At 35.2% G+C, this 69,077-nt stretch overlaps 1 protein-coding gene across 1 annotated transcript; it reads left to right on the top strand.

Annotated features, from left to right (window-relative positions):
• The first annotated feature begins 11,311 nt into the window (after positions 1 to 11,311).
• LOC137404126 (single-minded homolog 1-like) lies at positions 11,312 to 50,298 on the top strand. Its single transcript, XM_068090279.1, has 11 exons — positions 11,312 to 11,441; positions 24,912 to 25,089; positions 29,463 to 29,548; positions 35,128 to 35,217; positions 40,056 to 40,176; positions 42,600 to 42,685; positions 43,840 to 43,926; positions 44,477 to 44,589; positions 46,250 to 46,356; positions 48,400 to 48,547; positions 49,414 to 50,298. Exons 1-11 carry the CDS (start codon positions 11,388 to 11,390, stop codon positions 50,033 to 50,035), a joined length of 1,692 nt encoding a protein of 563 aa, XP_067946380.1. The 5' UTR covers positions 11,312 to 11,387; the 3' UTR covers positions 50,036 to 50,298.
• Positions 50,299 to 69,077: the final 18,779 nt, after the last annotated feature.

The following is a 69,077-nucleotide window of genomic DNA, read 5'->3' as shown; positions in this document are numbered from 1 at the left end:
CTTAGCAGAGAAAGGTATTTTAAACGCTATATGTCAACCGATTTATTTATTATGTCAACCGATGCCAAACCATTTATCTGATATTATTGGCTGACTGTTGCTCTTTTTTCTTTTTTATTGTTCTTGTATGGCATTATTTGGAAGAAATCTTTATTTAAAATAAAATTATTGCCAATAAAGCAATGTATAATATATCTGGCAGACCCAGATAAATTTATAGTGTTTGATGTTTCTGAACTACAAGGATATTTTTACAATAAACCTTTGACAAGCTGCTTGGTCAGTTTTGAAAGTTATTAGGGATTTCTAGGAACAATCTTGTTCTGTCTATCATTAGCATTAGATTAACGCAAGGAAACCTTAAAAGTCGTTGTAATCCGTAAGTAAATCCAGACTCCATCTTGTTAAGATGGCTATTTAAGACATCCTCTGTCTTGAGGAAGCCGTGCATTAACCATGAAAAACATGGAATCTCACACCAATACATTGCTGTAAGTCAATTGTATGCTCAGGTTATACTAACTGACCGTATAGCTGTTACATTTTCACTGATCTTTCCAACAGTTTCAATAACTGGCAGATGAGCTATAAGGAGAGAGCATGATGGGAGCTGATCCTTTGTGACAAGAACTGAATGGATTGAAGACAGACTTGTTTGAGGGTAAATAGCCCTCCAAAGCCTCCTATCTTTTTTCATCTGTTGATTCAGCTTTGCGGTTTAGACAATTGCTCAATTTTATATTCAAATCGTCATGCACGACGTTGCGTCTCGTCAAATTAGGCCTCTGAATTAACACTTTCCATAATAGATGGCAAATCAAAAATTCTATCGATCTGCCGATCTGAATATGCTTAAGGCCATTACCGTCTCTGCAAGCAAATACGTTTGTTTTTGCAGGCTCGTCGAGAAACCAACATAAAGACTTGTGGTAAGGCATGACCAGCAACAATCGACCACATTGTGTAATGGATATGAGCAGCGTTAACAGTTATCTGAAAAAACAGCATCGCTTCCATTTCCCTTGAAAATATTCTGGTATCTTTTCATAAAATCATAAATCATAGTTTGTAAGCATATTTAGCCGCTGTTATGCAAAGATATACTTTCATGAGAACTAAATTTGCTATCGGCAGAGCTTTTTGATTTTACATTTGACATTTACGTGCATACTTTTATAGATATACATTTATGCGTACACTTATTAATAGACGTACTCATTATTTGACGTACATACTCATACACTTTTACACATACAGTTATACACTTACACACATACGCTAGGAGACATACATTTATATACATATACTTATACAGATAATCTTTGGCACATACACATATACTCAAATGAATAGAATATTTTCAAATATAACTAGAATAATGACCCTTTCAATTTTAAAACAATCCTTAGGAACGTTTTTCAAACTGTACATGGAATTTTTTTAAATAGTGAAGTTTGCCTGCCCTATCAGATAGTCTGGAGACCACACTCTGCTTATAAATACATGTTGTTCATTCTATGGCCCCTTATACGCTCTCCCTGTAGATAACCAACTATAATAAACTTATGGTTAGAATAACCAATGCCTTGATATTATAATATTTATAATGAAATATGGTAGTAATATTAACAGCCAATTTATTATTTCATCGGCAAGATAGATAAGGTAGAGGACAGATTTGTTAGACAGATCATGTTAGCTTTAGCTTAATAATATGTGCACACTTACTTTGAGAAGGAATGTCTAACATTATATGGTCTTGTAATATTTTGGACAAATTCATAGACCAAACACAAATTAATAGAGAAAACAGCAATTCGCAGACCAAACAGAAATTCCTTGAGAAAACAGCAATTCATAGAGCAAACAGCAACTCATAGAGCAAACTGCAATTCATAGAGAAAACAGCAACTCATAGAGCAAACTGCAATTCATAGAGAAAACAGCAACTCATAGAGCAAACTGCAATTCATAGAGAAAACAGCGATTCATAAAGCAAACAAAATTCATAAAGCAAACAGCAATTCATAGAGAAAACAGCAATCTTGCTTTAAAACTCTTTTGCGTTTCTTTGTTGAGTAGAAACCATTTTACTTATAGAGGAGATTGTTGGCTTGATGAGACAGCAATGACTTGAAAAATTTTCATGTTTTCCATCAGCTTTGGAAAATGTGCTTCACTCTCCTTCATACCAACCTGCCCTGTTTCGCGCGAGCTCACACTAAATCTAGCTGTCATGTGGCCCTCACAGGGCATAGCCCCTTCATTCATGATAGTTGCTACTGTTACTTTCTGCATAGCTTTCAATGTTCTTACTGCAGTGGTTACTTAGCTGAAAGACTTTTTTTTTCTAAACAGCAAAAAAATGTTACAAGTTTTTGTTTGTATTTTGAGTGCTTAGAAGTAGTTATATATTGCATTTAGTGTGAAAAACTTTCCTTTGCTTCCTTGGTAAGTACTTTCAGACTTTCAACACCAAAAATGCCTAAAGTGCCATGATGCGGACATTATCAGACACAGCAGGGCAGGCGAGGGCAGGTGAGTGCAGGTGACTCTGATACAGGGCCAACTATTCTTTTTTAACACTTTATATATCTGGCTCTACTCTCAATAATGATTCCGAATTTTGCTCTTCAGTAATAACAGTATTATTCGAAGTTGAAGAAGCTCTGAAATATAATTATACTAGGAATTATGGACTCTCTCGTCTCCACCACACTTCATGAATCACAGTCTGCATATGAGGAAACACAAGCAACTCCAGCTCTCTTTTACAAGCTGTTAAATATGTTTTTACTAATTTTTACTAAAAAGTTTAAACTACCCGAAGACAGTTTTTACTACGCTACATCACTAGGCAAAAAGAAAAGTCCGCGAACAGCATCATATGAAGCATGTTTGTTACTGTGAGCATATATTTAAGCTTTGACACATTTGAAGGTTGACACAAAGGAATAGCCTTATAACAAGTAGGATGACAGGTAATAACAGGTAGGATGACAGGTTATAACAGGTAAGATGACAGGTAATGTCCGTAATCGAATAGGAGATACGAAAAGCAATAAAGGATGAAAGTAAACAAAATTTTTTATCATATAACTGAACTCAGCCGAGGCTTAGATTAAATTCCGAGCACCTGTTTAACTCATCAACTTTTCACTAGATAAAAGACTTTAATCTGTGGACACAAACATAGTTGAAACAATTATCTTTGAGCACTCAAACAAACACAGATAGTCAACACACATGCGGAGATGTTAATTTACAAAGATGAGCCCGCAGCTGGTTAGATGAATAGTCATATTATAAAATAGTTCACCCAAATGTTACAAGTACTTTTTTGTTCCTTATTTGCATTCGGACTTATTTAAACAGCAATAATTTAATTTGCATGAGTTCTTTTGAAACTCTTGTCAGGATGGTTCAAAACTGTCGGAACTTTGCTACATGCAGACCTTTAAAAACATTTGTTCATGTATTTTTATTTTATGCATCTTTGGTTATTCACATTTTAGCAAATATTACTTTTTGCAATCAATCAATCAATCATGTATGAGTTGTAAAAGACACAGAATAGGCATAGGGGTAACTTGTGTTATTCTAACATACTCTGCCAATATTTCTAAATCCTCAAATTAGCTAAAGGATTTTTATCATTATGTAAAAATTTTGATGTCAGTTATTAACAATTTCTGTATGGGTGTAAATTAGAGTTTCTTCACTTCGCATCTACTCATATGAGCAGTTAGTAATGGTGAGTGTATAAACTATTATCTGTTAAAAATATGATTGTGTACAATTTCGCTACGATGGAGAATAACTATGCAATATATCTGTGGCAGGCACTGAGTAGATCTATGGGGACCATTATGCATATTTATGATGATTACATATTAAAAGTGACAGATCTCTTCTACATATTTACCCTAGTTTTACTACTGGTACAATTACTCGATACATTAGCCTGTGAAAAAAACTTAGCTTTCAGAGTGTGTGTGAGTGCTTCGAAGACATTTGAGATGTAAATATAGTATAATACGATATGATATAGTATAATAAAATTGCAATTATAATACATTATATTTAATAATATTATTCTATATTTCACAACTTTATATATTATATTAGTTGATGTTATACGCTTACTATATTGTATTACAATTAATAATAAAATATTTCAATATAATATAATTAAATATAATATATTATAATAAATATATTATATAGTAGTATATTGTATTATAATACAATATAATACAATATTGTATTATATTGATTAATATATAATATATTAATCAATTATATAGATTATAATATAGTATAGATCTATATTTTAATCATAATATATCATATAGACTATAATCATAATAATTATATCTATAATCTATATTATATAACATAGATTATATAGATTACTATATCAGCTACTATAATATATAATTACGGGCAAATAATTTTTGATAGGTAATCTATTTTATTTATTATACCGCGTCATACTAGCTCAGACTCCTTCAATTCAGAAGTTTTAAACTAAGTTTTTCTTCATATTATTAACTCGCAGTTCCCAAGTACTGGTCATGGCCACCTCACTTAAGTTTCTGCAGCACTCAAGCTATTGACTGCGGGCAAGTTCTCGACAGAATTTATGTTCTTGACAGCGCTCATGCTACAATGTCATGAGACAAATGTTTTGTCTCACAATATCAGCCTTCCTTCATATTAGTCTTCATAACTATACAGAGATTTCTCAATAAATAATATCCTATTGATCACTTGTCATTCATAAACATAGAAGTTGAGAAGTGAAGTTGTAGAAGGTATCTCTATGGAAGATTTAGAATAGGTGCTAACACAGCACGAGGATGCGCAGCACTCCATTCTGCTCCGATTGTTACGTAAGTTGCTCTTGAGCAGACAGCAGCTGAAGACAGTCAATCAAGATTAAGTTAGCAGTACAGGTGTCGCTCGCTATTCCCAGCAAACAGCTCGCTTCCCGTTGGGTCCCCGTCGGCAACATCAAATGCCTCTTCTAATCTTCAAGCGCTTAATACTGCCCGAGTCAAGCGTGTCCATGTTTAGCGCTTAGTGGAATTACTAAAGAATGCCATTTTGTGGAAAATATTCCGATGATGTTTTTGTTCAACTGTAATCCATAATTAGTAATGATATTTTTCCGTTATTTGTAAACAAGAAAAATGGTTAATGTTCCATCAGAATTAAAGTTTTATTTATACTGTTCAATTGTCAGATGGGTCGCAGCCATGGCCTAGTGGTCTAGAACACCTGACCTGTAAACAACAGGGTTAAGGTTCACTTCCCAAGAGAGGTCACTGGTGATGCCAAAAATTACAGACACACAACCTTAAAGGTTGACTTGCAACAGCATTCAAATTACAGTTATTTGATATCAAAAGGTTCACCATGTCTTACTCTGCTGCGTTGCAGGTGCAAAATATGTGGAAATGTAATTACAAGCTCTTAAAAGCTCAAAAACGAACAGTTAATCGCAGTTTCGCGAAACCACCGTAGATTGAAATCAGTTTATTTCTCTGATGTAGTCATTACATTTGGTCAGTGTTTTATCAAGTGATGTTCTCACGTAAGTTGAAAGGCCAATAAAAGGCTCAATATAAAACTTCTCGCAGCACTAGTTTATGACCAACACTTCGAGTTTTACCGAAGAGCCCGTATCAAATATAGATGCTCGCTACTTTACAGTGACATTTCAGCCTGGTCTAATCATCTAGTCGTAATTTGATCATGTGACCAATACTTCCTGTCAAATGGTACGAACAATTTCTGCAGCACTTTTCGACTACCACAGGTGACCAACAGGCTCGCCATGTTTATCAGAGAATGATATGCACTCTTTCGAGTTAAGGTTTAAAAATTAAAAGAGTTTTTACGGTAGGTTTTGAGATATCCGTGTTCAAAGAACAATAGGCATGGTTTTATTGAATGCGTGAAGTGTATTTGTGAAAATATTTCGACAGACAAGGTTGCATGGAAGTGTAAACAGTTTGAGCCATTTTGGAAAGGGATTCCAATCTACGGCGTTTTCGTGATGGCTGCGATTAACTGTTCGTTTTTGAGCTTTTAAGAGCTTGTAGTCACATTTCTACATATTTTGCACCTACAACACAACCGAGTAAGACATAGTGAACCTTTTGATACCAAATAACTGTAATGGGAATTGTGTTGCAAGTCAACCTTAAAATTGTTCTCTGCAACTGGGCATGTCTCCAGTCATCGAAATTCCCTTTCCACTGGGCTCAGACATGTCCAGCCCAGATCCATTGTTTGGGCAGCAATGCTCTTGAAAATATGCAAAGCATCTGATTTTAGTAAGCTAAGGAGACATACTCCATCATTGCTCTCACTATTGCCGGGTTAATAGAAAGACAAACAACCAGCATATAAATTATGTTGGTCTGTGTTGTGGAACAACAGTACAGCCTATACTAAAAAGATAAAATATTAACTCGTCATTTTAAAGACTAATTATTTAGACTGGTAAACAATCAGCAGAAAAACTAGACTATGTAAAATAAAAAATTAACGGAGATACATGCCTTTTTGTTTTTGTTTTACTTAAAATCCAGTGAGGCGATTGCCTGTCGGAGTTTAGATTAGTCCTAATTGTTATCAGGAGAGAAGAAGAAAGAAAAGAGAGAGAAGAGAGAGAAGAAAGATGAGAAAAGAGAAAGAGAGAGAAGAGAGAGAAGAGAGAGGGAGAGATAGAGAGAGAGACAGGGAGAGACAGGCAGGGAGAGACAGGCAGGGAGAGACAGGGAGAGACAGGGAGAAACAGGGAGAGACAGGGAGAGACAGGGAGAGACAGGGAGAGACAGGGAGAGACAGGGAGAGACAGGGAAAGACAAGGAAAGACAGGGAGAGAGAGAGAGAGAGAGAGAGAGAGAGAGAAAAGAAAAGAGAGAAAGACAAACACTATTTTTGTCATCAGTCTATCACATGTAAGTGAAGAGATCATGTCAACAAGTCTATCATATGTAAGTGAAGAGGTCAACAAGTCTATCATTTCTCATATAGAAATAGCCAAAAGCTAATGTATGATAATATATGCAAATAGCATTGAAATCATGCAAAGAACACACACATTACTGGCTGAGGCAACTGATATTGGAGATGAATTATGTTCCAATAAAAATAGAGACACGATTAACTTATATTCATTGCAGCTCAATCCCGGGCAATGCTGTTAGATGTAGATGTCTTCTGTCTGTTGACCACTATAATTGCTGTTAGATGTAGATGTCTTCTGTCTGTTAACCACTATAATTGCTGTTAGATGTAGATGTCTTCTGTCTGATACAGCGCAATTGAAGCCTGTACATGATACAGCCCAATTGAAGCCTGTACATGATACAGTGCAATTGAAGCCTGTACGTGATACAGCGCAATTGAAGCCAAATTATAAGACCAGAATGTCACCCTTAGTCAAAAAGAGTGACACTGTTAAGCTGATTCGTAGGAGACAATAATTAGCATATGGCATTTGTAACCAGGTTCAAACCTTGTATCATCTGCATGCAACAAATAGTAACACTCGCAGTCTATTCCTTCAGGAACAACATTACTGTTTAACTTTTATTTATTGCAGTGACTTTATATATACATGTACACATTGTTTCCTAGATAACGTAAAACTAGATATTTGTAGGTCTGCTCAATGATGAATTTTTTTAATTTTAGATGTTTAATTCAGAATTAATGTTCTGGAATGATAACAGGCTTGTAACAATAATAATAATAATAATACACATAAAAGAAGGTATATATGAACAATGTTTTAAATTAAAACTAATGGTAAATTTCATTGTTATACAAAAAAGTTACCAAGTGTGCTCTCTTCTAAATAGTTGTCAGGTATTTTAAAATACAATATTTAGTGATGTGTGTTAGGAAGTGACACGCAAAGAGACCAGAATGTTTGACAAATCTTTTATCTGGATGATGTCTACAGGTTCGTCTTTTTGAATCTGATTGGATAAAACTGCTGTTGCATTGAACGCGAGTAACAAAAAAGCTCTCTCCAGTCTTTGGTAATATTTTTACGCATCGTATCACTTTGTCAAATCATCAAGAGCGGTTTGTCGCCAAATGCGACATATTTTTCAACCTACGAAGGTCTCAGTTCATAGAAGGCCTGCGGAAAGTGAAGTCATAGCCAAGGTTTCTCTAATCCAATTGTCTAATTATACAATAGACCTTTTTCGGACAGCAACAGCATACGGCTGCTCCTATGCAAGTATATAGAGTAATACAAGTTCAGAAGCACCTCTTTGAAGCAAACGATGGCCACTTAAAACACTTGTATTATAAATTGTAAACATACTTGGTGAAGAGATTTACGAAGACTCGAGTGAAATACAAAGCAGGCGTCTATAATAGGTTTAAAAGATTGCACTGATAGACGACTGCCAGCAAATAGTTGAGCACTCGACAGGTAAGTCCGCATCAAAGGGTGGTAACACGGGGCTAAGTCTCCTTATTAAAGAATAATATATATTTACCTAAGTCTTAGTATGTCTCATGATCACAAGTCGCCGCTCGTTTGCCCCCCTCTCCGAGTGTTGACATTCTTTTCTAATATTTACGCTAAACAAACAGTTTTGTGTTGCTTTGGCTCGAAGATGCGAATAGGCTATACCTCTCCAGGTGCCGATACTCTCCTTTAACCATTCATACTTGTTCATTAAACATAATCTCTTGTATGTTTCCAATGTTTGTAATTTTATATTATTTCACAAGTAATATGAAATACCGTAAGAGGCCAATGAAAATTTGTTCAAGGTGATGAAATTCTAAAGGGAATGTGCAAAGAAAGCTGTTTATTTGTAAAAGATCAAGGCTTGCGAGAGCGAGGTTACTCATATCAAGTACGAGCATGATGCCTTCAGGAGCTAGTCGACACGCTGCTCTCTAGAAATCACACAGCTGGTAGGTGAACGGTAAATCAAAGATACTTTATTATTAGGGGTCTGTAGTAATCATATATACTTTATTATTTGGGGTCTATAGTAAACATAGATACTTTATTATTAGGGATCTGTAGTAATCATATATACTTTATTATTTGGGGTCTATAGTAAACATAGATACTTTATTATTAGGGATCTATAGTAATCATAGATACTTTATTATTTGGGATTTATAGAAATCATAGATACTTTATTATTAGGGATCTGTAGTAATCATATATACTTTATTATTTGGGGTCTGTAGTAATCATATATACTTTATTATTTGGGGTCTATAGTAAACATAGATACTTTATTATTAGGGATCTGTAGTAATCATATATACTTTATTATTTGGGGTCTATAGTAAACATAGATACTTTATTATTAGGGATCTGTAGTAATCATATATACTTTATTATTTGGGGTCTATAGTAAACATAGATACTTTATTATTTGGGATCTATAGAAATCATAGATACTTTATTATTACGAGTCTATAGAAATCATATATACTTTATTATTAGGGGTCTATAGAAATCATAGATACTTTATTATTAGGGATCTATATTCATCATCAATACTTTATTATTAGGGGTCTAGTCTATAGAAATCATAGATACTTTATTATTAGGGGTCTATAGAAATCATAGATACTTTATTATTAAAAGTCTAGAGTAATAATTAGTGGAATCAAAGAAATACTGAACAGTTAACTGCAGCCTCTCAAATAAACTTCCTCAGACTCAATACAATGGACCTAAGGCTACAATCAACTTTTAATCATTAATCAATAATTACAAGATGATAGCCCAAAGTTTTGACTAAGGCTGACTGATGCCGAACAGCTTCTATGATGCAGAATTGAGGCATCAAATTTATAGAAAAAACCTTTTGTTTGTCACAAAATATATTATTGCTGAATATAAGATACACTAGCTGGCTGAACAGCAATATTTGAACTGGCTTACGGCTTTGACAGCTCTTACGATTGTGTAAATATTCTAGTTCAATTACTTTTACTTTTTCTCTTATAAATACTAAAAAATTTATTACTATTATAAATATTATGTTACATTTTAAGCCTTGTATTATTTATTTTGTAGTTAAAATTTTAGCGGCCTAAAGAAATTCAGTGAAATATTGTTTCTAGTGGCTTTGCTTTTTCCAACTTCACCAATCAACTCAGTGTTAGACTCCTTATCAGGGAAATGACAACCGTTTTACCTACAAGTGACAGAGCCCGCCCAATGCTTATATCCCCATCAACTGGTATAGTTAATATAGGACATTCTAGTATCTTTTCCCCATTTAGGTGATGCGCCTCAGCTATGTAACACATGGATTAGTGTAAGCCGAGGAGATTATCCAGGTCTGTTCATTCGAGATTTGACAAGGTAACACTATATTCTGAGCTTATACCAAATGCAATTGATCTGTCATGAAATGGGACGTCATTGCTGCAAATATTTCCGAGTTTAGTTTTAAAGTGGTAGCTACTGTCAGTGTGTTTATTTGAAAAATTCTGGTTGATTTGTGATAAACTCAGATAGTTCATTGTAATAGCTTACGATTGTGAACAGTGTGATGTTTGCCTGACTACTGTATAACTGGATAGGGCTTAATTATTGGCGATGGAATTACTGATACCCATTTTTACTCTCCTTCCAATCCAGCGATATGCCTCCATATGCGATAGTCACTCTACATGGGGACCTCCGCGAATAGGAAAATGGATATGAAATAAACAGTATTGTTATATCACAGATTGTTAGTCTCACAGATATAAACCATCTATTTAAAAGAAATTTTCCTTTAATGAAAATCACACTTGAAGCTAAAATGGTTTGGGAATTGAAGAATTATGTGAAACAAGCCCACTGCCGTGTCCAGGAAACAATAGTTAACATAAAGAGGCAAGTTGTAGACCATTTTCTTTATGCTCATTGGCTATTTAAAAAGAATAAAAACTCCCCAGTATCTGTTTGATGGTAGGTTTTTCTTTATTTCTATTGGTCTAATTACTTTCTCTACTCCTATTGGCCTAATTGCATTTACAAGTCACACGCAAAAAGACCAGAATCTTAGACAAATCTTTTATCCGGGTGACGTCAGCAGGTTTCTCTTATTGACTCTGATTGGATAAAACCGTCGTTGCATTGAACGCGAGTAACAAAAAAGCTCTTTCCAGTCTTTGGTAATATTTTTACGCATTGTATCGCTTTGTCAAATCATCAATGACGGCTTGTTGTCGACTGCGACATATTTTTTAACCTACGAACGTCTCAATTCGTCGAAGGCCTGCGGAGTGTAGAGTCATAGCTAAGGTTTCTCTAGCGAGTAATCACATTGGGAGCAGCAACTACGTAGAATGAAACTAGACAGCGACTAGGAATATATGAGAGTATGCTGACAGTCGAATCTCATCAACCGTATAAGCTGCCACATCAGCATGAGGAGGTGAGTGTTTGGTAAGAAATGCTCTGACCTGTTGCGAATGACTAGCTATATTTAAAACTGTTTAAATTGAAAACTACGGTCAAAACAATGCACATCTCAAGCACCAACTTACAAGTAGAAATATTGAAACACAACTAGTTCTTTTTAAAGAAAATAGCAATATTATATCATTTTTGGTGTTTTACTCAGATGAGACGTATTATATAACTTAAATGGCGGTACTTATTTAGATAACAAATTATCAACTTACAAATAGAAATATTGAAACACAACTAGTTCCTTTTCAAGAAAAATAGCAATATCGTATATCAATTTTGCATTTAGCTTAGACGAGGCAGTCTATATAAATTAAATGGGGGTGTTATGTTTAGATAACAGGTCGAGCAATGAGTGATTAACAAGATGGATTTCCTGCCCATATCCCTGTTATGCGTGATTACTGAAGCTCAACACAACTCTGTCTCTATTCACTAGGTTTATAAGCCAACTTGCTCTCTTTCAACAATACCGATCTGTTTACTTGCTGAAATTTGTTTATAATATTTCAGTCAAGCATAGTGTTATTACATATGCATTATTTATATCAATATATTATACAATATACTTGCACTGTATATCTTATACTTGTTCATTAACAATAGTACAACTAGTTGCAAAGAAGAGAAAGACAAATATTCTTTAAAACTATTATTTATCATACTCTTTATTATTTTTATGTTTTTTTTATTTATAATATTCTTTATGATTTATAATGTTCTTTATCTATCATGTAAAGTATGACAAAGATGAAGGATATATTAAGCTATTTCGCATGTTCCATTTACACGGTTCTATTCATGTTTATAGCCATATTACATTACCAAACACTTGAGCCTAAATTCTAACTCATGATTTCTACCTTAGTGTACAGATCTGTGAAACCATTTGCTGCTTGATAACACTCAGTCAATACAGGTCAGAGTTACTGACTAGCATCGTATTTACTTGTCAGAGTAGAAGAGAAGAATTTCCCAAAAACAACAACTTTATTGCCATTGTGTAAAACTCAAGTCAGTTGTTACACTTCGCAGCTCTGCCGTGTCTTTTTATTTTTCTTTCCTTTTGACGTTTTGAATTGTTTTTAAATAAAGTTTTCTAAAATTAATTTAATGTTTAACAATATTATTATAGTTATCTTTTATAGTGACCATATATACAGGATATTTGGTATATATCTTGTATATATGGTCCTCCAGATATATATATATATATATATAATATATATCTTATATATATAAGATTTATATAATATATAATATTATAATATATATATAATATATATGTATATATCATATATTAATATATGTATAATAATATATAATATATATAGCAATATATATAATAATATATAGACCATATATAATATCTGGAGGATTTAAAATAACACAAATGGATATAAGCTACTTTTTGCTATATTCTATATTAAAAGGGCAAAGTTGAAGATTGTAAAGGGCAAGTTATTTAAATTTAGGCTGAGGTCACATTTATGCTTCACACTTAAAAACTAATATTATAAAACTGGGAAAGTTTTTGATATAATTGCATGTGTTATGTAATATTTTACATGTTGTGTACAATGCGCTATTGCGGCAAGGCTTCAAACTTGCTACCAAATGAGAGTTGCACTTCTTTACTAGTCAATATTTTGTGTATAAATGATACAAAAATTTTACATTATTACAGCCAACAATTTATGCCCAACGGGTTACTAGTGTGATTATTATGGTATTTAGAATGCAACCTGAATGTACTGCATAGCTGAGAGAGAGAGATAAATATTAAACATTTCTTAAAACTGTTGAAATCTATTGCTACCCAGGCCTAATAGATAGATATAGATATTATAGATATAGTTATAGATATATATATATATATATATATATATATATATATATATATATATATATATATATATATATATATATATATATATATATATATATATATATATATATATAGATGTAGATATACATATAAGGTATTGCTATGTGGTATCATAAACAATAAAACAGAAACTTATACAAGGAATATTTGAATCTACTAAATTTATGCACACATGTTATCTTTTTTGACTAAAGATTAAAACAGCCGGTCACCTGCTACTTTCACTGATCAATGCTGTTCAAACTAAATTAGACCAAAAAATAAAAAAAGGTCTTTTTGTATTGGCAAGATGTTTGTGTCTGTTATAAGGTGCAGTGGTTTTTCTGGAGAAGTTGGAATGTAATGGATGGTCAGACAGATTAGAGATGTGATCTGAGTAACTTAGACAGAAAATATAAAATAACACAGTTAGCTCCTCAGTATTAAGGGCATTTAGACGCTGTTCATATCTTCTCTGCATTGTTTTAGAGAGCAGCCATGACTTAGTGGTCTAGATTGTCGAACCTGCATACATAGTATATTATCAGTATATTATATACCATGAGTATATTATCAACCATGATACAATACATTAGAGTCGAAAGGTTAATCTCATATTATTTAAAGATAAGTGTTCTAAATATAGAAGTGTAAATAGAAGATGCAACATAATTTCAGGAATTTTATCTTTCTTTTCTTTCTCAGCTGTTTAGGGTTTTACATGTATTCCTAGCTAATGATTATAAGTTTATGCAGAGTTAAGAGGAAAGAAGATTTTTGAAATAGCTTTCAAATCAGTTTGCGTAAAGATATACATTATTAGCTAATATTAAGTAATAGATGAACATACGCAGAGCAGCCGTGGTCTAGTGGTCTAGGATGCCTGACTACAAACAACAGGTTGGGGATCAATTCCCAAGAAGGTCTCTGATGGTGACAAGAATAACATCCAACCTAAAATTGCTCTCAACAACTGGGCATGTCTTCAGTTGTTCAGGTTCCCTTACCACTTGACTCAGACATATCCAGCCAAGATCACAGAGACAATATTTGTACAATAATGCTCTTAGAAACACACACAGACTCTGCTTGCAGTATGATAAGCCTCTGCTAAGCAGACATCCTACTCAATCTCTGAAAGATTGCTCTATAGTCATGCATTGTTGTATCGGTCAGCTAAAGTTTGGTGATTTATAACTAACAGGAAGTGAATGGTCAGTGAGGTGTGAATTAGTTGCCAAAATGAATTTGCACCCAAGAAGGGTCCTATAGAAGCCAAATAATTTGACATAAGAGATAGGTTGGAGTCTATGAATTTCTGATACGGATGGTGATTTTGTCTCATGGCAAACAGCTTCGTATCCCTTACATGATTGCTGCACATTGTATAAGCTAATTATAGCGGCAGTTGTTCGTAGCATGATAGGAATTCTGTTCTGTCTCCAGGAAAGACTTGGTTTTCAACATATTTATATCAGAATATATAAATATATTTAACAGAATAAATATATTTATGATAATCTGTTTATTCTGATGGGGCTACTAGCGTCTTCACTAGTTTTTTCGTACTTCACCACAAAGTTTTTTTGGTATGTGTTAGTTGACCAATAAGGAGACAGTTGTTAATGCAACGAATAGAAGGAGCTCTTATAATTTAGTGGTTGGCTTTTTAGTAGAAAATAATAATAAACAGAAAAATTGTCTTTGATGTTTTAGCTTTACCAATCGCCATTATGTATCTGCACACGCTGCAAGTTTGAGAGATATAAAAAGAGTCTCCTTATACAATGCCGTCTGTTTGGTTTGCTCTGGGAGCTTTTTACCTGCCTTTTTACCTGCCTTTCTCTAGATTACTATTGGCTAAAACTTTTATATAAGTGTTTTGCTTAGCAACTATTCAGCTCTGGGACAACTTTTAATCAATCCCAAAATATTTCAATAAAGCTGTAGCAAGGATACCCTAAACCTCTTGCTAGCTCTGACTCACCTAGTTGGACTAACTAGATTATAACATGACATGACTGTGTATAGAATAACTACTAGGTCTTTTGCCTTTTTCACGCATCAAGTCATGAAACAAAAGCAAGTATTTATTTTCAATCTAGTAGACACAAATGGAACAATGTCAGGAGGGCTTGTATTTAATCAATTCCATCTGATTCCAGAGATGCCTCGGTTAAATCCCTTGTATGATGTAGCCAATCTCGTATGATTAACGATGGAGAGAACTTGGCTATAATCAACAACAGTTCATCATTTGACATCAACATAGTTGAAGATGAGTTTGATAAGAAACGAATTTAAAACTGGTTGCAGCGAAATAGACGAGGTCCATTTACGATTAAAAAAAGAATTAGTGATAAACATTTAAAAATATGGACAACGATGGACAATAGGAAACATTTGGTTGTGTTTTGTGACTCCAGTGATACAGCAGCAAATGACTTAGTCAAAATGGGCTCCTGATTACTGCGTTGAGGCCGGCAGTGAGACTGAAAAAGGTTTTATTATTGTTATGGGGTGCTGAAAGTGATAGTGGAATAAAAGAAATGTCCATATAATAGTGTAAGCTCCAATGTAAGTTTTATAATAATGGAAGGGTTGGTATGACGCACTTACCCCCATTTCATCGCAAAAATGCTTTTTTGTAATGTAAGTGCAAGACAAAAACGTGTACAAGTTAGTGAATGTGCAAGTGTCCGAGTTTTCGAGTGTATATATGTACGTACATGCCTATGACAAGAGCTACTGTAATTACCCAATAAATCCCCTGGCATGAGTCACAATGCAATTACAAGACAATTCCTTTAACAGCACCCATGAAGTTGATGAAAGAATGTTTGTAATTCTCGTCACATCACATTTGGACAGTCCTATCATATTTCAAGAGACTCGAGGCCTCACTAATGCCTGTCCCTTCCAGCTCCTGTTCCGATCAAGCTGCTGGCTTCTCATCAAAGCCCATCGCTCAAACGATCCACTTGACATAATCACGTCTTCGTTTTAAAATATTGTTGAGAATTCACAGCGCACTTGAATAAATCTTTAAAATAACAAAGAATAATGCGGGGCGAACTCGGGTATTTGCATTAGATCAAATTAGTACAGGCCTTTCAAGGGCTTTCCTATATCGCCTCGGGCTAATTGTTTGTTTCTTTAATATGATATCATTGTAAGGGAGGTAGAGCATAGCTTTCTATTCAAAGTTTTTATCACATAAACAGATGCTCAATAGCTCAACTTGGGTGGCATCGCAGATTACGAGTCAAGCCCACACCGAGCTATAATGTCCGCGACGCTTCAACCCGCCGACTTCTAGAGAAATGGCTGGTTGGTAGCGAGCAGCTGTTTCCAAACCGCTACGGAAAGGAGTGTTGGCGCTGGCATGATTATGTAAGTTTGTTTTTTCTTCACAGCTGGTTGTTTGCACAGTTGTCGATTCACTGGTTCTTTGATAAAAAGGCAATAGGATACTTTTTAACTATTGTTACAGAATTCACTGCGAGTTTTATTTGAACAGTACTTGACGAGGTTTGACTAACAACATCTTCTCTAAAATGCAAACACTCTACAGTCTTGCAGTCAGGTGTTTGTGGTTTTGAGCCAAAATAGAAAATAAATTTAATGTTTATTTATAAAATAAGAATGATCCGTAACGTTGATGACAGCTGCTCTATTGTCTCCCTTTTTTTAAATAACTCAATGCTCATTTTGCGCTGACCATCATGGAGAGATTTATTGATAATGCTGCCGAGAGCGTTGCGTGTTAGTAATTTCACCGTTATTTATAGTAAAAACACCTTGTGCTAATGTTTCTGATAGAGCTTTCTGTTGGATACTCGCTAGCAAGTAGCTATGCCTACTCGCTAGCAAACAGCTATGCATACTTGCTAGCAAACAGCTATGCATATTTGCTAGCAAACAGCTATGCATATTTGCTTGGACAGACGATTTTCTCGTCTACAACCTTAGAGTTCCTAGGGGACTAATAAACCTTAGGAATGAATGTAATCTGCAGAGGATGATAGCCTATGTTTGACGTGGTAAATAAGGGATTGTTAGTTGCCGCCCCGAAGAACGCCATAGGTATTAAGTATATCAGGAGACATAAATGGAGGTCAACAGCTTTTGATCATCCTTGGTATTGAGGCCAGCGTAGCGTGTCTGCGTCTGTCCTAGTATGCTATTGTTAGCAGGCATCCACATAGCTAAGGTTGTTGGCCAATCACTCTTCTCCTTGCTGCGCTATCACCTCCTCAATACATTCTATATTTTATATAACTAAATTAATAAAATTAGAAATCACTCTACAATTATAAAACATTAAATATGTCAACTATCGCAAAAAGTTTTTTGGTGCAATACGTGTACTGAATAAGAGGGCCTCTACATGTAGATCCCTTTTTCCCATTGGTCAGTTACCTGGTATTTAAGCTTTTAGGCAGTTACTTGCACTTTTTGTATGAGTGACAAAAAATGATGTTCATAATACTACATTTGCTCCACAATAAACAATATGTTATTTATATAGCATTATGTTATTTATATAGCAATACGCTATTTATATAATATTATGCTACTTAAATAACATTAGGCCTATGCTACTTATATAACAATATGTTATTTATATAATAATAATATGCTATTTATATAACATTATGCTATTATAAAAATAATTCTGCAATTATATAAATAATTGCAGAATGAGTGTACAAAAGAAATCTTTATTATAACAAGAGCCGTGTCCGTCTATTTGTCTGTTTGTCTGTTTGTCTGTTCATCTATTGGTCTGTTTGTCTTTTCAAAACCACACCGAAAGATTACAAAAAGATCGTTTGCAGCAAGATTAGAACTCAAAACATTCAGCTTGCTAGACCAACACTCCATCACCACCACACTAATAACCTCCTTGCTTCACATCAGAACAGCTGGGCATAATTTCTTTCATTTTCAATGCAAATTGCTACACTGCTTTCACGACTACGACTCACAACTTTCTTTGAGTACAATTGTCCTTTATGCGTGCAAAGGCGATTTTTGAGTTTTTAATCAGATGGATTGCACATTTATACAAAAAACTGAAGTTCTAAGGCTGCCAATTATGCCTGGCATTGCTTGAAGGGGTTCTATTTATTCACATTAAATAATCTGTAGTGAGTTATAAGTCTCTTCTCATGTGAGAGTTTGTTAACATCACAGAACATCACTTAACATCAGTTAACATCACGAAACATCATAGAACATCACGGAACATTACGGAGCATTACAAAACATTACGGAACATTACGGTGCATTGCGGAACATTGCGGAACAATACGGAACATCACAAATCATCACGGAACATCACGTCGGAACATCACGTAGGAACATCACGTCGGAACATCACGTCGGAACATCACGTCGGAACATCACGTCGGAACATCACGGAACATTTTGAGTTTTTAATCAGATAGATTGTTGCCAGTATATATCGAAGACAAAAGGTGTAAGATTGCCAATGCGGCCAGGCGTAGCTAACGCGCGGAGCTCTGACAGTCTCCTGTAATTCTCCCATCACATGAGAATTTGTTAATGACATAAAACACCGCTTTTATTATAGTGAGGATTATTCTGAAAAAATGCTGATGTAGACTGTTAATAGACTGTCTGCATCCTTTGCTGAATGCCATCAGTTCAAGATCTTGAGAAAGCATTGCTTTAATGAAGCACACCAATTACAACTTATTACATATCATTCCCTAAGATCTTGAGAAAGCATTGCTTTAATGAAGCACACCAATTACAACTTATTACATATCATTCCCTCAGTCTGACGATTTCAAACAAGAATATAGGATCAGAGTGTTATAATATAGTAGATAGATTTAGAATATACGCACATTGCTAGAAAAGTTTAAAAAAACTTTTGATGGCCATTTTGCTGAAACAGACAATGTGGATGCATGACTGGAGATGATGTTTGACAGCCGTCGAAACAAGTATAAAAGAATTCAGTTAAACTGGTGAATGGTTTCTTTAGTCTAAGAAAAAGGTTTTCAACTTAAGTATTGCGACCCCATCAAGGTCTAGTTATGATTTGCCAGGGACCGCCTAAAACCATCGGTGTATAGGTTTTTCGTCTGTTCTCCATACAGTTGTACACATTTTTAAATCGCTAGCTAGTAGGCCTATATATTTTTTCTATAATTGTAATCGGAGGTCATTTCTATGGTGATTTACAAATGTCATGCCATTGAAAATTGCCGCCATAATTAATCATATTATGCATACATTAATTATTAATCAGGTAATAATAACTACACCATCGTTTTATAGTCTGTTACTAAAAGTAGCATTTTAAATATTTTCAATCTAAATACTGAGGCAGACTTAATGTTGGGATCTTTCAAAGAAATCCTGACCTGATGAAACAAAAACAAGTACAACCTTCACACTAACTGTGGCCTGTTTGCGCATAATGTCGAACTAATTCTGTAGTTTATTATAGTTGAAATTGGTATCCGCGCCTTGCCATGCTTTTCAAATTTTTACATCAGGATGCATCTTGAATATAAGGTAAATAAATATAAGAGATAAAAATAAAATTTTTGTTGGTTTCAATATAGTTGGAAGCGGAAGTACAAGTTGCACAAAATCTTATTACATATTGTTTCATGATTAAACATAAAGATTTGGCTATGTTTAGTTTTTAGTAACTAAATCATGTTAGATAATTCCATTTTGACTGCGATTCATATTATATCATAATATAATATGAATCTGGGTTCATATTATATCCTAATATAATATGGATCTGGGGACTAGTAATATACTAGTACTAGTGTACTAGTAGTATATAATATATTACTAGTACCCAGGCCCGTATTCCCTGGGGCGGCTGGCCGGCTGAGCCACCACAACTTTTTAGGAATTTTCCGCGGCTAAGTACAAGTCCTAAGACGGCTAAGACCTCAACATCATTTACTCGAACAGTTATTTGCCCAACAGTTATGAAGACGGTTTTTATCGCTGTAGAATATCACTTTATTCCAAGCCATAGAGACAAACATCAACTTTTAGTAGTTCTTAGGCGTCATTATTATCATCAGCGGCAAAATATTCTTGTTAACAACGTTTATAAAGGTTTGCAAAAGGTCAAGTTTTACCAAACATCCGCTTGGCCATGTCCCATCGAAAGGGTTGAAAGTTAAAACCTCCGGATAAACTTAAAATAAAATCGGCAAAATTGATCTTTGTTGCAACGCTCAATAGAAAAGGATGTTTTTTTTTCTGAGCGTTTTAACTGCGGTCAAGTTTTGCCTATTTTTATCTAAAAACGTCCCGGCAGTTACATCACCTAAAACAAAACAAATCTCAAAAAATAGAAAAATGTTGACACTTTCCGATACAATTTTTAAAACTTCACATGAGAGGTTCGGCTGAGGCCCTACATGAAAGACACCTGTTGGGTGGCTTACACCGCCCCTCCACATCTCCAGGTGTTCATAACTAGTCGCCTAACATTAGCCGCCCCAACTTGCAACCAGTGAATACAGGCCTGCTAGTACCCTGGCAGTCCCGTGCACTGTCGGATCTTCATATGTAATGATTATGTGCACAATTATTCTACAGTATAGCAAGGTGCTTAAGTAGTGCACCAGGCTACAGGTTTGAATCCTGTGCCGTGCAATCTTTTTTCCTAGCCAACCGTAGCTTCCGACAGACTATGAATGAAAAGAATTGTACGATTGGAGTTATCACATCATGGAGAATGGCATTAATAGGATTATAGGCTGAGAAGCGCTGGTCTAGAAAAACTATCTCACATGCAATAGTTTTTAAAAACCAGGAAATAAAATCTATGTATAAAAATTTAATTTATTGTTCACTTTCTTGGAAGATTGTGCTGATAAGATTGTGCATGTCAAAAGATGTTTCTATCCCCAGGTACAGTTTTTGCCAACTGTATGTGGGGATAAGACCTGGGGTAACCTGTCCCTGAGTAACCTGTCCCTAGGTAACCTGTTTCTGGGGTACCTTCTATTTTAGACACGAGGTGTGTTTAAACATCTTTAACAAAAAACTTATTACAATTGTGAATGATTTAGCTTTATCCACATTATATATTCTCATTACAAAACATTTAGGATTTTTCAACCATTATATAACTTTGGCACAGAAATATTGATAAACAAGTGAAGTTTTTACCAACAAAAACCAGTAGTACTTCCACCAATCAGTTACCCACTCGGCAAATACTGTCAGTGTCTCTGAGGAGTAACTCCTACTCGCTTGACCTTTGCCAGAGTAATGTTCAAAGTTCAAATGTTCAAAGCTCTAGATCAAAATAAAATAATATGTCATGTTTTTTGTCTTTCTTTAATTTATGGGTCATATTTCTAGTCATGAATTTGGCTAAGTTTGGCCTAAATAGATATATTGTATCTGACATAAATCCTTACGAAGAGTTAATAAATGCATATATATGCTACAGCCGCGTGTAAAATCAGTTAATTTGTAAAATTACTAAAACTTTCAGGCATGTTACAGATTGACTGTAACATTAATATGTAGTTAACCAAGTTATTTACATCAAATAGAGCATCAACCATCACATATATACATTCTTATATGGTTTAACTTGCTATTTAGTGTTTAAAAAAATTTATATCAAGTACAACATGATGTGTAATATTTTATTAAGGACATGAAAATTATTTATCGTTCAACAGATTTTAATATCAAATAACTATGCTTGCATGAGTTGCGAAGGGTAGCCATTTACCGCAATTGCTGATGTGCTTCAATGAGGCTACTTCGTGCATTCATTACTCATCCAAGCATATCTGGTTCAGATATTTGTCATGGTCAATGCGTAAAATCAGTCAATTTGTAAAATTACAGACTAAATAAACAATTTTTCTGTGTGACATAATTTGGAAAACATTTCTGCTTGAAATGAACTTATTGCTAATATATATACTTTTTTGACTTAATTTCTTTGAAACGACATAAATTTGTTCCATTTATTGTTGAGCATTCTATTATTAAGTTTGAGCATATAAAGAGCGCCAAGTATGATACAGCGATGTGGTTACTACAAGTATGATACAGCGATGTGGTTACTACAAGTATGATACAGCGATGTGGTTACTACAAGTATGATACAGCGATGTGGTTACTACAAGTATGATACAGCGATGTGGTTACTACAAGTATGATACAGCGATGTGGTTACTACAAGTATGATACAGCGATGTGGTTACTACAAGTATGATACAGCGATGTGGTTACTACAAGTATGATACAGCGATGTGGTTACTACAAGTATGATACAGCGATGTGGTTACTACAAGTATGATACAGCGATGTGGTTACTACAAGTATGATACAGCGATGTGGTTACTACAAGTATGATACAGCGATGTGGTTACTACAAGAAATTTTAGTCATAAAAATCGTTTAGTTTTAATATACTGAACTCTTTTGTAACTTGATTACTTTGAAATGACATACATCTATAAAATATATATATATACTTATCTATATTTATGTATATTTGTATTTATTGATATAATATATAATCAATGTATATATATATGTATATATAATGACTGTAACATATACATTTATTCAAAACAATTAGTATAAAGCCACAGTTTTTGCACATGAAAGCACTTAAAACATTCCCAGGTGTTTTTTCCTGGCATCGCTCTGTCAATTTGTTTGTTTTCTGTTACAAACCAGCAGGATTGTTGAAAGTTTTATTGAGAGGACTTGCTCTTTTATCTCTGATACATTTCCATTTCTGTTACAATGGTCCGTGAAGAGTTTTTCTGATGAAAAAGCAATAATCATTAAATAGGCGAATATGTTGTTTGGTCAATCTGTTTATCTATTCATGCAAACATGAAGTACAACATACCACCCAGAGAGTACTTTATATAACATCCATCTTCTCAATATTACTTGTCACTCTTTCTATATACCTACAGCACTTGCTACCACATGCCACATATTGGCAATATTCCAAGCACTTCTCACAATTACCATCTATTCTTTTGTCAAGTATGTCATTAATTTTTAACCACAAATTGTACAACTGGTGTCTTTGTATCCATTTATAACAAGCCTTAAGTTCATTAGCAGAATCCGACACCTGCATTTTATATTACTCATTAGTATTGTGGGACTATTGCTTACCTACCCTCTCCTTCATCTACATCATGCATATGTTCCCTTTTAATGCATACACTCTGGCAGTTTTAAATTAAAGAACCCCCTTTTTCAATGCTATATTTATATACATTTATTGGGCAGTCCATAATTATTTTTAATAAAAAATGTGTTACATATGGCAACACAGAACATCTTTTCAATAACCAAAGTCATGTCTGTCTACCCGAAACCGATGCTTGAGCGTTGGGGAAAAACAAATCATACAGGAATTGCAGTACCAACTACACCCCTCGGCCACCTCGTAGCGTCGGGGAATAATTGTGCACATAATTATTATTCATGATGATCTCTCACGGTGCACAGGACTGGCAGCTACTAGTAGTATTTGTGATCCCGTTCAGCTGGTTGATATAGTTCCATATACTACATTTAATTAACCTAAACTAATTGTCCTGAAATTAATTCAACTCATATTTATATTAACCCAACTTACAGCAACTTGTAGCTCGTTAGAATTTTAATCTTCTAAAATCTTCCTTAGCTAGTTGAACCAACAGAATCAACAATTCCATCTTATGACCAAATCGTTCTTCCATAAAGTCTTCAGTAGCTTTATTTGCTAATGTTTATATATATTATAAGTACGAGCACCCTCACAGTACTGTGAGAAGTTGTCAGGCGTAATAATTAAATGCACAATTATTCCAAAGTATCGCAAGGCAATTGAACTTCGCAGGTGGTAGAGAGTTGGTCTAGCGAGTTGAAGGTCACGAGTTCAAATCCTGTTGAAAGTAATCTTTTTTCTAACCTTTAAGCGTGGCCTATGGACAAACGGACAGAAACGGCTCTTATTATATTAAAGATTTTCTAAATTAGTTTAGCCATATTTATCTTCTTGCAAAACTTATAAAGATATTCTCTAAGTATATATTAAAATACATATATTATCGTATATATTAAAAACTCTTTTAGTATTTGAAGCAAGCGAGCCTGTTGACAATGCAGAGTTCATAGTTTGCTTTACAGTTTCGCAACAATCAATTGACCGGTGACATGTGTCCCTGTCAAGGTCATAATATTACTTGCTATATACATGTAGCTCTGTCCTTCAAGCACAATAGCACTAGCTGGACCATAACTTCCAATTTACTAGTATCATGTGCCCATTGTCCAGCTCATAGTACTGCTTGCTATATAGCTCTGTCCTAGAAACACAAAGGCACTGGCTGGACACGAACCTATGGTAAAACTAGTTGTGTTTGAGATACGGAGAGTTCTAATATGTCTTAATCCAATACAAATGGATGCAAATGTTTGTACAGGTATTGTGAGATGTAAATAGTGCAATTGCTATGTTTGTTGTATGTAGAACTCAAATGCGTTGCTTAAAATTTAATTGATTTTATTTAGATTATGAAAGAAAAGCCAAAAAACGCAGCCAAATGTCGCCGTGAGAAAGAAAATGCGGAATTTCAGGAACTGGCTCGCCTGCTGCCTTTACCGACAGCCATTACCTCACAGCTAGACAAAGCCTCCGTTATTCGTCTCTCTACTTCATATCTCCGTCTCCGACAAGTATTTCCAAACGGTAGGTTGACTCTCTCTCTCTTTCTTTCTCTACCTCTTTCACTCACAGTCGATCATTCTGACAATGACTGTCTTATGGTTAAGGCTTCATCACGGACTTCCATGCAGCTCTGTTTTCCCTCTTCTCTTACCATCTGTTTGTGTCTAGTTCCCTCAGCTTCATGTCACGCTCAGTTACATCCTTGTATCTCCGTCTGGGTCTGTTCTGATTTCTCTTTTCTTCATAGAGTTGTGAATATAATACTGCTTTGACAATCGCTTATGAGTTATGACCCATCCTCTTTGCACATGGTCCATCCATCTTAGGACTTTTTTTATCAAAATGTCTGCCATGGATAGGAGGCCTGCCCGTCTTAGAATGGGCTTGACCAGGTAAGTGACAGATAGTAAGTGACAGATAATATCTAACACTTTTACTACTGACGGCATTGAGGTTCGCTTCTTCATTCAAAACTGTCTGAGTTTATCCTGAATTCTGTCTAAAGAAATAATTACTTGTTTGTCTTGAACAGAAGACTCACTATGTGAATATTGTAGAAATAACAAGGTCATCTGCGCATGTATGTTAAAAAACATTAGGGTTAAATTAGCCCAAAACTAGCAATGCTCTTATGGCCAGGCTTACCGGCTTGGGATGCTCCTATCCCTAAGGGGTGTTAGCTGTTGTTCGCAGGGACGCAAAAATCAATTGTGATGACAGAAAAAAGTATTTTTGTCATCGCAACAACTTAGCAATGTGAATCCAGATTTTCATCTTTTGTATACTTCAAAAATAAATACCACAACACCGTTAATCCTGTAAATGATCTGCACATTTCATTCACCCACCAGGAATCACACTTTAATCAGATAATAACAGAGAAGAAGGGAAGCAGTAAAAGACCATAAAGTGCGTTTCTTACATGCTGCTGTTTGCAAATGTTAGACATTTCTTAGAATGACCTTCCAATAACATATTGTTTTATTTATTCCAAATATGACTATTTTTTGATCTTTTTTGTTTTATTAAGACAAGGGGGTGCAAGGTGATGCCCTCAGTAGTTATAGGAAGTTGGGCAATGCTAGTAAATGGCCCACGAGAACCTCTTGCGTCATAAACGATGGAGTGTTTGGATGATTTAAAGATCAGCATCTCTCATCGGGCAAATAACTGGCATCATTTTCTCAAACTAAAACCAGAAAAGCAAGGATAGATTTAAGCTGTGGTCACACGATGGCCGAACTGACTTAGGTTTAGTTCGGTTCGGAGGTTGTTTCGGTTCAGTTCGACTAAGCCACAAGTCACATGGTATCCGAAGTCACTTCACTTCCTAGATACCATATGAATGGGTACAGAACACTGTTTCATTGGTAGTTTTTATGTATTTGAGCTAAATGTGTCTATTGTAAACAAAAAAACTTTGAGGAAAAATTATTAATTATAATTACACAGCAGATTTATCAGAAGATCGTTCAGCTGCTCAAAACAAATCACTCGCTACAAAGATTTTGCCAACCCTTCCCATCAATAAAATTATATTTTTTGTTAACATATGAATGTTTTCTATGCTGAGTACATAACAAACAAAAACAGTTTTTATCATAGTACTTTGGTTTTACATAAATAAATCAGTCAACGATCCTCCATCAGTATGACACATTACTTCTATTCTAATTAATTAATCTAAACTAATTAATTAATGAAATTTTTGAGGTTTTTACAAATATTTTAGTTGCAAAGACAAGCAATATGTTTTATGTATATTTTTGTTGTTTTGCAAAAAAACTACTCAATTTATGATAAGTTTGTGGTTTTTTATAGACTTTTAAAAAAAGTTGATGTTTAAATTTTTTTATTTATGTAAGTGATGTCTAAACATTTCTACAACTTGCCAAAAAAATGATGAAAAAACAGTCTTTGACCGCTTTTTAAATACTTTTAGCTGTACTACATGAGTTAGATTGTTCTATGATTATTGACCATTTCCATCTATATCTACATTTTACTGAGTTTTTCCAGCCATTGATTATTTTTGGATTCCAGTTGTGTTCTCTACTCGCTCAAAATCTTTTGAAAACAAGCTAAAATAATTTTAGTCAGATTGAAGGCAGCTCTGTGATACTTGCTCTAAAGAAGGCTTATGAAAATACAAATGCTTTTTAGTAATCAAGTACAAAAACTTCAAAGGCGAAAGAAATCTTTTTATTAAAAGTCAATTAATCATAACACCTACAATAATGTTCTTAAAAAGGTATAAAAACCACTTATTGAGGAAGACATTGAGTTCGCCGTACATGAAAAAGACTTAAAACTATAATTATATGGAATGATGTGCGTGTTTGTTGTGCTATCGCTAAGCAACAGCCAAGCGGTCTCTATTTACATTGAATAAAAATAAACGCAGAACAAAGCAATCTTATAATGACAGATATGAAAAAACTCGCTCTCTTTTGTTTAGTGCCATATAAATGACTTGATATGCCTGCGTCATTAGAGCTCATTGTGGTGATTGTTCTCAGCTAGCGGCTCGGTGAAAATCGAAACAAGTCTCTGTATCAAACGGCAAATGTCTATAATGGGTTATTCAACTGTCTCCTCAGCGCGTCGACAGAAACATTGTTATTACTGTCACTGTAGACAGCGCTTTTTTAGGGGACTGATTGCAAAAAAGGTTTAATTGCGAAGCCTTTTTGCTGACTAATTCTTTTTTTTTAAATTAAAATTTAAGTGATATAGCTTAAAACCAAAACTAAAGTTGACAACTGAATAATTTCTTGATGAAAGAAAATTTACCGTATTTTGTAAACAGATAAATGCTCAAATAATTTGATCCGCCCCTGTCTAGCACAATCATTATTTGCCGCTTTCACAAAAATTATGTCCGAAACTATTTCTTTTCATAAAATCATGCACACCAACAAAGATGGATGCACGTTAACAATGAAAGCCAATAAATGCATTCTTCTATACTCTATGCGGGTTTAACAAAGTTGTGGCGCCAAGTCCTAGTTTCCTCGCAGCTTTTTGCCGTCTACTTATGTTCTTTCCCTTCGTGAAGAGAAAAAGAGATGGACACACGCGAAAGTCCTTTAATTCTTTTAAAATAACACGGAATACTACATTTTTATGTTTCTATTAAAAACTATATAAAGAATTTGACACTTGACTCAATGCTAAACTTGTCACCAAAGGTGGATGAATTGATCATATGGTCGAGCCTGTTGGAATCTGATAATACAACCCCAAACTTGCCAGTGAGCTCTCATCTCTTTTGTAACAATCTCTAATCTGTAACAAATGTTCACGAAGATGGTTGTGGCAACTGTGACTGGATGGCTGTCTTCTTGCTACTCCGGTAGAGGATTAAAGTCAGGGATATAATATTTTTAAACTCACTTTAAATAGATTTTAAAGGTGCCAATATTAGAGAAATCAGGCTGACATGACTAGCTGATAGAGGCAGCAGCAACTGTATGTATACATTGGTTATATACGGCATAAACTCACTTTATTATCTCAGACTATACATACTCTATATATTTGATAAGTGAGTTTTGTAGACACACCGTCTGCCACCAACAATATTTTCGAAAAATATACACTATTTATTGGGCACCCATTTCTTTTTACCCTATTCTGTGATTGGCTATAAGGGCTGACCAACTATATAATAACATGCTGCTAATACTCCGAAGACCACCAAGCCGGCCACTTATGTTAAAAGACTATATTAAATTTGGTCAATTTGGTCAACAAATGTAAACGGATAGTAAATTGTAGGTTGCAGTAACAGAAAGTTGATAAACTGAAACATACGATAGTGGACGTAGTATGTTAGTGTCATGGAATAGAAAACGGCGTTTGTCATATGTGTGGAAGGATAAATACAAATAACCTGGGCATAGTTTACGCTGTATTTTGAAATCAAATGCAATTCACAAAAATTCCCAAAAATAGAAAACCTGTACATGTCAAAGATGCAAGACCGATCTACAGATGTTATAAACAGATATCTGGAATTACTGAGCTACAAAATAGCAGGTTAGATTGCCATCAAACCAATCTTGGTAATAGTGATTTGTTCAACATGACTACATCCAACAGAATCTCTCTTTGTTTTCTAAAGATGACAGCTAACTACAAACAAATTAAGCAGAAATTTCTTTGCATATTGGTCAAAAGAAATACTTTCAGGCATGTCTACAAACAAAGCAAGAATTATTGCTTTAAAGTTACTAGTAGATAAACTCAACTAGGTCTCGGGTCAACTAGCTGTACTATAGATTGAAGGAGTCGGGCACTCATGGAAAATACAATGCGAGCTATTCCCATAGGATTCAGCATACAGTTATAGTTGCTTTCTCAGAGTCTCAATAGTCATATCTGCGTTACAGGCATAGGAAAAGAGTGGGGGTATAAAGAGAGCTGCCCTACACAAGATGAGCAAAGGGATAAAGAACTGAGCCCACAGCTTCTCCAGGTAGGACAGGATCTCCTTACCTTCGGGACACATAAGAAGCATGCTTACAAACGCAGCTAAACGCATGCTTGTGAAAATATTTTGTTCAAAATTAGATGTTTTATTTGTATTGGAATACATTAATAATGCAATAGTTTGCTCTAGAAATGGGTTGCTCGGGTATCCGAAAACTGGTTTGAAATTTAAAACCGATCTACCGCAATATGAATAACAAGTCATATGCAATATATAAACAGAATCTACCGCGATATGAATGATGAGTCATATGCAATATATAAACAGAATCTACCGCGATATGAATGATGAGTCATATGCAATATATAAACAGAATCTACCGTGATATGAATAACAAGTCATATGCAATATATGAACAGATAGATACACTGATCCTCTAAATGGTTCCATGTGTAAAACTAACACAAAAACCCATTTGTGTGAAGATGTGGCAGTCTGTTTATCTTACTGCAAGCAGAGACTGTGTGTTTCTAAGAGCCAGTGTTATACAAACAATGTCTCTGTAATCTTGGCTGGACATGTCTGAGTCGAGTGGTAAGAGAACCTCAACAACTAGAGACATGCTCAGTTGCAGAAAGGGTTGGACTTAAGGTGCAAACCCTGCAATTTAGGGTTGGATGTCATTCCTGTCACTCCCAGTGACCTTTTTCAGGGGTTGAACCCCAACCTGTTGTGTGCAGGCAGGCATTCTGGGCCACTAGATCACTAAGCCCCGGCTTATTTCATTACAATTACATTTACTACAAATGTATTTTCACACTTGAAAACCATGCAGCCACTTGAAACCTCGGAATGGATTTAGAGCTAGCCGAGCTCGAGTCCAGAACAGGACGAGTTTTGTTGGTTGTATGGAGCTGCAATGGGCTTGATTCAAACTACTCAGCTGTTCTTTGAGTAGTATTTCATGTCAGCTTGAAAACTTGTGCAAACTTCTCACTTTAACAGATGCTGTGACGTCAGCCATGTTGGACTCCATTGTTGGATAATCCAATACATGTAATTTTCTTTAGTTATATTATATATCGGCTTGTATTACAAACATAGTTATACACTACATATATTATATATTTGATAAGAACCTCCTTATCTTAGATTTCATGATATCGATAAGAAAAATCACTCTGCATTAGCAATGCACAGGTTCTTTACCAGCAGCTGTTTCATATTTCCTCTAGCCAACTTTCCAGATGTTGTGAGCACTCAGGCATTGATCTTACCACCACTAACCACCAATATCTATTTATTTCAAATAGCATAAATTTCTGTCGCATGTGTATGCATTTAATAGACAGGTTGAGAGTGAACAGGTCCACTAAAATTGAACAGAAATCAGAAATATCATTTGTGGACACATCATATGTAGCCTAACAATACATAACTTCCATATCTAGAATATAACAAACTTTGCTTCACGAAGTTGATGTTGCCATGACAATCATAAATAACCAAAATGATATTGGGTGTATTCAATACTCCTTATCATCCTAATCATAAACATTTAGTTTAGTAACATGATATGAATGTAGACTGAAGTTCTTAAAATGTGGCGCAAGATCCAAGTTCAATTCTCAGATAAAAACCAATGAAACTACTAATTTTATAATATTATATATGTATATACTATAATATTATGTATAGTATATATTATATATAATATTATATATTATAATATTATAGGCCTATATATTATATATGTATATATATGAGTACATTGGCAGTCCGGTGCGCTAGGAGAGAACCTCATGTGTAATAGCTATCTGCCCAATTATTCCATAATACAACAAGGTAGTTGAGTAGCTCAGATGGTGGTGCGCCAGGTTAGTATTATATACACCTGGGTTTAATTCCTATGTGGTGGGGTCCTTTTTCCTAACACTTTTAGCATGGCTTCGAGCATACAGACAAACGAACGGCTGAGCACGCCTCCTACTATGGTAAAAAAACTTTTCATTGGTAATAACACATTCATTAATAAATTTATTAATAAATTTATGAAAATGCTTGAAAAATTATTTACGAATAAATAACAAGGTGTTTTTCCACATAAAAGTGCAAAGAAACAGTTTTGTAGAACTTTTCATACAAGTTCAGTAGTAGCTAAAACTGGGTATGTTTGCTGTGATATACCTTATGCTGTCTATGAGAGTGCTATTTCAACTGGGTATGTTCACTGTGATATACCTTATGCTGTCTATGAGAGTGCTATTTCAACTGGGTATGTTTGCTGTGATATACCTTATGCTGCCTATGAGAGTGCTATTTCAACTGGGTATGTTCGCTGTGATATACCTTATGCTGTCTATGAGAGTGCTATTTCAACTGGGTATGTTCGCTGTGATATACCTTATGCTGTCTATGAGAGTGCTATAGACAGCATAAGGTATTTCATAGCTATTTCAACTGGGTATGTTTGCTGTGATATACCTTATGCTGCCTATGAGAGTGCTATTTCAACTGGGTATGTTTGCTGTGATATACCTTATGCTGTCTATGAGAGTGCTATAGACAGCATAAGGTATTTCATAGCTATTTCAACTGGGTATGTTTGCTGTGATATACCTTATGCTGTCTATGAGAGTGCTATTTTAACTGGGTATGTTTGCTGTGATATACCTTATGCTGTCTATGAGAATGCTATTTCAACTGGGTATGTTCGCTGTGATATACCTTATGCTGCCTATGAGAGTACTATTTCAACTGGGTATGTTCGCTGTGATATACCTTATGCTGTCTATGAGAGTGCTATTTCAACTGGGTATGTTTGCTGTGATATACCTTATGCTGCCTATGAGAGTGCTATTTCAACTGGGTATGTTCGCTGTGATATACCTTATGCTGTCTATGAGAATGCTATTTCAACTGGGTATGTTCGCTGTGATATACCTTATGCTGCCTATGAGAGTACTATTTCAACTGGGTATGTTCGCTGTGATATACCTTATGCTGTCTATGAGAGTGCTATTTCAACTGGGTATGTTTGCTGTGATATACCTTATGCTGCCTATGAGAGTGCTATTTCAACTGGGTATGTTCACTGTGATATACCTTATGCTGTCTATGAGAATGCTATTTCAACTGGGTATGTTCGCTGTGATATACCTTATGCTACTTGTGAGAGTGCTATTTCAACTGGGTATATTTGCTGTGATATACCTTACGCTACTAATGAAAGTGCTATTTCAACTGGGTATGTTCACTGTGATATACCTTATGCTGTCTATGAGAATGCTATTTCAACTGGGTATGTTCGCTGTGATATACCTTATGCTACTTGTGAGAGTACTATTTCAAGTGCAACTTTTTATTCTTCTGGTAAATTTCTTCTTTTGGTAACCATTGCTGACTAATTTGCATTGCTGGTTTGGAGAATGAATGCTCTATCTGCTACCTCTACAAGCTTCTCTGGGAACCAAACGCGTCCTGTCTCTCCCATATTAAGTACTACAGACCGCTAGGAGTTCAGAAAGTTGTAAATTCAAACAAACTATAACATTTATAAAGAGCTTGAAGTACTATCAGCTCCATGAATGCCAAACTATAGTAAATGTGCACATTTCATAAAACCCACATACATGTAAGTGGGTTTCAATCGTGATGTTTTGTCTGCTCAGATTTATATACATGAAACTACTAAGGCAACTTACATCACTTATATTACTTACCCAACTAACACCCTGCTGATTTTCTTTTGTACTTATCAAAGAATGCGCTCAACAATTGTATTGCTGATTCTTTTGTCACAAAAGATAAGATGTATACTTAAACTTAGTAGTTTGTATACATTCTTTTTTTTTTCGTTTAGAACACAGTAACATACCTTCCTTTTTATTTATTTATCTTTGGTTCCATAATATGTAAGACATTTTATAAAAATGACTAGCTGTGCCTCCTGGCGTTGCCTGGGTATTAAAATTCAGCTTATAAACAATGAGAAGTGATAAGATTTGCTTACCACTTGTTAGCAGGCAACTCTCCAGCAAGTGGCTTGGCACATTGCCAAGTGGCATGGACATACCTTGAGAAATATATATATAGATTATGGACTGCCCAATAAAGGTATACATTATGTATAGCGAGATAAATATATATCTATATATATATATATATATATATATATATATATACAGTCAAACATGGATAACTCGAACTTCAAGGGACCGAGCAAAAGTGTTCGAATTATCAGAGCGTTCAAGTTATCAGAGCACTGTCACAAGTCCATATATTTACTTATTTATTAGTAGATACATGTACATATACAAACTATAATATAAATCAAAAGCACAAATGGCTTGTTTCAAATTAAATGCTTCTAATGTAAAGTTTAAAACGTTTTCATGAAAAAGTATAGAGATTTTTCTATCACTTGAGATTGGTTTGTTGTTTGAGGTGATGTTATTGCCAGGACGTTTTTCAGATTGACATTGGCAAAACTTGATCGTTGTTGAAATGCTCAAAAGAAAAGACATTTTTTTCTTTTGGGGTTTTACCCACGATCAATTTTGCCGTTTCTCCTTGAAGTTTATGCAGATTACCTTACTTTACCTGGGATTCGTTAAGAGCAACACTCCGAGGCAGTTCAATTAGAAGTTTTACGAGGTTTCACGGTACATTCTATATCACTCTCGCTTTTTTAATAGATACTTATTGAATGTACACACGTATTCTGTGTTTAGGTCAAACGATGAATAGTTTTTTGTAGCTCAGACAACGTATACGTTTAATTACACCAATTTTAAGACGTTTTAAACATTCAACATTCCGACGTTGATTCAACACGGAATCAACGTCGGAAAACTATTCATCACGGGCTAGCCGGGTCACGCACTCAAGGATTTTCGCCACGCACATACAAAACAAAAACAACATGCGATTTTTGTTTTGTATGTGCATGGCGAAAATCCTTGTGAGCGTGACCCGGCTAGCCCGTGCTATTCATCGTATCGCAGTATAAATCAATTTTCACCAAACTTTTAGAAAAGTCGTTGACAAAAATATTTTGCCGATGGTGATAATAACGACGCTTATGAATTACGAAAAGATGAAGTTTACCTCTATGGCTTTGAATAAAGTGATTTTCTAAAGTGAAAACAACCGTTTCGGTAGCCGTTGGGCAAAAAAACAGTTCGAATTAACAGTGTTGAGTTCGAGTTATCTATAGCAATTTATCATTACGTGGGAACGGACCAAAGGAAATGTTCGAATTAACCATGTGTTTGAGCTATCCGTGGACGAGTTATCCATGTTTGACTGTATATATATATATATATATATATATATGTATATATATATCTCACTGTCAGAGTAGTTTGCAACGAGTTATATATATGTACATAGTTGTAAAATAATAAACTATACATGGTATATTTATAGTGTTTATATAATATATATTAATGTATACTATATATGTTAAAATATATATGTATATTATATATGTACAAAATATATGATATATATAATATGTATTATAATATATATTATATATAATATATATAATTTAATGTAAAAAATTTAGTATAATGTAAAATTTAATTTATAAAAATATACTTTATTCCACTCTTTTGTAGACACTCGATGGTTTCATCTTTGTAATATCTCCCGACGGTAAAATAATGTACATCTCAGAGACAGCATCAATTCATCTCGGTCTTTCACAGGTAGATGTGTGTACGTGTATGTAACCTTGACATCAGCTCATCTCACTTACATGAATTTCCTTTATACCCTCTTCATACAAGTGGCTCTCTTAGGGGCACAAATTTAGACACACCGAGTACCCTCTGGTTTGTAACATCTCCTTTTGCTGCTTAAAATGTCTCTTCATATGATATGCTGTCTCATTTCAGATGCATAAAAGCTCAATTGATACAGAGCATATTAGCTGAACAGAATATCAATTTGTGATTAAAGTGGGTTTAGCTATGTTAGGACTCTTTAGCTGTCAAACTTAGTACAGTAGAGGCTCTTGTAATGCAATTAATCCATTTCTGGAACGTTCACGCCATGAATATTTTATGTTATACGAAGCATAAAGTACATGTACACCGCGTAATCCATTCTGCGATCTTCCAAAAACTCACCTTTTTGACCATTCGAATAAAAAAAACTAAACCCAACTTTTTAATTTAATGACTGTACAGTAACTATAGTAACTCTGGTACTCTTGGTTTGTATCTACATTTCTCTCCTTTCGTATCACTTTTACTCAATTCATGGTCCACGATTAGAGTAATTTTATGCTAAGTTGATCGGAGCGTACACCTTCAATATCAATCTAAATCAATGTCTTTCTTCTTTTTAGGCAGCGAGGTCTATGCTACGAAAATGTAATAAAAAATATTTTACATGTCTAAAATAAATTTAAAAAAAAATCTTGACTATAATAAGTTATGTGAAATTTTTTTGCATAATATCAAGAAAAAACTTACTATAAGTTTTCTGTGTTATCATCTATTGTCTTATAATGTCTGAACCCTTACTTACTTTTATGCTTGTTTGCATACTTACCTTTACCATCTTCATGTTTATAGTTTATGGCAGTTTAATAGTAAGAGATATTGTTTCCTTAAAATCTTACAGAAAACCACCAATTTTGGATTAATGTCAATATGTTAGTTTGTGTGCCTTAGCTTAGAAGAATGGACAAGAAATGGATGTTTTGTCGATGTTTTAACGATATTCCAGCTCAATCTTTAGTTTCAAATATCACTTTGAAAACATTAACCGTTTATCTGACTCGAGTTCATGCATCTTTTTAAAATTGCACCGGTGGGGACCAAATGATGACAGCCCTTTTGCGCCATCTTGCTGATGAATACTGAGCAATCTAAGACACGACTCACTCATTTATTATACTTTTATGTTAGGCACTCAGTGTAACAGGATCCATGACTATGTGTCAGCCCAAAGCTGGAGGTGTCAATCAATTTATCCCTTGTCGAAGGAGTAAAGCGCTCTCTCCTTCAATTTGTCACGTTCCGTAAACGCAAACATTTAAACTGCCATAGCATCTCACAATCTTCCCTTTCACAGTAAAACAAATGACATTGTCTTGCGAGTCATTTGTGAGCCACTTCTCTGTGACCAGACTTTGACAGGCAAGAGCATCATTTAGCTAAAATATTTGCATAATACCTAAATGCTTACGTTACATTTCAGTGAATCTGTGAAATTCTACCAAACCTCTCGCCTTTTCCTAAACATCTTAACTAAAACCGCTAAAAAAACAATTTTTACGTGTTTACCAGATTTCAGTTATGTTAGGAAATGACTAAACTGTTTTAGTCAGTCTTGGTGACTCAGTGGTGTGTGATATAGTATAGCAGTGATCATAATTATGGAACCCTAGTAATTTTGTGTGCTCTTTGTCATTTACAACATAAACTCACTTTACTATCTCAGACTATACATACTCTATATATTTAATAAGTAAGTTTTGTAGACACTCCGTCTGCCACCAAAAGTATTCTCAAAAAATATAATCTGTTATCGGGCACCCATTTCATTTTATTCTGGGATTGATAATACATGCTGGTCAACTATATATTGAAGTAATAATATTGAGGATATAATGTCTTTTGTTTTTTTTGTCATTCATGGCATAAACTCACTTTACTATCTCAGACCATACATACTCTATATATTTAATAAGTAAGTTTTGTAGACACTCCGTCTGCCACCAAAAGTATTCTCAAAAAATATAATCTGTTATCGGGCACCCATTTCATTTTATTCTGGGATTGATAATACACGCTGGTCAACTATATATTGAGGTAATAATATTGAGGATATAATGTCTTTTGTTTTTTTTGTCATTCATGGCATAAACTCACTTTATTATCTCAGACTATACATACTCTATATATTTGATAAGTGAGTTTTGTAGACACTCTGTCTGCCACCAAAAGTATTCTCAAGAAATATACACTATTTATTGTGCACCCATTTTATCCTATCCTGTGATTGGCTATAAGGGCTGGTCAACTACATATAAGATGCTACTAATACTCCAAAGGTCACCAAGCAGGCCACCTATGTTGAAAGACTATATTAAATTTGGTCAATTCTGTCAACGAATATAAACTTAGTTTTTATGTATTGTCTTTCATAATGTGCAGATACCGATGTGTTACACCAAAACAAAACTAAAAAGGCAGATATCAGTTGATATATAATAATATTCATGTATAGAACATCCTTAGATTTCTATTGATGTGCATATTACCATAATTTATCTTAATAAACTCTGACAATATGCATATAAACTATAAACAAAATCAATTAAATTATAAATATATAATAAACAAAATATAAATACTTGCTAAATTATAAATTATTAACAAATAATATTATGTATAACTTTTCATTGGCTTTAGTAATCAACAAAATAATGTTTTTCATTACATGCCGAAAAATGAAAAGTCAATAATCAGGAATTATTGAATTGAACACACGTATTTTACAAGTTGGTAATCTATTAATATTGGGAAAAGTCAGGATAGTGAATTGAAGGTTGTAGTAGCAGAAATTTCATAGACTGAAACATGCGCTTGTGGGTTTATTTTAAGTGTACCCAAAATTACAATCACCTTTGTATAATTATGTTCAACTGTAATATGACTAGCCATGGTATATACAGACCTGTAATATGACTAGCCATGGTATATACAGACCTGTAATATGACTAGCCATGGTATATACAGACCTGTAATATGACTAGCCATGGTATATACAGACCCATAATATGACTAGCCATGGTATATACAGACCTGTAATATGACTAGCCATGGTATATACAGACCCATAATATGACTAGCCATGGTATACACAGACCCGTAATATGACTAGCAATGGTATATACAGACCTGTAATATGACTAGCCATGGTATATACAGACCCATAATATGACTAGCCATGGTATATACAGACCTGTAATATGACTAGCCATGGTATATACAGACCCATAATATGACTAGCCATGGTATACACAGACCCGTAATATGACTAGCAATGGTATATACAGACCTGTAATATGACTAGCCATGGTATACACAGACCCGTAATATGACTAGTCATGGTATACACAGACCCGTAATATGACTAGCAATGGTATATACAGACCTGTAATATGACTAGCCATGGTATATACAGACCCATAATATGACTAGCCATGGTATACACAGACCCGTAATATGACTAGCAATGGTATATACAGACCTGTAATATGACTAGCCATGGTATATACAGACCCGTAATATGACTAGCAATGGTATATACAGACCTGTAATATGACTAGCCATGGTATATACAGACCCATAATATGACTAGCCATGGTATATACAGACCTGTAATATGACTAGCCATGGTATATACAGACCCATAATATGACTAGCCATGGTATACACAGACCCGTAATATGACTAGCAATGGTATATACAGACCTGTAATATGACTAGCCATGGTATACACAGACCCGTAATATGACTAGTCATGGTATACACAGACCCGTAATATGACTAGCAATGGTATATACAGACCTGTAATATGACTAGCCATGGTATATACAGACCCATAATATGACTAGCCATGGTATACACAGACCCGTAATATGACTAGCAATGGTATATACAGACCTGTAATATGACTAGCCATGGTATATACAGACCCATAATATGACTAGCCATGGTATACACAGACCCGTAATATGACTAGCAATGGTATATACAGACCCGTAATATGACTAGCCATGGTATATACAGACCTGTAATATGACTAGCCATGGTATATACAGACCCATAATATGACTAGCCATGGTATACACAGACCCGTAATATGACTAGCAGTGGTATATACAGACCATAATATGACTAGCCATGGTATACACAGACCCGTAATATGACTAGCAATGGTATATACAGACCCATAATATGACTAGCCATGGTATATACAGACCTGTAATATGACTAGCCATGGTATATACAGACCCATAATATGACTAGCCATGGCATATACAGACCCATAATATGACTAGCCATGGTATATAACGACCCGTAATATGACTAATCATAGTATATATAGACCCGTAATATGGTTACCCATGGTTGGAAAACTCTGCCGCTGTATGTCAATAGCGTTGTAAGTTTTTATAAAATAAAATATTGCATGCTTTTCGGTAGGGCAAAAATCAAGGCCAAATTTGTCATAATTACTTTCTGAAACAAGAGATGAACTCTAGTCACCTGATATTCACCAGTCATGCCAGTCGGAACAATCTCATTAACAAACACTTGCACTTCATTTCCTTTTACAATGGCATTTCAAGTAGATCTGGTAATAGACATATCACATAGCTCTAGTAATAGTTAGATCTATCTCATATCTGGTAATAGACATATCACATAGCTCTAGTAATGCTTAGATCTATCCCATATCTATAGTAGTTGTTTTTTTATTAGATTGCAATAAATTTTAAATAGTCTAACACAATCTGCTGCAGGTAGAACTCACAGGAAATTCAGTTTACGACTACCTGCATCCATCTGATCATGATGAAATGACAAGCCTCCTGCAGGCCCACCATCACCACCAACCATACATTCCACACCTACAGACTACAGGTAATACTTTTCTCATTCATCGGTATTATGTCGTCGCAGTTCATCGCCTAGTTCATATGTTGTATATATATTTATTATGTATATTAGACCAGCTGAATGTCCGGCATTGCACGGGTACTAAAAACAGCTTATAAACCTTACCTACTACATTACCTTTACACTACATTATCTGTAACTGCCTATAAGCTGTTTTTATTACCATTGCAACACCGAGCATTCACCTAGTGATGCCAGATGGTAATTATTACATATGATGCAACGTAATTATGTGGATTTTAACCGATATAATGAATATCTTATCTTTACCATTATTGCTAGCTATGCTCTGTTGGATGCGGCAGATTTGGGTCTCCAGAATAAATCAAATAATCTGGAAAGTGGGTTTATGTTACTGAAACTTTATCGCTATAATTGGACAGATAGACACTGAGATTTATATAGACATAAATGTTATCTATATATATATAAAATAGATATAGTTAAAAATAGGTTTCTCATCATCGTTGCCTGCCATTCCAGCTAGAGCTATTAAAATCTTGGAATTCAAAGCTCACCACACATGGAATTGAACACATGGTGGTTATGACCACTAAATTCAAACCAAGCACTTAACCACTGAGCTATACAGTTCTTTTCAATACAATGCTCTTATCATATACCATATACCTTACACGCACGCATGCGGTTCAAATGTGCACATCTGATTATTAACTAATATTACCTTTTGAATTTGTTATTTTTTGAAATTATTTAAAAACTAATTTTTTGCTTGTATTACCTATTTTTTACTTTGCAATTTCTAAATGTGTCGTTTTAGTTTCAGATGTGCGCAACACTTTTATTTTTGGTTTTTCTGTAAGATACGATTGCTAAATCTGTAAAGGCTAATACTTTTCATGCGAGCAATTGTATTATCTTGAGTAGGAATTATAGCTGCCACATTTTCTCTCCGTTCGGTTAGACAAAGTACCAGACAAAGACAGTACGATATCTCATTTTTACATTTGTACCGGTATCAAGAGATGCCAGTGCTGTCATCTTCAAATTTTTGATGGATAGCTTTTGGTGGAACAGTAACCTTTTTATACACACATTTCTATGCTAGAATTGTTATTATTAATTCAACATATTCACGATTTTATTTTGTTTTCTCAGTTCGTATTAATTTTATGTATCATTACCGAATCATCTTCTATTGTAATCGTAGCAAAACAGAGTCAATTTAGCTATTACTTGCTAATTATTTCACATTTACATTTAAACACTTTTATATCATTTTTTCTTAATGTATTTGACCTGTACAAAGCATTTTCTTCATTATGAAGTTTGAAAATTACAGAGTTAAAGTTGTTTGACAAAGTTTGAAAACCTTTACAGCTGTTTTAGTTTTTCTCTTAATTTCTTTAAACTGCACAAAACACTTTTTCCCTGATATGAAGTTGGAAAGTTAGAATGATAACTGTTGTTATATGTTAAAAGTAATTTTTTTGTGCTAATACTTTTTTATTACCCATGCAACACCGGAAATTCAGTAGTATGTATATATGTTAACTAATATATTAAATATATAGGTATATATATCTAAATCTCAATGTTGGTGCATCTGTTCATCTATCTATCCGTTTATACTTCTGTTTGTCCAGCTATAGCAATAAAGTTTTAAGAATGAGAAGTTCGCTGCAAACTGGATTTGAACTCACAACCTCCAGTTCTGCGAACACCTATTTCTCTAATCTGCTGCGCTTTCCAACTTGCTTTACCATGGAATAAATTGGGCACATACTTGCAATACATACTAATCTTTCATGGCTTCAGTTAAAAACTGCAGCTAGCTTTATGTGTAAAACCATACCAGAAGAAAAATCCGTGAAACCTTACCAGAAGAAAAATGCATTGGATTGTGTGAAGAAAACTGTTTAAACTCATATAACCAACAAGACTAATGCAATCAGTCTCTGTATCTGTAGTAGGCACTGCGGTCAGTGCAGTGTGAATTACACAGAAATAAACACTGTAAAAATAAATATCACAGTTGACAGAAATAAACAAACGCCTTGATTTAAATATTAGAATGGTAAATGTTAATGTTGAATATGTTGATTAAAAGTAATTTTTTTGTACAAAAACTTTTTTATTACCCGTGCAATGCCGAGCTTCCATTTAGTAGTATATATATGTAGATATATAATATATATGTGTTTATACATGATATATAGCTATATACGTACGTATATATACGAAAACAAATATACATGTGCAAGAGTTATTTTCAACATGTCTGTTACTATATAACTTACCTGCAATAAAAAGTAATTTCAAACGATTTCTAACACTGGTGTGATGTTAGATCATCGTAATATTGTCGAGGTAGTGCGGATGCTGTCATACCTACTCTGCTGACAACCATGTCTCTATCGCTGCAGACACTGAAGTACCAAAGGCATTCTTCATGAGAATGAAATGTGTTCTGGCAAAAAGAAATGCAGGACTCACAAATGAAGGATACAAGGTAACACAACTCTCTAACATCAAAAGAGTTGTGACAAGTCAACAAGCTATATCTTTAATTTTTTATATTTTTGTCTAACTTTTCTTAAATGCTTATGCAAGACAGCGGAGAAGTTTTCACTTGTACCTTCCCTTTGCTCTATTCATCTGTGTCATGTAGAAGTTTGTCAGGCTTGTCTGGCTAATGTATCATTCCTTTATCTGAAAATTGGTGCTTTTAAAATCACCGCAAGTATTTAATAGAGATATATACCCAGATTTCTGCACCACGAGTAGATTAACCATGAAGCGCATTACCACTCAATAGCAGACAACTCCAGTAAGTTAATAACAAGTACTTTTTAGTATGCTATACTTAACGTCCATTTTTTTCCATTTCTTTTAAATATGCTATACAAATGCTATTTTGTATAAGGTTTGGCAGTGTAATGCTCAAATAAAATTTAAATGATATTGTGCAAAACAAAAGTTGAGAAATTATTTTATCTTTTAATACTTTTCCAGCTTCATAAAAGATTAGTTGCCAATATTTACCATAATAAAGAGACGTGTCTGTATGCTCATCAGTCTGGAGCCAGGGTTAGATGTTAGGAACAAACTTTGAAATTAAAAAGATTCAAACTCATGATTTCTGGCTTTATGAAGGAACACTCCACCCCCTGCACCGATCGACTGCCTTGCTGCGTAAAAGGAACAATTGTGCATATAGTTATTACACCCGACAATCTTTCATGGGGCAACGGACTTTCATGGTACTAAGAAGTATAAAAGTTTTTGAAAAAGATTTTTTAATAATATTCATTTTACTGTTTCACGACGATGCATAAGAATAATTGATGTTGATAAAAAATGTTATAAGAAATGTACCACAAATGTTATAAGAAAGTGTTATCTACCACAAATGCTCACTATTAACACTTGAAACTTTCTTACAATGAGAGATTTTCCTTGGCTCATTTTTCTGAAAATTTTTTTTATAGAAAATTGATTGTAAAATAATTTAAAACAAATTTTAAACAATTAAATGATGAAATGGTTTTGTCTCAAAATTTGCAGCGAAATCAAAAACTACACACATAAAAATTGTATAACAATTTACGAGTATTAATGGCTAATTAATTGGCTAATTGTTGAAAGGGTATTACATTTTCCCAGGTTATTCACTGCAGTGGGTATCTCAAGGTGCGATTATATGGTACTGAGGCAGCGCCCTACGAAGGATGCTGCCACAACTCAGCACTGGTAGGTAGCTATTCATATGCACTGTATTTCACTTTCTTGCCATGTTTTAAGTTAAAGATAAACTTACACAAAGTTTCAGTTGATTTTATCAGCAAGTATCAGTATTTTCTATCGTTTGTGATTGTTTTTAATGTTTGAGGTGATCTGACTAACAGGATGTTTCAAGATCAAAATTGGTCAAACTTGATTGCGGTTAAAATGCTCAGAAGAAAAATACGTCCAGAAATGATGTTGCTATCGCTACTATCGGCTATTGCGTTCAAGTTGCAGTATTACACGTCTCTATTCTGTCAATCTCTTGGCAACTATAGATGTCTTAATCACACTTCCACTTGATTTGTGCATTTTAACCAAGATCAAGTTTTGTCAATTTTAATCTTGAAACATCCTGACAGTCAGATAACCTCAAACATCAAAAAAAATCGCAAATAATAGAAAAATACCCGATACTTCCTGATAAAATCTACAAGTTTTGTGAAAGCTAATCTTTAAACTAGAGTTTAGTCCTGCTGTCAATAATTGAACTTTATAGCTTAGGATCTTATTACAGGTCGCTGTAGGCCATTCCGTCCCTTCTTGCTCACTCACAGAAGTCAAGCTATACAGTAACATGTTTATGTTCAGAGCCAGTTTAGATTTGAAGCTCATATACTTAGATAGCAAGTAAGTCTCATTTTTCTTTTTTGCCAAAAGATGAAGCCACTCGTTGCTTTTTTCTGACCTTCATTAATATCCGCTATATTATAAAACTCTGATATTGTAGTCTTGTTTGATATCGTCGCACTGATGAAATAATAAAGGTGGTCACTAAAGTGTTAGCAAAAGATTGCTTTAATCTTGTTTCGAACATGAGAGCCCTCGACTTAGATGACCAACAGCCAACAACTTCCAACACTTGATTGTATCCCAAAGTTGAAGGATGCTATTTAATACTAGTCTACAACTATTTCCAAGACGTTGACGTTAACGCCAACATTAATGTTAACATTAATGTTCATGTTAACGCAAGAATCAATGTTAATGTTAATGTTAACATAAACATTAATTTTAATACTTGCATGAGGGACAAGCTATAAAATAAGAGCTAATTTATTGTGGCTAATTTATGGTGAAAAAGCAAGCCCACTCCAAGAAATGCGAGGCTCAATTGGCAATCCTAGAACTTTCATTTTCCATAAATACATGTAGTCTAGTCTGGGCATGACTCTTGGGGATACGGACAAAGAGAGCTGGCTCTTTCTCTCCCCCACCCACCCCCCAAAAGACCCATGCCCAGGCTACACGTAGTCTAACATGTATGTGGTACCATAGAGTTATCTTCTCCTAGAGTGATAACTCTATGTGTGGCACTATTTATCTGATTAGAAACCCATGAACATGTGTATGCATTATGTACAATTGTCCTCAATGAATGAGCTCATGAGCTTTTGTAATTGAACAATTCGTACTGTAAAAAAAAAATTTCCGCAGTGTTTTTTGTTAGTTTCTATAAATACATGTAAGTGGTAATGAAGGAAAATCAGTAGCGAAAAAAATTTAATTTGTCAGCATAAAAACCCTCAGATAGCTTATTTGGTAATATAAAATTCACCATTCAACATTCTTTTTTCAAAATATGGTTAATATTTTTGTTGCCTTATGACCGTACTTGATTATGAGCCATAATTTGTTACCCATAGTCTGGTTCACTACACCCTTTTATCTGAGCAGTGCGAGTTAAATCCTAAAATATTTAGAATGCTGTCTCCTTAGCTTACTGCAAGCAGAGGCTGTGCATATATTTACGAGTATTGCTGCACAAACAATGACTTTGTGAACTTGGCAAGACATGTCTGAGTCCAGTGACAAGAGAACCTCGATGACTGGAGACATGCCCAGTTGCAAAAAACAATTTAAGATTGGATGTCATCTCTGTCATCTCTGGTGGCCTTTTATGGGAATTACACCCCAACTACAGGTTGTTTGCAGGTCAAGTACTCTAGACCACTAGGCCACCGCTGCTCTCTATCTAAAATTGCAGTTTTACGGAGGCTAAATTGTTGCGATACATAAATATAAATTCAATCTTATAAAAACTTGTGGCTTATTTTTGAGATTAATATAAAACAACATCTTATGAAACAGTTGCATAATAAAACAACTTCAATATTTTACTGACATCCAAAACAAAGGACATCCTAAATGTTTTTTTTTGTGTGAAAAGTTATCTACAACATAAATGCATGTGGTTTTGTTAGGTATGCATTCTCCTATATCAGACCCTTCAGGTTTGTACTTTGTATAGTTTTGTTATAATGCTTCAAAAAAATGTTCTGGTTTTTAGAGTGTCAGCGCTGACAGGCTACGAGCCACAAGACCTGATAGAAAAGACTCTCTATAGTTTTGTACATGCATCAGAAGTCGCAGCCTTAGGCCAGTCTCATCAAACCTGTATGTACATAGAGCAGTATATAAGTATATACATGTATATTATATGTGCATTACATAGACTTATCTTCATGAAGGAGTTGTCTGTCTATTGTGAGCCATACTATGTATTTAAGATTCTAATACCAAAATGTAGTATTATGTTGGTAGTCTGTAACTATTTAAATTATGCAAGTACCACATGTGATATGCTACCAAAGTTGCTACGTCATTCCAAGAGGTATGTCATTACTGCAGTTATGGCACCAGTGTTAATGTTACAAACATTATCAAATTATGCAAGTCATGTAATTGAATGAGTTCTGGTATTATGGTTACTAATCTAACATGGTAGTTTTGCTATTATTGGCTTAGGGTTTTTGTGGACGTTAGTCTTACCCATGGGCTTAGGGTGACTATGAGTGTATGTTACCTTGAAAGTAGAGTACCATAAGAACAGGTTACCTTGAGGGTAGATTACCAGTGGAGTTAGAGTTATCATGAAAATTACATAGCGACACGATCTTTATTGTGAATGGAATAATGTTATTATGTCGTTTTCAAAGAAGATTGATACATAAGTTATGTTATCATATGCAAATTATTTTATCTTATGAGTTATGCTATCATATAAGTTATATTATTGTGTGAGTCATGTTATCATATGAATCATGTTATTATATGAGTTATGTGAATGAATGTGGTGACCTGTTAAGTAGCAGAATTAGTTCTGTTACTATATATGTGTGACTCATGTTATTGTGTGACTCATATTATTGTATGACTCATGTTATCGTATGACTCATGTTATTGTATGACTCATATTATTGTATGACTCATGTTATTGTATGACTCATGTTATTGTATGACTCATGTTATTGTATGACTCATGCTATTGTATGACTCATGTCATTGTATGACTCATATTATTGTATGACTCATGCTATTGTATGACTCATGTTATTGTATGACTCATGTTATTGTGTGACTCATATTATTGTATGACTCATGTTATTGTATGACTCATGTTACTGTATGACTCATGTTATTGTATGACTCATGTTATTGTATGACTCATGTTATTGTATGACTCATGTTATTATGTGACTCATATTATTGTGTGACTCATATTATTGTATGACTCATGTTATTTTATGACTCATGTTATTGTATGACTCATGTTATTGTATGACTCATGTCATTGTATGACTCATATTATTGTATGACTCATATTATTGTATGACTCATGTTACTGTATGACTCATGTTACTGTATGACTCATGTTATTGTATGACTCATGTTATTGTATGACTCATGTTATTGTGTGACTCATATTATTGTGTGACTCATATTATTGTATGACTCATGTTATTTTATGACTCATGTTATTGTATGACTCATGTTATTGTATGACTCATGTTATTGTATGACTCATGTTATTGTGTGACTCATATTATTGTGTGACTCATATTATTGTATGACTCATGTTATTTTATGACTCATGTTATTGTATGACTCATGTTATTGTATGACTCATGTCATTGTATGACTCATATTACTGTATGGCTCATATTATTGTATGACTCATGTTACTGTATGACTCATGTTATTGTATGACTCATGTTATTGTATGACTCATGTTATTGTATGACTCATATTATTGTATGACTCATATTATTGTATGACTCATGTTACTGTATGACTCATGTTATTGTATGACTCATGTTATTGTATGACTCATGTTATGAAAGATGAAGGTCAAAGACATGACCTATTTAAACTTGACACATCTTTAAACGTTATCATACTCAATAAAGTGAAAAAGATAACCCATATTATCTTGACAACACAATATTTAATTTGCAATTAGCCAACAAAAGGTTGTTTCTTCTATGACTTTACTCACTATTTTGTTTACTTTTTCAAGGGAAAGTAATTGTTACCTAACATTTTTATAGAACTTATAAGAACATGCTGCAAAATTTAATACAACCATTCGAGCAATGCAACTTTACTACAGTATTGCCCATGGTCGTTAATCTTACACCCAAGCATTTTGTGTTTCAGTATTATTCAAGGGGCAAGTTACTACAAAATACTATAGATTCATGACCAAATCAGGAGGATGGGTGTGGATACAAAGCTATGCTACAATCATACATAATAGTCGCTCAAGCCGCCCCCACTGTATAGTCAGTGTGAACCATGTACTCAGGTGGGATTAAAGTCAGCGCTGCCATAAGCATAAGTGACTATAGTCAGCGCTGCCATGAGCATAAGTGACTATAGTCAACGCTGCCATGAGCATAAGTGACTATAGTCAGTGCTACCATACGCTTATTCAACTTAATTTGGCCTTTCAAAGAATTTTGTTCATTGTGAAGTATTTTGTATTAACTCAATAAGATCTCAGTAAGTTCTTTAATAAGATGCAAATAAAACAAATTTTTTAATATTGTGGCATATTTTTTATATCTTATGTAGAAGTATGAGATGACAACTCCATATATACATGTATGTACAGTATATAGTTTTATCTGAATTTCCACAGGACCCAGTTTCACATTGACATACTTGAATATCACTTTTCTAAGGAGCATCAATCTTGAAAACAAACTGAATTAGAGACCAGGGTTGGTTATATGAGTAAAAAAAACATCTAGGCTAAGGCTTAAACTATAAGAAAAACAACTTCAAAACTGATGGATATTGTTATGTTAATCAAAATTACACTGTTATTTATATTATATTTCATTTTTACAGCAAGGTTGATATATTGAAAAAAAATTTCTATTTTCTCATTTCTTAATCGTATATTTCATACATCATCTCAGTAAGTATAAAGTGAAATTATAGAGATAGGACAACTCTCGATAGAGGAGCTGCTTGGAGAGCTAAACATGTACATGTAAAAATAGTTACCCTATTTTAGTTTTGGTTTCCCGTTAACATAGTCAAGTGTTTAAAAAACCTCAACTGCATTAGGAAAAAGAACAGTGCCAGTTTTATAACCACAATTTTTAATTCCAGTGAGGACAGCTACTTGCAAACCGCTGTAGAAGATTCTGTTATATATTTCAGTGAATTTCAATCCAGAAGTTTACAGCTTCATGAAGAGCAGTTGACAAGCCAGAAATCGGATGAAGGCAACCTAAAGGTCAAGCAGCACAGATCAAAGCCCCGCAAAACTCCTTATAGCCATTTACAAGAATCTCCTAACAATATGCCAACAGCTCAAGCAGTGCCAAGCAGAGAAGTCAGCATCAGTCCTATATGGCAGCCACACATAAACAAATGGCCTTTACATAGAGAGGTTAAATCTCCCGAGCACACTGCACCGCATTCGTACTATGACTCTAGAGGGCTACATACCACTCACGACCAATCACCGGGTGGCGCTAGTACCGGTAGCTGTCATGGCGATCATTCAACCGGACATACAACTCCGCATAATTCGCCGAGACTTTCAGCTTCCTGCTATTGGCGTCCTAGAAACACTTGTCTCTTTAGCACTTTCGATACGAGTCAGCACGCTTCTGAGGAGCTCTATAAGGCAGCGTATGGTTCTTATTATCAACAGCTTGCCGCGTCGGCTGCCAGGACTTACAGCCATATGCAGACACCAAATAAATTAACCAACCTCTATTATAACAGTCAGTATAGCCAATTTGCTGGTTCATACACTGCTCAGTTTAGTGGCTGAGAAGAAAAGACCTTGACATTTGACCAATGCAGGGTGGGGAACAATAAATGTAGCTGTGATATAAGGTATTGTATTGTAGCAATTTTTTTAATATATTTATAGTCTTTAATTGATATTATACTTTGAATGCTATATATTTTAATTAAAATGCGCCCTTATGTCAAATTATAGAACTGTAGAGATTTAAACCTTGGGAGTTATGCTCTCAATGTAAACTATATGAGATAAAACTGTTATTATTAATTTTTGTTGTTGGGTAGATTGCTTGTTGTTACTAAAATGTATGTCAAAGTTGTTGAAGAGCAAATAAAGAAAAGTAGGAACAGCTAAAATAAACTGAAATTAAATGGAACAGCTGAGTGCCGTCTACAGAGATAGTAGAGCGTTGTGAAACATTCAACAATGCTATAAGAGAACTAGCCTCATGCAAACAATGTGGCCTGTTTACTCAGCATACCTAATCTGTAACCCACCTGATCTGCTTGATAGGTAAGTGCGGGGAGATGATACTTTTGAATATAAATAGTAGGTGTGTCTGACACCGCAAACAGAAATAAAGTTTATTTATATATATAAGAAAAATTATAGATATATATACATGTACATGAGTAAAAGCGTAAGATCCGAGTCTATGTATATATATATACTAGCTGCGCTACCCGGCATTGCCCGGGTAATAAAAAAGTCTTTGGACAGAAAATTGATTTGTATTTAACATATAACAACATTTGCCATTCTAACTTTCAAACTACATATCATGAGATAAGAGTTTTGCGTGGTTGAAATAAATTAGGCGAAAAATAAAAACAACTGTAAAGGTTTTAAAATTTTGTCAAACAACTATGCTTTTCAAGCTAGTAGCCTGGCATATTGCCAATGGAAAATTCTAGTAAGTTGCTAAATAAGCTAGGCTCCTAATGGCGGTAAGCCATGACTTTGCGTCTGCACTGTTGTCCAGCTAGTTATTCTAATAATAGCTATAGTCGGAATGCAGACATACTTTGAGAAATATATATATATTGTCAAACATGGATAACTCGCCCACGGATAGCTCGAACACATGGTTAACTCGAACGGTTTCTTTGGTTCGTTCCCATGTAATGATAAATTGCTATAAATAACTCGAACTGTTTTTTGCCAAAGGAACAAACTTAAAACAAGCTTTGGTTTGTTTTAATCTGAAGGAATTTACATTAATCGCGGAGCTACGACTACTCTGCCTTCCTAGCGAATAAAGTGCTCCCTATAGATATATAGTGTACATATATTTCCCCCGTACCGTATAATGGAATCGATTAGGAGACCGTATAAAACCTGATTAATGGGGTCGCTAACACGTCAGCTAAGTTACGACCAAACTAAAAACGTTAAAAAGTATTAGCAATAAAAATTTAATAAAGATCGACACAACATGCAAAATGCATATTGTAAGAGTGATTATATGTTGATATATAAGGATAACACATCTTTTCACAGACTACACTCGATAGATTTTTTAAATGAAACAACTACTCAGATGTGAAGCATGCGTTTTTGGATTGGTCGTAAATGTTTACTCGTGTGAAGTTTTAAAAATTATTCGAAAATTTAGATATTTTTCTGTCAGCTAAGATTTGTTTATAGTTTTAGGTTATGTGACTGCCAAGATGTTTTAAGATTAAAATTGGCAAAATTGATTCCTGTTAAAATGCTCAGAAGAAAAGGATGGATTTTTTTTCTGAATGTTTCGATGACGATCAAGTTTTGCCAATTTTAATCTGAAAACCTCATGGCAGTACATCACCTAAAACAACAAACAAATCTCAAGTAATAGCAAAACATTTTTACTTCCTGATAAATACTTTTGAAACTTTACATGAGGGGCCCTATAACTTGTAACAAGCAAACTATGATTTTGCTTTATACATAGTTTGTATATGTACATGTATCTTCTGCTAAATGAATGCACTTGCGACAGGGCTCTGATAACTTGAACGCTCTGATAACTCAAACACTTTCGCTCGGTTCCGTGAAGTTTGAGTTATCCACGTTTGACTGTATACATATATATATATATATATATATACATATATATAAAATTGTTTCCTCACCCCGGATACCCCGTATGGGTGGTAAATTCTGCTCTAACTCGGGTCTCCTACTAAAGACCTAGGAGTTTGAGCACTCGCCTCAAGATCTTAGCTGTTCCCAATAGCGCACTTTTCTGCAACTCACCTGAGTTGATTGTTGTTGGTATTTGGGCAAGCCACATTTTATGCGCCGGTGTTATTGCGCCCAGTGCCCCAATGACTACTGGGATTACAGTTGTTCTTACATTCCAACATTTTTCAATCTCTTCTCCAAGAGGGAGATATTTCTCTACCTTTTCTTTTTCTTTGCTGGCTATATTGTAGTCATTGGGTACTGCTATATCTATTATAGTAGCCCTCTTGTTCTCCTTGTCTACCACCACAATATCTGGTTGGTTTGCTAGGACATGCTTGTCAGTTCGGATGTAGAAGTCCCAGAGGATCTTAGCGCGGTCATTTGCATTGACCTTACCAGGAGCTTCCTACCAGTGTTGTGGTTTATTAAGGCCATACTCATCACATAGACTTCTATACACAACACCTGCGACATGATTATGCCGCTCAGTGTATGCGTTTCTTGCTAGCTGCTTGCATCCACTGATGATGTGTTGGATAGTCTCAGGTGCATCTTTGCACAGTCTGCATCTAGGATCGTCTCTAGTGTGATAGATTTTTGTTTGGAGTTGCCTTGTTGAGAGCACTTGCTCCTGGGCTGCCATGATTAGCGACTCTGTATTGGCCGTTAGGTTTCCTTTGTTCAGCCACATATATGTCTGATGAAGATCGCCAACCTTAGATATTTGTTGGTGGTAAGCACCATGAAGAGGTTTCGTGTGCCAGTCAATTTCCTCTTCATCAGGGCGTAGGTCCGTTGTAAGAGCAGCCGATTGAAATTCAACTAGCAGCTTATCTGAAATGGCCATGGAGTCTGCATATGCTTTGATGCTTTGCTCCTCCTCTTTCACTGTCTGCTGTACAATTTTGAGTCCCCTACCGCCATCTTTCCTATCAAGATACAATCTAGTAGTATCAGATTTTGGGTGGAGTGCTCCATGCATGGTCAGCAGTTTACGAGTTGCTATATCTGTTTCCTTGATGGCTTCCTCAGTCCACTTTATTATGCCTGCTGGATATCTTATTACTGGCAGTGCGTAGGTATTTATTGCCATGACTTGGTTCTTGGCATATATATACATATATATAGATATATATATATATATAAAATTTATTCATGTAAAACCTTAGATAAAAAACAACTTCATTACTATTAGTTTCATGTCTGTTACGCAGACAATCATCAGATAAAATTGTTTTGGTCCAACTGAGTTATATATAAGAAAGGTGTAATTACTATAACGACTGATAGCTGTGTAATTGTATTTCGTAGTGTGTATTTAGCAGAACGTCGGCATGTGGAAGCTAGCTCATTACGCTTGTTGAGTGAGCTCATTTCTGGCTTTGTGAGGATGATATACTTTTCTGATATGCACAGGTTACAACGCTTGGTGGCTGGGTCGTATGGCCTTGAGTGTTGAATGATTTTCCATTTAATCGTATACGGTGTGTTCAGGCCTTTTAGCTGCCAGATGTAGTTACTAAGCTCTGTGGCAGATTGCTTGTCCTGGTGCCTGAAAGATGATATGTGGCCGCTGAATCGTGTCTTAAAGGAATTTTCTGTGAGGCCAATATAACTCTCTGTAGGTTTGCTACCGTCGTCTGCAGTGACTACACCGCAGACGACTATATTATATATATATATAATATATATATATATACATATATATATATACATATATACAAGAACCAAGTCATGGCAATAAATACCTACGCACTGCCAGTAATAAGATATCCAGCAGGCATAATAAAGTGGACTGAAGAAGCTATCAAAGAAACAGATATAGCAACTCGTAAACTGCTGACCATGCATGGAGCACTCCACCCAAAATCTGATACTACCAGATTGCATCTTGATAGGAAAGATGGCGGTAGGGGACTCAAAGTGTACAGCAGACAGTGAGAGAAGAGGAGCAAAGCATCAAAGCATATGCAGCCTCCATGGCCATTTCAGATAAGTTGCTAGCTGAATTTCAATCGGCTGCTCTTACAACGGACTTACGCCCTGATGATGAGGAAATTGACTGGCACACGAAACCTCTTCATGGTGCTTACCACCAACAAATATCTAAGGTTGGCGATCTTCACCAGACATATATGTGGCTGAACAAAGGAAACCTAATGGCCAATACAGAGTCGCTAATCATGGCAGCCCAGGAGCAAGTGCTCCCAACAAGGCAACTCCAAACGAAAATCTATCACACTAGAGACCATTCTAGATGCAGACTGTGCAAAGATGCACCTGAGACCATCCAACACATCATCACTGGATGCAAGCAGCTAGCGGGAAACGCATACACTGAGCGGCATAATCATGTCGCAGGTGTTGTGTATAGAAGTCTATGTGATGAGTATGGTCTTAATAAACCACAACACTGGTAGGAAGCTCCTGGTAAGGTCAATGAAAATGATCGCGCTAAGATCCTCTGGGACTTCTACATCCGAACTGACAAGCATGTCCTAGCAAACCAACCAGAGATAGTGGTGGTAGACAAGGAAAACAAGAGGGCTACTATAATAGATGTAGCAGTACCCAATGACTACAATATAGCCAGCAAAGAAAAAGAAAAGGTAGAGAAATATCTCCTTCTTGGAGAAGAGATTGAAAAATGTTGGAATGTAAGAACAACTGTAATCCCAGTAGTCATTGGGGCACTGGGCGCAATAACACCGGCGCATAAAATGTGGCTTGCCCAAATACCAACAACAATCAACTCAGGTGAGTTGCAGAAAAGTGCGCTATTGGGAACAGCTAAGATCTTGAGGCGAGTGCTCAAACTCCCAGGTCTTTAGTAGGAGACCCGAGTTAGAGCAGAATTTACCACCCATACGGGGTATCCGGGGTGAGGAAACAATTTTTATATATATACCGTATATATATATACTAGCTGCGCTACCCGGCGTTGCCCAGATAATAAAAATCCTTTAAACAGAAATTTGATTTGTAATTAACATATAACACTGTTTGCCACTGTAACCTTTAAACTATAAATCATGAGAAAAGTGTTTTGTGTAATTGAAATAAATTAAGAAAGAAAATAAAACAACTGTAAAAGTTTTCAAACTTTGTCAAACAACTGTAACTATTAAATTTCATATCATGAAGAAAAGGTTTTGTTCAAGACAACTAAATTAAAAATAAATCAAAAAACTAAAGGTTTTTAAACCACTGTAAATTTAATAGTTCATAACTTTCAGCGGCGTATAGCTTTTAATAACGTACTGTGGAACCTCAATTCTCGAACATAATCCGTTCCAGAAGGTTGTTATGTGTTACCCGTTAGGTTAGGTTATGTGTTAGGTCATTCTAGTATTGCTAACCGAGTTGTTTGAGATTTCCAAACTTGGTGCTAACTCTGGATTTTGGCAAGTTAGACTTGATAAGAAATGCAAGGAATTGACGACTTTTGTAACCCCATGGGGTAGATTTTGCTTTAAGAAAATGCCTTTTGGGATATCTTCAGCCCATGAATTTTTTCAGAAGGAAATGGAAAATATATTGAAAGGTTTAGATGGAATTGTACGTTTGATGGATGACATTTTAGTTTACAAAAAACTGTAACCAAACATTGGCAACGTTTACATAAAGTTTTAAATAGAATTAAGAAGTCTGGAATGACTGAGGAAAGAAAAATGTGAATTTGGATGAACCGAGGTGAAGTTTTTAGGACATTTAGTTAGCAGTGCTGGTATTAAACCAAACCCAGGTAAAATAAAAGCTATAGTTAAAATGAAGCCTCCGAGGAGCAAAAAGGAGACCAGGAGATTTGCCGGAATGGTTAATTATTTGATGAAGTTTAATAAAAGGTTAGCTGGTTTATGTACTGCAATTTATGGAGTAACGGGTAGTAAATCGGAATGGTATTGGGGTCCTGACCAACAAGAAGCTTTTGAAACTGTTAAGAAAGAAATTTCTCATAGTCCAGTATTATGTACTTTCGAGATAAATGCTAAACATAGAGTTTCCGTTGATGCTCGTAAAAATGCACTAGGCGCAGTTTTGCTATACAGTATAACAAAGAAGGTGCGTGGCAACCTGTAGAATATGCTTCTAGGAAAATGACTGAAAATGAAGGTAGATATGCCATGGTCGAAAAGGAAGCTTTAGCTACGATATGGGCTTGTGAGAAGCTTGATTACTATTTAGTTGGTAGAAAATTTGAAATAGAAACTGACCATAAGCCTTTAATTGTGATTTTAGATGAAAAAGATTTGTCTAAGCTACCTGTAAGAGTACAACGTTTCAAGTTAAGACTAATGAGATATGATTATGATATTTCCCACCCTCCTGGAAAAATATGTTCATTGCTAATTTGCTTAGCGTCCGAACAGTGGTGCTGTTTGTGATGAGGTGAGAAAAGCTGTTTGTAATAAGGTAGAAGCTTATGTTAACAGTTACTCGACAGTTTCTTCTATTGCTTATGTGGATGTTAAAGAAGAGAAACTAAGAGAAGAGGTTAGTAAAGATTCAGATGCTCTCAAGTGTATAGAGTATTTATATTCTGGTTGGCCATCTGAATTGGATGGTTCAAGTAAAGAACTGATAGGTTAATATGAATCTAGAGAGAGATTAAGTATTTATAATACTAAAAATTCCACTGTCATACAGCCCACGACCAAAGTGATATTGGAAAAAAGAAAGTGTACAGATGGTTGAGAAATGCAATATTAGCAGTCAAATGGCACTGCAGTGCAATAGGATAACTGCAATGGTAGCTGTAATGTACTGGGTGTTATTATATACAACAAATAGCAATAATGAAAGGAAAAGATTATATGTTTATATCTCTCCTCCTGCAAAAAGAGAAATGCAATATTGGCCAATATTAAAAGTAAAATGCACTGATATTATTAGAATAACCAATTTTATTAATATAGTAATAATACTATATTGCATACCAATGCCAATGCACAATTTTGTTTACAATTCAAAACATCATAGCTAACAATATCACGAAGTTGTGATATTTATATAGATTTTTAGAACATCTATACTACGTAGTCATTGTTCTGTAGTCATCCAAACTTATAATTAATTATTGTAATAATCTCATCAGAACCGTTAAAAAATATCATCGTCATTTCAGTACTCAAATGTGTCCGCAAATGAAGTTGAAAATGAAAAAATTGAAATCGGCAAGAATGAAACGATTTCTGTACTCCTATGTTTATTGCCAAAACCTTCGGCAATTCGACAATGCTATAGACTGGTGAAAAGTGCACGTTTTTTTCGTGAAATGCGCAAGACTTCATCGATCTATTCTCTGTCGCTTGGCGTTTCAATTTCCGGTCTTAACTTTTATTAAACCAAGCTTTTCAAGCGTTTTGTGGCGATTTTCATCCAATTTAATCTGTCTATTTGTGTATAATCCGATCAGATGGGTAAGTTTTTAGGAATTTGCGGTAACCTTTCAAAGGCTTGGTAACATATTTAAATATGTTTATATGCGTTTTGTATCATTATTATACTTCAACGACTTTACTGAAAAATAGTTAAATATGTTGATAGGATTTCGTTGCAAGGGTTTGTTGACGGCCGTTAACGGATAATTTTTTGGGAGTTGTGTGCACATGTGCATTTATCATAAATCTCCCAATCAATCGCTTCACTTTTGTTCGGTTGTGGAAATATATTGTTATATGACTCTAGGCTGTATATTCCTAAGTCATTAAGACCACAGTATTTGGAAATTTGTCATGAAGGTCATCATGGCATAACGAAATGTCGTAGACAAGCTCAGCGTCATTTTTGGTGGCCTGGTTATAGTAGGGAGATTGCAGATTATATAAACAGATATAATGTTTGCATTATGCATAGTCAAGTCAAACACCAGCCCATGTATGAAGCAGAAATGCCTTCTAAACCATGGGAGGTGATAGGTTCGAATATACTTGTGTTTGGTAACGAATATTATCTGATAGCTATAGAATATTATTCGAAGTGGATAGAATGTCTGCATATAGAATCTCAAACTTCTAGAGAGATAATTCGAGTACTCAAGCATCGGTTTTCTCGATTTGGTATACCCAACGTTATTAGGTCTGATAATGGAACTTGTTATGCTAGTAAAGAATTTAGAAACTTTGGAGAGAAAATGGGTTTCATTTTAAGTACTAGTAGCCCACGGTATCCTTGTTCTAATGGTTTAGTAGAGAGCACCGTAAAAATTGTTAAAGGATTATGGGAGAAAATAATAATTATCGAGATAAAGATGTGGCTTTGTCTGCATATAGGACTACTCTTTTGGTTTCAGCGTATACGTCAAGTGATCCGATTTTTGGTGGAGCTGTTAGATCAAACTTGGGCTTCCCATATGAAAGTGATGTAGACTATGAACTGTTTGAAGAAAATGAAGTTAGACGTAAAAAGTAAAGTAAGAAACGTTGGGATAAAAAGTATAGAGTTTCAAAGTTAGACGAGTTAAAACCTGGTCAAATGGTTTATGTAAAAGCTCCTACTGATGCAGGTTCAAAAGGTATAGTTTTGAGAAAGGATAAATTCCCTGAAAGTTACTGGGTCAATGTAGGCATGAGTGGAATACGTAAAAATAAGAAACATTTGTTTTTGTTGAACTCTGATGGCGAGAATATATCGTCTGACTCTTCTGATGATAATTGTCTTCCTTTGGGTAGCTACTCCTCAACAGAGGGCAGCTCTGAAATAGTAGAAAATGCTAACGGTTTATCTGAAAGTCAGGAGAACATTATCCTTGATTTAGAGATCCTTGAACAAGGGGAGGAAACTCCTGGTGTAGCTAAGCATGTAGAGGAAACTCCTGGCATCAGTGAACACGAGGGGGAAACTTCTGTTGTTGAGAATAGACTCATTTCAGGAAATAGTAATGATTTGCCTAAAAGAAACTCTAGAAGTAAATTTGTGCCTGTTAGTAGAGAACCTGTCATCACTATCTCAGGGCGAGTTAGTAAACCACCTAAAAAATATGATATGGAATATTATAAATGACCTTGTTTATAGTTTCAGGTTGATATCAGACTAATATTATTTCTCATTGGACTATCACTTATGAGAAGTGCTAGCGATTCGCCGGGAGGTGGTGGTGCCGAAGGTGGCGATGCAAGTAGAGGCAGGGGTGGAGGTGTGAAGGTGATGAAGGATTCGGAAGGTAACACGGTGTTTAGTAACCAGAAGGTGAGCGAGTCGAGTAATAACGAGAGCGAAGGCTAAAAAGAAGTGTATGGTAAGCCAGGTAACATTAAGTGTGTTGTCTGCAAAAGCTTTAAAGACCACTATGCTGCTCAGTGTCCTGGATTTATTTGTTATAGTTGTAAAGGTCAAGGTCATTATGCTGTAGATTGCAAGAAGACGGTGTGTAGATTTTGTGGGAAGTTAGACCATAGACTAGAAGGTTGTACTCTTGGTGGGTCTTCCTATAGAGATATTGCAGCGGGTATTAAGCGTAGGGTAGAGGAGAGTAACAATAGGGGACCGGATTCAAAGTTGAAGAAGCCTAGTTCGAGTTTACCCTTTGTTGCTAAGATGGATAGTTTTGTAGAAGAGATGGAGTCAGAGGAAAGCCATGCTCTTGCATAGAAAGAGGCAAGTAGAGAAGCAGTACAAGCGCGCATTGTCTGCTATAGAATAGAACGAGAGAGAGAGAGTTGGAGGAGGAGATTGAGAGTGAGAAGGAGTATAGAGAGGCTCTGTTGCACTTAGCTGCTGTAAAGCAAAAGAGGGCTCAGAGGAGGGGTGCAAGGAACGCGAGTTCTGTAATGACTACTAGAAAGGAGAGTAAGGTTGAGGAATCCAAAGAGGAGGTCCAACCTGGAAGCTCCGGAAAGAGTGGCAATGATGACCAGCTTGGTGGTTTTGAGCCAAAAGTTTAGAGTGGCAATGATGACCAGCTTGCTGGTTTCGAGCCAAAAGTTCAGAGTGGCAATGACGACCAGCTTGCTGGTTCCAAGCCAAAAGTTTTGGATAACTCAAGAGAGAGAGAGAGAGAGTTAGAGGAAGAGATTGAGAGTGAGAAGGAGTATAGAGAGGCTCTGTTGCATTTGACTGCTGTAAAGCAAAAGAGGGCTCAGAGGAGGGGTGCATGGAACGCGGGTTCTGTAACGACTACTAGAAAGGAGAGTAAAGTTGAGGAATCCAAAGAGGAGGTCCAACCTGGAAGCTCCGGAAAGAGTGGCAATGATGACCAGCTTGCTGGTTTTGAGCCAAAAGTTCAGAGTGGCAATGACGACCAGCTTGCTGGTTCCGAGCCAAAAGTTCTGAGTGGCAATGACGACCAGCTTGCTGGTTCTGAGCCAAAAGTTCAGAGTGGCAATGACGACTAGCTTGCTGGTTCCGAGCCAAAAGTTCTGAGTGGCAATGACGACCAGCTTGCCGGTTCCGAGCCAAAAGTTCAGAGTGGCAATGACGACCAGCTTGCTGGTTCCAAGCCAAAAGTTTTGGATAACTCGGTGGCAATGGAGGAGGAACCTGAGAAGACCGATTGGTATAGAGATATTGTCAGTATGGAGAAAGGGGACTTGCTAAATGGAGGTGAGGTAGATGGAGACGGATTGGGTTGCGATTAAAACTGCTACATTTGCAATAACTGATGACTGAAAGAAAGACGAGTAAGTAAACAGAATACTGGGTGCGTAGAAAGATGTTTATCTCATCTTCGAAACGGTAACTATGATTTGAAGCTTTTGTGATTATTTAACCTGCTTGCCTTGACAACCCTGCTTCATTGAGTTTAACGCCCCTCTTGGGAGATTATTTGTTCTGCTAATAGTGGTTGCACTTGGGTGAATTTGAGTGTATTGGAATTACAGTTTGTATTTGGATTTTGGATTAAGCAGTGTAGTTTTGAAAAAAAGAGCATGTTATATATTCATAATGTAATCGAACCCACATGTCATGTGGGTGCGGCATGACATAACACGCGACATGACATAAAGTCCTATACGTTGTATAAGATATTTTAATTTACAATGTATACATACTAAAAACTATTTGTATATGCCTATATACTTATGTTCTGGTAATATAATCTTGTACTGTGAAGTCAATGACACGTATTTAATAGTTAAGGCTGTGACCATTACAAAGAACTATTAAAGTAGATGGATAAGTCTTTATAGATGACAAGATGTAAAATAAGTTGCAATAACGTTGCAGCAGTGCAGTAGCGAGTATTTCACAACCATGCAGTGTATATGCATTGGGTACTTTTACTATCACAGCATACATGGAGTACAACTGCTGGTATTTTTTAACGTTCAGTAAGTACTATTGATGCACATGAGAACCTCCTACTGCACATTGTGCAGCTCTAGATGCAATGAGAGCGTTGCTAGTACACATTGACTCAACACTAGTTTAATGAGTCACAACCCTGATGATGATATCAATTAGTAACTACCAAAATCAGAAGATATGGCAGTACTGTAACTGCCATCGGCTTGTTTGTACCTAGAGTCGTGCCCTCTTAAAAAATAACATCTTTCAAGAAAGTGTTTGAATACTTCGACCAATAATCTTCAATTTCGACAAATAGTCTATGAATTCGACAATTAGTCTTAAATTTCGACTAACGACTAAAAGTCTACGAATTTGACAAATAGCCTGTCGGCAACAACGGTTTCGACCATTATAGTTATTAGCTTTTCGACTAAATCTCTATTGCTCTTATAGGGAGACCAATGCAAAATATATCAACTTATTAATACTATGTCGTAAATCGTAAATCATGAATGTTGATGCAGCTCAAGTGATGCCAGGAGAATAGTTTAGGGACCACTTTGGAGTGGTCCCTAAAATGGGCCAAATTATTATTTTATTTGGCCGAATTATTATTATATTCTCCGAATTATTATGTGAGATTATTTTTATTTTATTTCGGGGATCACTTTGGTGATGCCGCAACTCGAAGGCATCCTTAAAGGTTGATTTGCAACAAAGTTCACATTACAGTTATTTAATATGAAAAGATTCACCATGTCTTACTCTGTTGTGTTGTAGGTGCAAAGTATGTGGAAATGTGATTACCAGCCCTTAAAAAGCTCAAAAACGATCAGTTAATCGCAGCCACACGAGACCGCTGTAGTTTGGATTCGCTTTCCAAAACGGCTCAAATGAGACGCAGCTGTGGTAGATGGTTTCTGTTTACACTTTCTTGCAACCTTGTTCGTCGCAATATTTTTACAAATATACTTCTTCACTTCAATAAAACCATGTCTATTGTTTTTACGCGTCTGTTTAATCGTCATTGTAATCCTGTCACTTTTAGCACTGATATCTTATAACTTACCGTAAAAAGTTGTTTAAATTTTTAGCCTAAGTTTGAAGGAGAACATATCATTGTCTGATAAACATGACGAGCCTGTTGGTGACTTGTGATAATCGAAAAGTGCTACAGAAATTATTTGCGAAGTATTGGGCCACATGAAAGATTACGACTTGCCGATTAGAGTCATTAGACCATACTGAAACAAAATTGTAAACTAGCGAGCATCTATATTTAATACGGGGTCTTCGGTAAAACCCGAAGTGTTTGTCATAAACTAGTGCTACGATAAGTTTGATATTGAGCTTTTTATTGGCCTTTCTATTCACATGAGAATATCACATGACAAGACAATAAATAGATTTCATGACTACGTCAGAGAAATAAAGAGATTCCAATCTACGGCGGCTTTTCGTTTTTGAGCTTTTAAAAGCTTGTAATCACATTTCTACATATTTGGCACCTAGAACACAACAGAGTAAAACATGGTGAATCTTTTGATACCAAATAACTGTAATGTGAACTTTGTTGCACGTCAACCTTTAACTAAAATTTGTAACGTTTGCTCAAAACCTACAACTTTTTAAACCAGCTCAAATTCTTACATCATCAAATTATATGCATAATAAAGGGCATTAAGAGCACATTATTTATAGGTCATGAACTCTGCACAAACTAGTGATGTCACAGATCTTGTTGCAATAGACAGAAGCGACAACAAAAGCTGCCTTTCCAAAGATTTCTAGTTGTTATCCTCTGTAACCAGATTGCTTACAAGCCAGTAACCACTGCCTTATTCAGACGTTAGTTTTGTACAAAGTCACAAGTTTAATGCTAATACTATTGCTGTTTACTTAAAAATTTGCTATTTAGTTTCTCTTTTAAACTGAACTAGATTATTTAGGCCAAATACCCTTCGACTCGTTAATAACTACAGTGACAAGAGATGATAACTCATGAAGCTAAACTATTTTTATTTTAGATTTCGAATTGTAATAATTCGAAGATCACGACTTTGACGCTGAAGTATCATTCAAAATGCCGTCATCATTCTGTCAACATCGATGTCAGAATAATTATTGCAAAATATGCAACCATAAGTATGGATGCCACTGGGATGGCACTTAAAGTAAGTGTGGATGTCAAATTTACTGCTTATTGTAGCTAGTAATCATCTGAGTTGTTACTTTGTGTTCAAGCAGATCATTGAAAAGGTTAATGGAAGACTTAAAAAGTAAATTAACAAAGATGGCTTCTCTACAGATAGAATTAAGAGTCGCTGATTATAATGTGGTCCTGCTAACGTGTGCAGAACTTACAACATTGTCAGCAGTTCATCCATAGACATCTGAATTGTGTGACATTATAACTTTAATAGGCTGTTTAGTTTCAAGTGTGCTCAAATATTGCTTTTCATGCACTGAAATAAAACCATCATTTTCGGGTTTGTAATTCATGGTAGTCGTCAACGCCAAAAAATATAATATGATTAAATCTGTTTGTAAACAGTCAACTCCGTTTTCCTTTGACAGGAAGTCTTCATGAGCTGAGAGAAGGTTTCTTCGCAAGTTCATCGAACAATTCTTATTTCTCTACACTTTCCGATCCCAGTACTTCAATCACCACTTCAACCAACTCCACCGACGCTGCAAGGCCCAGTCCCATGCAATGTTTTCGCGACTATGGAAATAAAAATAGCTTCAGGGCATACGCATTAGCACTACCCGACCATCCGACTATTGACTCTACGACAAATACTCGGCCTAACTTGTTGACAACTTGGACTGAATCGACTCAAACCGACCCGACTACATCTAGCTGTACCCAGACTTCGACACATATTATAGACAGAATGACTATGACTATACACATGACACCGACTTTTCGGGACTTGGCCTTGCAGCTCCTTCATACCTGTTTCATTTCATTTTTGTCATTTCTCATTTACTAAATATAACTACTGTTTATCATCTCCTAACAAGTTTGGCCTCTATCTTTCTAATCACCGCGTACATGCTCTTGATTATAAAACTGACAGTTACCTTTCTCAGAGTTCTAGCAAAAAAACTATCGAGAAAAAGCAGTTTGGGCTAAAAGCTAAAAGTTCCAAGGAAATTATTTTAGCAAGTATTATTAGTTTACTTCAAAACGTAAAAATCAAAACATATCGGAATATTTGATGTTCATGAAGTTATCTAAAGAGTGTTGTAAGCATTAGAACCTTGGCAGAACCTCCTAGCACTTGTCAGTATGAGACCTTGTAGATCAATCTAACTGTAACTACTTCTGAACTTGTGAAATTTTCCCTATTACTAACAACAACAAGGTGTTGTTACTAATACCGTTGTTAGAAAGTATGTACCTTTCTTTTTAGAAACGTACATACTTTCTAAAACGGTGCACCTTCAAAATCTTAATTGACCAAGGTGTGACAACTCAAGCCTAAATGTGTATATTCACCACGAACAATAAATTATGTAGGATAATCTATACACTACAGCATAATATTTTCAAACCATGTTAAAAATTCGCGGCTAGACACTCCAGGATTGGTTAAAATCTGTAAATAATTAGAGTTGTTGGCTCTTTTTTTGAAAAAGGGGAGAATAATTAGGACATAAAATTAAAGAATAATCTCCCGACGTAGACAGTAAACATAGCTGAGCTCTAAACTTTGTTGTAACTATCATCAGGGATTAGAACTGCACGCATTGCCAATGCATCGCAACTCTTTACAAAATTATCCGAGGTTGTCACATTTTTTTCAAAATTTTAACTTCATGAACAAGAAATATTCCGATATGTTTTGATTTTTATGTTTTGAAGTAAACTAATAATACTTGCTAAAATAATTTCCTTGGAACTTTCAGCTTTTAGCCCAAATTGCTTTTTCTCGATAGTTTTTTTGCTAGAACTCTGAGAAAGGTAACTGTGAGTTTTACAACCAAGAGCAAGTACGCGGTGATTAGAAAGATAGAGGCCAAACTTGTTAGAAGAGGATAAACCGTAGTTATATTTAGTAAATAAGAAATGATAAAAATGAAATGAAACAGGTATGAAGGAGCTGCAAGGCCCAGTCCCGAAAAGTCGGTGTCATGTGTGTAGTCATAGTCATTTTGTCTGTCGTATGTGTCGATGTCTGCGTATAACTAGATGTAGTCGAGTAGGTTTGTGTCGATTCCGTCCAAGTATTCATCAAGTTAGTCCGAGTATTTGTTGTAGAGTCAATAGTCGGATGGTCGGGTAGTGCTAATGCGTATGCCCTGAAGCTATTTTTATTTCCGTAGTCGCGAAAACATTGCATGGGACTGGGCCTTGCAGCGTCGGTGGAGTTGGTTGAAGTGGCGATTGAAGTACTGGCATCGGAAAGTGTAGAGAAATAAGAATTGTTCGATGAACTTGCGAAGAAACCTTCTCTCAGCTCATCAAGACTTCCTGTCAAAGGAAAACGGAGTTGACTGTTTACAAACAGATTTAATCATATTATATTTTTTGGCGTTGACGACTACCATGAATTACAAACCCGAAAATGATGGTTTTATTTCAGTGCATGAAAAGCAATATTTGAGCTCACTTGAAACTAAACAGCCTATTAAAGTTATAATGTCACACAATTCAGATGTCTATGGATGAACTGCTGACAATGTTGTAAGTTCTGCACACGTTAGCAGGACCACATTATAATCAGCGAATCTTAATTCTATCTGTAGAGAAGCCATCTTTGTTAATTTACTTTTTAAGTCTTCCATTAACCTTTTCAAGGATCTGCTTGAACACAAAGTAACAACTCAGATGATTACTAGTTACAATTAGCAGTAAATTTGACATCCACACTTACTTTTCGTGCCATCCTGGTGGCATCCATACTTATGGTTGCATATTTTGCAATAATTATTCTGACATCGATATTGACAGAATGATGACGTCATCTTGAATGGTACTTCGGCGTCAAAGTCGTGATCTTCGAATGATTACAATTCGAAATCTAAAATAAAAATAGTTGAGCTTCATGAGTTATCATCTCTTGTCACTGTAGTTATTAACGAGTCGAAGAGTCTTTGGCCCAAATAATCTAATTCAGTTTAAAAGAGAAATTAAATAGCAAGTTTGTAAGTAAACAGCATTAGTATTAGCATTGAACTTGTGACTTTGTACAAAACTTACATCTGAATAAGGCAGTGGTGACTGGCTTGTAAGCGATCTGGTTACAGAGGATAACAACTAGAAATCTTCGGAAAGGCAGCTTTTGTTGTCGCTTCTGTCTATTGCAACAAGATCTGTGACATCACTAATTTGATGTCACATCTATAATTTGAGGATGTAAGAGTTTGAGCTGGTTTAAAAAGTTGTAGGTTTTGAGCAAGCGTTACAAATTCAAGTTAAAGCCATTTGAAGGTTGTAAATGATTAAAATTGATTCTTCTAGAGATATATTGATTAATGCAATTAGGATATTCTCTATAGGACATAGAGTTGGTATCAGCAAGGGAAAGTCTGTACTCTGTAGTTGTCAGTGATAACCTGCTGGCACTGCTGCCATGCAGCATGTAATCAACCAATTACGTTCTATACTAAAGCGAAATAGTGTGAAATAATAGCATGATTGTATGGAGGGTAAACAAGCTTGGGTCAGAAGACTACAGTAATATTGTAGTCTGTTAGATGACTGTCCAGCGTTGCACAGACATTGAAAACGTTCTTGCGCAAAATATTTATTTTTAATAAACATATACAACATTAACCATTACAACTTTGATACAGATAGGTGTAAACTTTATTTACACCAGTGTTGTTGCTGTTTAGAGCTAATAAGACCGTGAGACACAAAACAAAGGAAATTTATTCGCTACGGGTAAAGATCACCTGTGCTAGTTAATAAATCGTGTTTCAAGTGTGAATGTTTTATTCAATGTAATTAATATAGCCATAATCATTCATCGCTAGGGTCAGTTGAACGATTATAGTGTACAGTAGAAGCTTCTTAACGCATACCTTCTACATCGTAAATTCCAGATAACGTAAATAATTTATGTGGAGTTTTTTATTCCTATTACGTAAAAAGTTTCATATAACGTGAAGTGTCGTCGGGCGAGCTCTCAATATCGATTGGTATGGTACCCTGTATCGCTGTACTTGAGAGGAAAAACGACTTGTGTATAGCGTTATATTTATTATATATACAACTTCTGTGACATTCTAGTTCATCGGGATAGATCGTCATGTGTGTGTCGATAAAATAGAGGATAGGGTAGCTGCGCAATGTTCATAAATGCTTGAAGTCGATCGATTGGTGCAGGCGTTACAGCGTCGGTACATCATCCTGAATGTTACGAGTTGGAGTATCGTTGAAAGTTATAATTTATCCTAACCTTGACCCTTCCGTACAGATAGATGACAAACAGGTAGTACTGCTTTTTTAACAATAAAAATATTTTTCGTCTTGGTTTCAGGTAGATGTATAAAATATTTGTTATTAGTTTTACTTAGCAGAACAGGCTTTGTTGTTTAGCAAATTGCTGTAAATGACCATCGAAGATGTGCGTTTCTCATCAACTTATTTAATTGTGAAGTTACCGCAGTCGTAGTTCATAAAACGAGTGACGTTGATCAGAGCAAAACGAAAAGTTGTCGATGCAAACCAATAATATTGCAGTTACGGTACAGCCCACCAATTAAAAAGTTAAAGGTTGACTTGCAACAAAATTCACATTACAGTTATTTGGTATCAAAAGATTCACCATGTCTCACTCTGTTGTGTTGTAGGTGCCTAATATGTGGAAAGGTGAGTACAAGCTCTTAAAAACTCAAAAACAAAAAGCCGTCGTAGATTGGAATCTCTTTATTTCTCTGACGTATCCACGAAATTTGGTTATCGTCTTGTAACATGTTGTTCTCACGTGAATTGAACGGCCAATAAAAAGCTGAATAAAAAACTTATCGTAGCCCTAGTTTATGACAAACACTTCGGGTGTTACCGAAGACCCCGTATCAAATATAGATGCTCGCTACTTTACAGTTTTGTTTCGGTTTGGTCTAATTGGCAAGTCGTAATCTAATCATGTGACCCAATACTTCGCACATAATTTCTGCAGCTCTTTTCGATTATCACAAGTGACAACAGCCTCATCATAATTATCAGACAATGATATGTACTCTTTCAAGCAAAGGCTAAAAAATTAAACGAACTTTTACGGTAAGTTATAAGATGTCACGGCTAAAGGTGACAGCATTACGATGACGATAAAACAGACGCGTAAGAACAATAGACAGTTTTATTGAATGCGTGAAGTATATTTGGGAAAATGTTTCGACGAATAAGGTTGCATGAAAGCGTAGACAGAAACCATCTCTCACAACTACATCACATTTGAGCCGTTTTGGAAAGGGAATCCAAACTACGGCGGTCTCGTGTGGCTGCTATTTTCTGTTTGATTTTCAGCCTTTAAGAGCTTGTAATCACTTTTCCACATATTTTGCACCTACAACGCAACAGAGTAAGGCATGGTGAATCTTTTTATACCAAATAAATTTAATGTGAATTTTGTTGCAAGTCAACCTTTAAGCCAAGTTTTTTCTTTTGTTATGCCCCAAGAGATAAGTTTCGAAATATCTTGGAACGGTTTCT

This window comes from Watersipora subatra, chromosome 9 (assembly GCF_963576615.1).
Source record: "Watersipora subatra chromosome 9, tzWatSuba1.1, whole genome shotgun sequence".
NCBI classification, from domain to species: Eukaryota; Metazoa; Bryozoa; class Gymnolaemata; order Cheilostomatida; family Watersiporidae; genus Watersipora; species Watersipora subatra.
Note: the sequence above shows the minus strand (reverse complement) of the source record. Positions and strands in the feature narration are given on the sequence as shown.

Bases quoted from the DNA above. Each gene is read 5' to 3' on its own strand.
- LOC137404126 (XM_068090279.1), top strand. From the start codon at position 11,388: ATGCTGACAGTCGAATCTCATCAACCGTATAAGCTGCCACATCAGCAT. The intron at 29,549-35,127 runs GTAGGACAGGAT...ACTCTTTTGTAG, and splicing joins TGAGCCCACAGCTTCTCCAG to ACACTCGATGGTTTCATCTT. The intron at 44,590-46,249 runs GTAAGTCTCATT...TCTGGTTTTTAG, and splicing joins CTCATATACTTAGATAGCAA to AGTGTCAGCGCTGACAGGCT.